The 63,920-nt window shown below is 38.7% G+C and overlaps 2 protein-coding genes across 2 annotated transcripts; one reads left to right on the forward strand and one right to left on the reverse strand.

The window, feature by feature from the left end:
• Positions 1-20,917: 20,917 nt before the first annotated feature.
• On the reverse strand, positions 20,918-49,319 carry LOC124258327 (M-phase inducer phosphatase-like). The gene is made up of 16 exons (XM_046692412.1): positions 48,737-49,319; positions 48,270-48,364; positions 46,121-46,172; positions 34,886-34,948; positions 34,542-34,581; positions 34,032-34,190; positions 33,679-33,819; positions 32,878-33,000; positions 32,415-32,507; positions 32,062-32,244; positions 31,744-31,854; positions 26,658-26,720; positions 25,459-25,557; positions 25,136-25,269; positions 23,767-23,884; positions 20,918-22,503 (listed from the first exon to the last, which is right to left on the reverse strand). The coding sequence occupies exons 1-16, from the start codon at positions 48,916-48,918 to the stop codon at positions 22,366-22,368; spliced, it is 1,794 nt and encodes a 597-aa protein (XP_046548368.1). The 5' UTR covers positions 48,919-49,319; the 3' UTR covers positions 20,918-22,365.
• Positions 49,320-50,332: 1,013 nt separating this feature from the next.
• LOC124258344 lies at positions 50,333-58,701 on the forward strand. Its single transcript, XM_046692435.1, has 8 exons — positions 50,333-50,470; positions 52,027-52,131; positions 52,403-52,501; positions 52,824-52,937; positions 54,316-54,360; positions 54,860-54,964; positions 55,538-55,681; positions 56,696-58,701. The coding sequence occupies exons 1-8, from the start codon at positions 50,415-50,417 to the stop codon at positions 57,015-57,017; spliced, it is 990 nt and encodes a 329-aa protein (XP_046548391.1). The 5' UTR covers positions 50,333-50,414; the 3' UTR covers positions 57,018-58,701.
• The last annotated feature ends 5,219 nt before the right edge of the window (positions 58,702-63,920 follow it).

Below are 63,920 nucleotides of genomic sequence, written 5' to 3' on the forward strand. Positions count from 1 at the left end.
AATGCCGGACCTAGGTTTGATTCCGTACATATGTGGGGCGGAGGGGTAGCCTAGTGGTCAAAGCATTTGCTCATAATGCCAGACCTAGGTTTGATTCCGTACATATGTGGGGTAGCGGGGTAGCCTAGTGGTCAAAGCATTTGCTCATAATGCCGGACCTAGGTTTGATTCCGTACATATGTGGGGTGGCAGGGGGTAGCCTAGTGGTCAAAAGCAGCATTTGCTCATAATGCCGGACCTAGGTTTGATTCTGTACATATGTGGGCATTTGAGGGTAGCCTAGTGGTCACAGCATTTGCTCATAATGCGGACCTAGGTTTGACTCCATTACATATGTGGGGTGGAGGGGTAGCCTAGTGGTCAAAGCATTTGCTCATAATGCCGGACCTAGGTTTGATTCGCGACACATATGTGGGCGGTGGGGAGTAGCCTAGTGGTCAAAGCATTTGCTCATAATGCGGACCTAGGTTTGATTCGCATATATGTGGGGGAGGAGGGTAGCCTAGTGGTCAAAGCATTTGCTCATTATGCCAGACCTAGGTTTGATTCCGTACATATGTGGGGCGGAGGGGTAGCCTAGTGGTCAAAGCATTTGCTCATAATGCCGGACCTAGGTTTGATTCCGTACATATGTGGGGCGGGAGGGTAGCCATGGTTAAAGCATTTGCTCATAATGCGGACCTAGGTTTGATTCCGTGCATATGTCGGGTGGCAGGGTAGCCTAGTGGTCAAAGCATTTGCTCATAATGCGGACCTAGGTTTGATTCCGTACATATGTGGGGACGGAGGGGTAGCCTAGTGGTCAAAGCATTTGCTCATTATGCCAGACCTAGGTTTGACTCCGTACATATGTGGGATGGTGGGGTAGCCTAGTGGTCAAAGCATTTGCTCATAATGCCGGACCTAGGTTTGATTCCGTACATATGTGGGGCGGAGGGGTAGCCTAGTGGTCAAAGCATTTGCTCATAATGCCGGACCTAGGTTTGATTCCGTACATATGTGGGGCGGAGGGGTAGCCTAGTGGTCAAAGCATTTGCTCATTATGCCGAACCTAGGTTTGATTCCGTACATATGTGGGGTAGCGGGGTAGCCTAGTGGTTAAAGCATTTGCTCATAATGCCGGACCTAGGTTTGATTCCGTGCATATGTGGGGTGGCAGGGTAGCCTAGTGGTCAAAGCATTTGCTCATAATGCCGGACCTAGGTTTGATTCCGTACATATGTGGGGCGGAGGGGTAGCCTTGTGGTCACAGCATTTGCTCATTATGCCGGACCTAGGTTTGATTCCATACATATGTGGGGCAGAGGGGTAGCCTTGTGGTCACAGCATTTGCTCATAATGTCGGACCTAGATTTGATTCCGTACATATGTGGGGCGGAGGGGTAGCCTAGTGGTCAAAGCATTTGCTCATAATGCCGGATCTAGGTTTGATTCCGTACATATGTGGGGCGGAGGGGTAGCCTAGTGGTTAAAGCATTTGCTCATAATGCCAGACCTAGGTTTGATTCCGTACATATGTGGGTGGTTAAAGCATTTGCTCATAATGCGGACCTAGGTTTGATTCCCTAGTGGTGGTTAAAGCATTTGCTCATAATGCCAGACCTAGGTTTGATTCCGTGGGACGGCGGGGTAGCCTAGTGGTCACAGCATTTGCTCATAATGCCGGACCTAGGTTTGATTCCGTACATATGTGGGGCGGCGGGGTAGCCTAGTGGTTAAAGCATTTGCTCATAATGCCGGACCTAGGTTTGATTCCGTGGGGCGGCGGGGTAGCCTAGTGGTCACAGCATTTGCTCATAATGCGGACCTAGGTTTGATTCCGTACATATGTGGGGCAGCGGGGTAGCCTAGTGGTCACAGCATTTGCTCATAATGCCGGACCTAGGTTTGATTCCGTGGGTATGTGGGGCGGCGGGGTAGCCTAGTGGTCACAGCATTTGCTCATAATGCCGGACCTAGGTTTGATTCCGTACATATGTGGGGCAGCGGGGTAGCCTAGTGGTCACAGCATTTGCTCATAATGCCGGACCTAGGTTTGATTCCGTACATATGTGGGGCGGCGGGGTAGCCTAGTGGTTAAAGCATTTGTTCATTATGCCGGACCTGTGAATGTCCAATGTGTGAAGCCCATTTGTGGTGTCCCCCACCGTGATATTGCAGGGATAATGCTAAAAGGGGCATAAAACCCTACTCACTCTCCTTACATATTTACAAGATGCGAAGCCCATTTGTGGTGTCCCAACATGGCAATAGTGGAAAGTTTGAAGTGGAAAAATGCAAAAATGATCATATTATCAACACTTTGTTTCATGCTACCTCCCTTGTATTGCTACACTATCTGCAGTTGTAACTGTGTCACTAGATGTATAGCCAAGTGCTTACTTGAAAATGCTTAAAATGGTCTCTTTTTCAAATGTTAACATTTGCCGTCAACACTGAAATGACAGGCATCCTATTGGTAGTAGAAGACTGACTACACATTTGTACATGTTGATACTAAAGACAAATTCATTGTTCATTTGCTTCAATACAGTGATACACTGAGCAATGGCGGGAGTGGATAACCCTATGAAACAACACAGGACCATACCTGGGCCCTGTTTCACAAAGCCACTCTCCTGCTACAACCATCACAGCTCCCATACTTTAACATAGTAGAATTAGCTACACTTGTTGGTGAAACAGACACCTCAACATGCACTGGTGCAATTGCAAGATGACTAAGATCAAAAACACCCTTGTGATTAGCAGACCTGATTGGTCCATTGAGGACCAGAACAACCACACTCCAAGGTACTGGTGACGTAAGGATCAAGCACTGTTCTAACTGAGGCTTGTAGTGGCTATGTCAATAAGTAGACCATGCAGGGCTTGCCTGCCGGTGAAGGTGCGCTGCAGCAGGGCCAAGGTAGATAAGCCCTCCAATCCCAGATCCACCATCTGACCTGGGGTCAAGGATGTCAACAGGGCCACCTACCTTCAACTAACACGCTGTAGTCTCCCAGGGATAGGTAGAGTCAGGCACTATAACAACAGGGGTGCATTCCAACCTGCTTACAGTATGAGTGCAGTGCTGTGCCAAGTAGACACCTACTCCTTAGGACACACCAACATCTGATGGTGGACTCGTCTGTCATACAGACCCTGAAGCAAATATATCCATGGAAGCTGATGTGAGTCTAGAAAATGTGGCAAGTCTAGATTTCCACAGCTTCAGGAAAATGAAGAAAGTTCACTGCTCCTTTCACTATATGTTTTTAATTTTTTACTATTAACTTTTTTTCTGTAAAACACGTTCATTTCAGAGACTAGTTGTTAGTCTAGTGGTGGACAGATACTTAGTTTCATATACAGCACAGCCAATACAGACCAACGGCCCCAGATGATATTTCAGCCCATCGTCACTAAGTTGCTGATTCAGCCATAAAGTGAGCTTATTTCAATATTGAAGCTATGTCCAGGAACACCAGAGATAGGCTTCAAGCAGAGTATAGATGTAGGGACTTGAACCAAGGAATACATCCTGATTGGTGAACACTAAACTACTAAGCTACCCCAAGTAACAACACTAAATGTGAACATTACTTCAAGCAAATACTATGTAGGGGCTTGAACCAAGGGATTTCAGCCTGATCGGTGAACACTTGAACCACTGAGCTACCCCAAGTAACAATGTAATTGTAGTAAATATAGCTTGAGTACTACAAACTTCATACAAGTGCAACACCATGATAAGGCTTTCTGTCCAAACAATAAATATCATGGTTTATTTAAAACTGTTTCCAATAACAAGTTTGAAAGGAAATTGTAAAGTTAGACACTACAGACTTGGATGTCATTTGCAGGTTTGAATATTACAATATTCAAAAAACATTGAAAATGTCTTGTCACTCATCACTCAGACCCTAATTTCCTGCCAACCCTATGTATAAGGTGTATTTGTGTAGGCCGATGTGTACAAGTTAATTTCAATCCCCATCCAATATTTAAGTGAATTCCATCAAGAAGTTGCATTTCATTTCAAAATGAGATTATCTTTTTGCATGTTATGATTGATTGTGTTAGAACAAAAACGAAAGAATGTGCATTTTGTAGGACTGAAGACAAATTAATTTTTCAGCCAAATGAAATTTGTCACAAAGTAACATAAAAATTAAACTTGCTCCACTTACCTGTCAGTTTAGGTAATGAAAACCTCAGATGTTTACTAACAGGTGATCTATGTAGATAGGAAGTGAGGTAAATTGATCACATATGGTGCAGCTACCACCACCACCCAACTCATTCACCTACTGGGGCTCGGGTAGCCTAGTGGTTAAAGTGTTCACTTATCATGCCGAAGACTCGGGTTTGAGTCCCCACATGGTTACAATGTGTGCAGCCCATTTCTGGTGTCCCCTGCCGTGATATTGCTAAAAGCAGCATAAAGCCAGACTCACTCACTCACTCATTCACCTACTCGTTTTTATACATGGCTTGCCCTTTTGAGTGCCTTCTTTGTGTTGAAGCACACATGCAACGCAAAAAAATTTTTTGCAGATTTTTATACCTTTCGGTATGGACACATTATCAAAAATGCAAATTCACCTTACAGAGTTGAAAAATAACGCAATGAAAAAGATCCGTGAAATCAGAGTTCAAACAATTCACTGAAAAAAACCAGCTGGGGTGAAAAGTGGTTTCAACACCTGTGCTGCGGTGCGCACTATAGCGCATGCGCAGTGAATAGGTTCGCCCGGCTTGAACCGTGATGTCCGGATTATAAGGTCGTGAGCAGGAGTAGTCTAATCTTGGTTGTGTACACAAACAACAAATAGTAAACAATCTCTTCGTTATGTAGATGAACCTTGTTAAGGATCTTGATCTACTCAGCTATGTGTCAACCAGTGAGGCGTTCCACATTTCAAGACAGAAAACCTTCACTGGCGGTGAGTACTTGGAGTAGGCTTTGGTGGACTTATCTGTAAATTTGGTCTCTCCACTATATGGCTGAAATAATGCACTCACATGGCTTGCCACTAATTTGAAATAGTTTGCCTGAACAGCCTTGAACCCATGAATCCTGCCTGGAAAAATAACAGAGGCCACAGACCCTACTTTCTGGCTGATGTCAACTGTACCCCAAATCATGACAGCTATCGAACACATCTCAAAACGTAATCATCATGGCATTTAGATGAGCTTTGACACCATTGGTAAAACATGATGTAACTTCCTTCCTACTCATGATTTTAACATTTTATCTTTATAAGATAAATGGAGATGTAGTAACTCATGAATTAAGATCAAACATGCTTTGATCATGTGTTTTCCCAGACCGGATGTGATGTTATCAAACCGGAAGTGAATTCAACTTTGATACCAGAATAGGGACTGATATTGGAGTAATTGAGAATTTGGCACACGTTTTCCCCAAACGGGAGTGATATTATTAACCCACGTCTGATTATAACTTTGTTATTAAGGTTTCAAGAGGCACAGGCTTTTCTATATTTACTGCTGTGCTGCTTTGGGCTTGTGGGAGCTTTGGGGGTAGCCTAGTGGTTAAAGCGTTTGTTCGTCATGCCGAAGACCAGGGTTCGATTTCCCACATGGGTACACTGTGTGAGGCCTATTTCTGGTGTCCCCCGCCGTGATATTACAGAAATATTGCTAAAAGCGGGCTAAAACCAAACTTGTGATCGCTCAAACGTGAAGTGATGTCAAACTGCAAGATCCGGTTCGGACTGGGCTGTAAACAACGACTGATCCTCTCTATTGGCCATCTTCCTCAAACTTCCACGTGTTGATGCCGAGGTTGAAACTAAATAGAAAACCGGGAATCAGTCCGTGAATTTGGCGTGAAACCAGCAAATAACATATAGACATATGTTCCTGTAACAATTGTAGTATAGAATTAGGTAAGCTCGCAAATCAATACAAAGAGTTCACTGTGGCAGTACGAAATAGTGCGGCATTTCAAATGCAGTATAATACGAGAGCAGTGATTATAGACACTCGTCGTAATATTAAGTTCCCAGTAATAGTGATCCAATTTGCAACCATAACTATATATAACTAGGGCTTGGCAGGGTATGGTCATCACACACAACTTGATATGTAACTGAGATCAAAGGCAAGATTTAACTCCCCTTATATACGGAAGCAAAAGATGTCATGAAATTCTACACTAAAGCAGAACAGGCTGCACTTTCCAGATTTGTCTGTCTAAACGAAGTTCAAGTCTAAATGCAGCACATCATTGCCCTTTACTGAATCTACAGGTGCAATATATAACAATGGAAACATTGTTGCACAACGTGTAACACTACCTCATATCAAAACAAATAAGTAGACATTTCTACACCGATGTATCTGGTTTCAAGCACCATATAACTAAGGTCCACGAGTACATTGTCGTTCAGGAGGACATACTTAGCATGGATTGCCTGGAGACTACGAATCCGAAATGAATCCGGTGGTAAGATTCAGTGACTGGTTGATTGCATGTCACTGAAACTCAGATGCCGGGATAGATGTTCATGTTGTCAATCATAGGATTGTCTAGTCCAGAATCGATTATGTACATACCGCCGTCATGCTGCTGAAATAGTCCTCACTGCTGCAGCGTTAACCAACAAGCAAACAGTATAAAACTACATATACTTGTTGATTTTACGAGCGCTTCTAGCTAGTCCTGATTTCGCTTTGTTCGCTGTGTTTGTATGTCAATGAATCATTGATTCCCTGAACGCTGTGTTTCAGTGAACTGATTGTTACATGCTGAGATATATGTAGAAGCAAATAATATTAAAGATGTGTCATCGGCGTGTAAAAGCTATAATCAGAGTGAGTTGGGTTTTACGCCGCTTTTAGCAATATTCCAGCAATATCACGACGGGGGACACTAGAAATGGGCTTCACACATTGTACCCGTGTGGGAATCGAACCCGGGTCATCAGCGTGACGAGCGAACACTTTCACCACTAGGCTACCCCACCGCCCCGCTATTATCAGAAGCTATCGAGCACTAGATTACAGGCTGAGTCGAAGAAGAATTTAACAAGATGCATATTCTATTTTAATCGTGCTGTGTTCCGATTGATGACACCAAATATTGCAACCCATCTGTGAGGGTGGCTAAATATCAGACAAACAAAAAATTGTGATATATTTGATAAGGGTATCTCAGGTGATATTGAATGTGACATGACGTGAACACAGAAGTCCATTTCCGCAGTGCAATGTAAAGAGCAGAATGAAGTGGGAGATTATAAGTGTATACTTTCTGTTGGCCGGCATGTTATAATGTAAACGTATTGTAGTGTAGTGTAAATATTGTACCTTAAAGTCCATGTTTATTTGTAAGTGTTGTTGTCGACGACCCGGTTAGAATTGGTTTTCCGTAACCCATGCTTGTCGTAAGAGGCGATCGGGTGGTCAGGCTCGCTGACTTTGTTGACACATGTCATCGTATCCCAATTGCGTAGATCGATACCCATGCTGTTGATCACTGGATTGTGTGGTCCAGACTCGATTAGTTACATATCGCCGCCATATAGCTGGAATGATGCCCGGTGCGGCGTAAAACTACAATACATATATTTTAAAATATAGAAATCGATATTTCAGAGACCCTGTTCCAGAGCAGATGGGCTTATATACAGTACAATGTTGACAACATTATGTAGATTTATGTAGTGTTATTTACTGTTTAAAGATCACATATACTCTAGGGGGGGTACAAATACATAAATCACTAATTGACATCGTTATTAATGAAACCCCGTCATTAAAACTACTCATTTCGATCCTTAATTAACTTAAATCGACCTTTTTGACAACAGTGCACAATTCTCACCCGCGAACGAAATTTCAACCAATCAGAGCGGCGCGTCTCTGTGACGTCATATGAGGAATAGATATGAGGGCCGATGCAGAATTCATGTACATTTCAGGGGGTAAATTATCTTGTTTACAGTTGGACAGATTAGTTAAACTGATGAAAACGGTTTCTTTGAGTATTACAACCAATAATATTTAATTCCTCTATTCAGTGTATATATACATAAATACAGACAGACGTGTGTGCATGCACAAACGCACACGCACGCACACGATAGTATACAAACGCTAACATTTTATACAGGAATAGTACAAGTCTGGCAATATTTAATATGTCGGTTATCTCTTAGGGATAAGTTACACGACGGGGGCTCAGTCCGATGTTCTCGGTGCGCATGCAGTCATTTCTGTACGCAAATCTTCTTGTAGACACGTTGGGGTTGAACGTACTTTTAGCCTCCTGAACACCGATAGATGAACAGATAATGCAGAACTTTCACCATACGACTTGCCTATGGTGTCCAGGCATAGAGTCAGAATTTTATGTGAGCTTTGTTTGATAGAGATAATTTGTAAGACCACATGGAGTTGACCCAGTCGAATATGTAACATTTGGTGTTTGAAGTCTGTAAGCTGAAGACCCGTGAAGGTCTGGGTTAGAATATTGATCTTCAGTAACCCATGCTTGTCGTAAGAGGCGACTAACGGGATCGGGTGGTCAATCTCGCTGACTTGGTTGACACATGTCATCGGTTCCCAATTGCGTAGATCGATGCTCATGCTGTTGATCACTGGATTGTCTGGTCCAGACTCGATTATTTACAGACCGCCGCCATATAGCTGGAATATTGCTGGGTGCGGCGTAAAACTAAATTCAATCTCTCACTCACTGTAAGCGGACAGACCTGCCTGTAGGTCGTTATTTTACTAGTGCTTCGTTTGATAGTTGGCGCGTTTTCACATTACGAGTATTTCTGAATTCTGCAGTGTTTGTCCTTTACAAACTGACAACTAACAAACTGAGTTAAAGTGTTTACTTTAACTCTAGTGACTGACTGACTGACTTGTCTTCACAACAAAATCAACATCCACGTCAATATTCAAGTCTTCTGAAAAGTCTGAATCTGAATGTTCAGACACTCATATATGTCACAGCAGTGAGTCATTGGGGATGACTGACTGACTGACTGAGTTTGGTGTTACGCCGCTTTTAGCAATATTCCAGCAACATCACGGCAGGGGACACCGGAAATGGGCTTCACACATTGTACCCATGTGGGGATTCGAACCCGGGTCATCGGCGTGACAATCCAACGCTTTGACCACTAGGCTACCCCACCGCCCCCATTGGGGATGAAAAAGCTGTCGGCCATAAAGACCTGCAGAAGCTGCGTGTCCGAGTGGTTTTCAGTCGGCTTCGGGCCTAAGTATTAATGTGCCAAATATTTTTTCAGTTGTCCCTTAATTAATGACACACCAACTGTTTGAAATCACCCACCCTCTTTACAACGCCTTATGCTGAAATTAATTCAGCAGGCTACAGTAGAATTAAAACTTTGAAAGCTCCTTTTTGAGGCAACAGAATTCTTTCAACTTTGCTCCTACTTGGAGAACAAAAGATCTGCTGTTTAGCTGTTTTAGTGTCTTAAATAAATACCGATTTTGAGTGAAATGCATTCACACAGACTATGACTATTTTTTTTATCCCGTCATTCCAATTTTTAAGAAATCCATTTACACTATGTACAGTCTTACACTAGATCTGTTTCATCCGTTTCTGTGAAAAGAAAACAGAATTCATGCATGGCATGTTCAATCACCAGAATTGCCCTTGTGATGATAGACACATAACAATATTATGATATTGTTATGACATACTGAAATTTTATAATATCTCCCCGTGTTAAAACATTATTCGAAAATCATCGACCGCGAGATCCATTACGACTTCGAATTTGTAAAAATACAGATCTACGCACCGGCGGCAATTTTGAGGGGACAAAATATACAACGCAAGCAAAAAATGCCAACTACTGTTGAAAACAGCTAACAGTAACGATTGAAGGTGATTAAAAACTTACTTCTATTATATATTTTGGATTTTACGGGAATTTGAATCAATTTAGAAAAGTGTAACAATGGTCGTTTTCCAACTCGTGCCTATTTTACCTCCTTGAGTGCCATGCCGTACGTGCTTCCGGTTTCATCAAGGGTGGGTACAATTACAAATATTGTGATAATGTTTCATGATCTGCATTATTTATGTCTAGAGTCGTTTTCTTTGAACGTTTTTGAGTTCAGATTCTGCTTATGAACGCGTATTTTCAAACATCTTTCGTGTCTTGTCACCTAAAAACCGCGAATTTGGCCACGCCCTTACGCGTCACCTACGGGTGTCAACAATGTCAGTGTCGGAAGGTTTATCCAACAAAATCATTATGAACTCGATAAATATGATAATTTTGTTACAAAGACAATAAAATTTACCTAATCAGACCATGTAATTAATTCCAGCGAAAATAGTTGGATCTATCAAAAGGATTGCACATTTTTTCGGTATCACGATGCATGTGGAGTTGTTTGTTTACCGCCGTTGCCATGATCGTTCCTATTCGTCCAATCGGTGATGTAACATTGAGATTGTTTTTGTTTATAAATAATTAAACCGAAAGTTACTAATTTTTAGAAAATGTGAAACTTTAGTGTTTTCTCTTCACCAAAGAACAACAGGCGTGTGATACCATTACTGAGCGCGGTCAAAGCCGCATTTAAGACATTACAGTTTGTTAAAATGTTGCTTGTTATGTCATCATTTTTACCGCGGTTAATATGTGAGGAAAGGATTTTATGTGACTTCACCAAACTAATATTTTGTTATCTCCCTTTGGTCATAGTGTCAACTCGTCTTATTATTTCAGTAGTTTAATTAACAAATGATTGGATTTGGCAACACCTTGTACTGTATTCTGGTCTAACCTGTCACATTTGTCTTTTCATATGGAGCTCAATGAAATATTGATAGTAAGTTATTGTGTAACTGCAATAACCTTTGTGCAAAGCAAAGCAAGTCATTGCTTCTGACATGGAGGCACGACACTTTGAGTTAAAAATTACATTGATTCGGCAATATTGCATCACGGGGCATTGACTTACATCACTTCAAAGCGGTGTCTCTTGTGACTCCACGCCCTTGTGAGCTGCAGTTACCAAACTTGACACTGACCTTTGTAGTTGAAAGACCTTTGCCCTGTTACAAAGACTGCGTAAATACATGGAGTTGAAACTTAGCATGCAGTTTCCTCAATATCTTTTTGTTATCAATATCTATAATGTTATTGTTGTTCTTGTGGTTGCTCTTTAGAACTTCTTGGCATAGGGCATAAACTTGGTGTGATATAAAGTAATGTATAAGGATCCATGTTTGTTCAAGGTATCATAAGTTGTCCAAAAGATCAGTACCCTTAAATGTCAGTCTTATACTCTCTTTCACAGAACCTTTTGCACACATTTTTCTTAATCACTAAATAATTTGTACTTAATAAAGGCAGAAGTGTCAAGGGATTATTAGATATATTAGAAGTGAGGAGTGCTACAGAGCCCAGTGGATCTATTGTAAACCACAGTAAAATGTATTACACATTTGCTTGTCCACTATTGATGGTATGTTCCTTGAAAATAGACCAAAATCCACAACACCATTATTTTCATGGAAAAGTATTTACAGGTGGAGTAAAAGTCTCTGTCATCATCAGTTTAATTGTATAAATTGTGAAATTTAGGGTATGGAATGCAAAGGGCTCTTCATTGTTATCACTTGCTTAACTAAACTTTTGTCGAAAACTTTAATCAAGGTGGTTAGAAATTCACTATGCGGAGACCGAGTGAGTGGTGAGTGAGTATGGTTTTACGCCGCTTTTAGCAATATTCTTGGAAATTTTAATATAAATTGTATATTTATATACTTATCCAATCTCACGACTTGCACGTCTCTCTCTTGCTTCGACTTTTAGTGGAACGACTGTAAACTTTTTTCCATAGGCCTCCTTGTCCATTCGCCCGTGCACTCCATGCTGCTCTCCTTAATTAGCTTCCTAGTTCCTAATAAAGCTTGCAGCATGCTCCACTAATTGCCCACGTGACTACTTTGAATGATCATTCTCATCTTGGAGCCAACGTTGTAATCTGAGTAGTGGGGAGGCCAGGCGGGCATCCATCGCGTGAGATAGGATTAGTATATAAATATACAATTTATACTAAAATTTCCAAATTTTTAAACTTATCCTATCTCACGATTTGCACTTATCCCACGGTTGGATGGCGGGCCGCAGATTACCCTTCTGTCTGGACAGTGCGAACAGCTGGTCTTGGAGTTGTGTGGACTGATGACAACCGTAGATAGTGATGTACAAGGGAGGCCTGTTACGCATGCACGCCACTCCTATGCTTGTAGTGGGTTCTCCGGAACCCCTTGGCTTACTAAGCACGACTCCCAGGGAGATGGGTGCTCCCGAGCGATGTGGTGTTTGGCTGCAACCTTGTACAAGACAAGGGGCCTTAACTTCGGCAAGTAGGCCTCACCTGCGCCACGATTTACAAGGTAACCCGTAATTAAAGTCTTGCGACTAGAATCGGGCCAGCCCCTGCTTCAAGAAGGCCCCCAGACACCGACCGAGGGCGGGTGAAAGAGAAACACAACTCGGCATCTCCAAGGTTTAACGTTCAGTTCCGGGCAGCATCAAATTGACCCTCACTCCTTTGCCTAAGCTTAGTCAAATGATGTGCCCGGCAACTTTGGAGGCAGAATGCAACGAAATCCACTGGAATTCGGAGTGTCACACTTCACTGACGTAATTGCTCCGTGGAGTAGAGGTCAGTAAGCGTGAATGTCGAACACCTCTGCATCACCATACTGATTGTGCCTCAGGTCCTAGATTGTTCCGATGCCTTGGTATGGAGGCCAAGTAAAGTAGTTCTTAAACCCATATAATGAGAACAAAAGGTTGAGATCCAGTTCAACTTTTATTAAGTATATACAAGGAAGCAGTAACGCGAATGCGGAACCGTCCCTCATCTGCGTTGTTGGGCTGATGTAAGCTGCTGAGCCAGTACAAGAGGCCTGAACTGGTGTAGTCCCTTGACATCCGTGACAGACAGGTCTCACAGGTAATGTGAAGAGAAGACTGTATCAGAATGCCAGAAGCCAGAAGGAGCAGTTGCTATGGAGGGCCATCGTCGAGGCTAGTGCACGAGTCTCATGAGGATTGGAAGCGGCTGGAGGAGGCAACCCTGCAAAGGTGTAGGCTCACAGGATCGTGGCGCGCATCCAGAAGGCCAATGTGGTCCTGGAAACCTCAGTTCTTGAAGTGGTCGACAAGGGTATGAAGAGGCGCTTCCGTAGCCGTTGACGATCCTTGGAGGCAGCAAGGTAAACGTGTAGAGCCCTAACAGGGCAGAGTGTCAAATCTTCATTATCATCAGGCCCAAGAATGGTGGACAGCGGGGGAATGGTAAACATCTTGTCCGGTTGCCCTGGCAGTTGGTTTTTCGCAATGAAGTCCCAGTGGAGACCCAGGAAAGCCTTGCCATGCTTCTTCCTCTCGAACCGCACCCGATTGACATCAAACGCATGCAGTTCAGATATACGAGCAGGAAGAATGTCTTGAATGTCACTTGTTCGAAGTCCTTGTCTTCTATAGGTTCATAATCTGTAGAAATCATATGACGAAGGACGACGGACAGATCCCAGGCCAGAGGTGTGAACTGGTCTGGACTGGTCAGAGAGTCTATAGGAGCGTAGTAGATTCTGCAACTCGGGAACAGTGGAAATCTTCGTGCCCGTGGTGGTAGCCAAAACCAAGTTGATGGCGGCTAAGTAGGTAGCTAACGTAGTACCCTTGAGTTTCTTAGTAGTGTGGAGATGCTTGGAGAAACTCAGCAACGACCTGAGCCGAGGTGGAAGTGGGAGATGCAATTCCCCTAAGCTTGCAATAGTCTTCAAACTTCTTCCACTTGTTGTCATACAAGGAACGGGTCGAAGTACGATGCGCTGAAGTGATAGCTGTGGCTACTCGGCGAGAGTAGCCCTTAGCTATGAGAGACCTCTGAAGATGCGTCAAACGTGTAGATTGAGGATCTGAGGTGACCTGTGGCGCAGTTCCGAGTGAGGGTGAAGAAGTAGGTCGTCCCTGGTTGGGAAGCGGTACTGGGTTTGGCTCTGCCAGGCTTCTTAGGCTGAAGAACCAACTTCTCGCTGGAGCTGGAGGGGGGAACGCGTAGGCATTGAGACCCTCCCATGATATTGCCAACGCGTCGAGGTCCCACGCCAAGGAGTCTGGGATTGGTGATACGAACTTTGGAAGTTGGTTCTATTTGAGGCAGTGATAATGGGTAGATCATCGATGAAAGATCTGGGGCAGTAACTTCCACTCTGTCGGGGGATGGTCGGTTGGATCGGGACAAGGCATCGGCGATCACATTTTTTACCCCGGGAATGTGTCTGGCTCTGGCTACGATGTTGAGTGAGTCGATGAGATGGAAGAACCTGATCGCCCATTGTAGCAGATTCGCCGAGCCTGTCGAGCCTAGATGATTGTCAAATTGTCTGATTGGATCAAAAGACTGGTTGATTGAAGCTCTGTTGCCCAATGTGAGATGGCTTGAATTACCGCCTTGCATTCCAGCTCGTTTATATGAAGTACCCGTTCGACGGATGACCACAGCCCTGCCACTTGGTGGTCGAGGAACTGAGCTCTCCAACCCATGAGGGATGCATCGACGAATAGGTGATGAGTCGGTGCAAAGGGCATCATAGAGACTCAGACGCAAACCTTCCGTTCATCGAGCCACCATTGAAGGACTGGACGAAGCGGTTCTGGAAGGCAAATTAGTTCCTTGGGGTTATCAGCCTGAAGGTACGGGCGTAGAAATCGCTGTATCGGCCGAAGTTGGAGCTGGCCTCTGTACGTTAAGGCTTGAGCTGACGTCAGAAGGCCCAGTAGCTCCTGCCACTGTCGTAAGGTTCTCGCCTGAGTGCTGGAGGAATGCATTGCTGAATCTTTATCCACCTGTCGTGAGGTACGAACATCATCCCCTGACGAGTGTCGAACAGTGCTGCGATGAATTGGAGTTTCTGAGTCGGTATTGGTTCCGATTTCGCGATGTTCAACAGCCACCCTAACTGTCTGAGCAGCGTGGTGGTGAACTGTAGCTGGCGAAGCAATACGATCGGATCCTGTTGAGCCTGGATGCAATCGTCTTTGTAGCTTTCAAAGGTGATCCCTTGAAAGTGGAGGAGCTCGTTATGGGTTTGGTAATTCGGGTAAAAAGCCATGGGGCCATGGAAATTCCAAATGGTAGGACTTTCCATTGGTAGTGATTCCCGTTGAACACGAAGCGAAGGTACTTCTGGTGTTCTGGAATCGGGCATTGAACAACTTCATATTGAAGATGAGCCAGAGTTTGTTGGAATTTTTCTTTGGAACCAAGATGGGGGCGTAGAATCCTAGAATGACGGGCGATGGACCTAGGAGCTCTATCGCTAGTTTGTCTAATAGCGTACCTATTGTGGATTGCAGAGTCTGAAGCTGGTCCACAGTCCGGATGCCACGTCAGAGGATGACTGCCAAGGTGGAACTGCGTATAACTGATAGCCGTGAAGTAGCAGATTGGTTACGTCACGGATTTTTGAGGATGGTCCAATTCGGGGCGAAGATCTGCAATCTCCCACCTACCGGAGTGTTGTAAATCGGAACGACTGGGGGCGGGAGGTCCCAGTCGTGCGATTTGTCTCAAGCCGTCACTGCTTCCCGGCACTGGTCCCTGGGCCAGAGTTGGTCCTGGGGGGGCGACGGGAGGAACCACCACGGCCAGATCTGTTTCCTCTGCCACGGCCTTGAGTGGATTCGCCACGAAAAAGATTGCGTAAATCCGGATTGGTAGGGGTGAACTGTGCAGTTCGACGCTGTTTTAATGAGTCCTGGACTTCTGTATCTTTAACAGTTCAATCGAGACTTGAAAGTGGGTTTCTTTATCAACTTTATTTGATACTTCTTGGATGCTACCATAGAAGAGGGAGTCAGTAAACCAAGGCTGGCAAAACAGTTCTGTTTTAAATCGCTCCTCCCATGAAGAGATGTTAAGGGGTCCACGTCGGCGAACAGCAAGAGTGTAGCCCAAAAAATGAGACAACTGATCCAGGATAATTTGGAACTGGTCCAGAGCTAAAGTCATGCATCCTCGAATGTAAGCGTCTTGATCAGAGTAAGTATGCTCCAGAGCTGTGTTAACAGCGTCGACTGCTGCAATCACGCAACTAATAGATGGCAACGTCTTTCTCACGGCAGAATCAATGTGAGCCAACTCTCGGTCCTCAATAAGGTAGGGCAAAGCAGCTCGTTTGCCACACAGGGTTCCAATATCCTCATCAACTGTTGGAGCCGTAGAGAATTTTGCTAGGCCGTGGACATGAGAGGTAGAAGGATTATATCTGGGATCAGAGAATCCTTCCTTAATTTGTTTCAGGCTCTTGAATTCATCATTTAGTGTACTGGATAATTTCAGAACACAACGTTGAGGTGGTAGGGTGATGGTAGACCAATCCCGGTTCCTAAGAGTATAAGAGTGATCCAGGTCATCTGCTGAAGTACTCAAGGGAAGTTGGAGCTTCTCAACAATCCAAAGGAGTACCTGAGGTGTCTCAACTGCTGCAAAGCTACCCCCAGGGGTAGATAACTCAGAGTGAGCGGGAGATGCAGGCATGGCTATTTGGACTGGATCAATCTCAGGAGGTGGACCAGATGAAGAGCCAGGAGCTACCGGAGCCGGATGGGCTGGAGTAGAAGGCTGTATTTGGTTCCAGGCTGAGGTTATGGCCCTGATCATCATATTTAGATCCCGAGTCGCTGTAGGAGTGGGATTGTTTTCAGGCACCCATGACTCAGCGATGATCCTAGAGTGAGTCGAAGGATTCTCAGAGCGTGCTGACGGAACATCCTAAGAGACTGTAGGCCTATTAGTGGTATCAGAGCAATGATCACCCAAACGTCGGTCAAGAGGAACTGTATCGAGATCTCGACGTGGTAAGTACCGAAGTAGGTTGGTAAGCCGGTGATCTGGATTCCCTAGTATGGCTAGGTGATCCGGTATGATATGAAGAACTAGTCCGGGTCGCTTAGTTCTAGTTGGTGATTGGAGCTCTGGTTCGACCATCTGAATGGGATCGGCCATGAGATGTGGATCTGTAGTCTGATCCCGATTGGTCAATGGCTCTGTAAGGTGATCTAGATCGTATAGGTGACCTGGGTTGGTAAGATGATCGATTCGATGCACTAACTGGAAACTGTGATCGTGATCTGGATCTATAAGGTGATCTAGATCAAACAGGTGATCTGGTTTGCAGTTGCGATCTGGCTTGATTTGGTGATCTGGATCGGTCTGGCGATCTACTTCGATGTTGTGATCTGGATCGGTTAGGTGACCTAGATCGGTCCGGTGATCTGATTCGAAGTTGTGATCTGGATCCATTCGGTGATCTGGATCTGTCCGGTGATCTGATTCAAAGTTGTGATCTGGACCCGTTTGGTGATCTGAATCAGTTAGGAGATCTGGATTGATCAGGTGATGTGGATCTAGTTGTGCTCTGGATCGTGACTGTGATCTGGATCGATCCGGTGATCTAGATCGTTCTTGTGATCTAGATCTGGATCTTGTAGGTGATCTAGATCGTTGAGGTGATCTAAAATGATGTGGCGATCTGGATCGGCGATTAGGTGACGAAACCTGAAATGTTGATTCATGATGTCCCCCGGTTGACGCTGTTGTAGCCAGCTCCGTTCAGTTCAATGAACTGTGGGGAGACAGTTGGCTGGTTGAACGCGGTTGGCCAGGCTCCAAACAAACTGAGACAGTCGAGGGGATATGTACCGATGATCTGGATGATGATAGTGTCGATCTAAGGTCCCCTGGTAGTGTAGATTGGACAGGCAACGAAGAATTATCGATCACAACCACCCGCGACTTATCTGACGCTATGGAAGGAGGTGATTGATGCGTAAGTAATAGGTGCCGAATGTCCTCAGATAAGTAAGAATCTGATGAAGCGTCCATAAAATCCTCTTGAACCACAGACGTTGCTCTCTTGCGTGAAGGTACGATTTTCTGTCGCTGTAACTTGATACGCTTGGCGGGAGTGGGATCAAATTCTGTTGATTTCCAGTCCCTATCGGCGATTCTCCGGGAGCAAACACGAAGGTAGGCCTTAAAATCCTCATCTTTTAGTGAATTACACTTGCCACATCGTTTGTTCCAGTTACATTGTCCAATAGTCACTGCAAGACGAGTGAGGGTCGAGGGACGAATTATTCGTCTTGCATTGAGCACAAACTTTCCTTTTCCTTGACTGAGTCCCTAATATACAGCACGTCCACACAGTCGTGCGACAAGAAAGAGAATGATCATTCAAGGTAGTCATGTGGGCAATTAGTGGAGCATGCTGCAAGCTTTATTAGGAACTAGGAAGCTAATTAAGGAGAACAGCATGGAGTGCACGGACGAATGGACAAGGAGGCCTATGGAAAAAAGTTTACAGTTGTTCCACTAAAAGTCGAAGCAAGAGAGAGAGGTGCAAGTCGTGAGATAGGATAAGTTTAAAAATTAGCAATATCATGGTGGGGGACTTCACACATTATACCCATGTGGGGAATCAAACCCAGGTGGGATTTCGTAGTTAATGAACATTTATTGTATACATGAAACCTTAGTTATAGTTGAGAACACTCTGATGAAATCCTGTTTAGTAGAAGTTACTTGTTTAGCAGCATATTAGCCAGTGTAACAATACCTGCATGTAAGACTGAGCAACTTCTAATGTTATCAGAAAATGAAATCTCTGATGTGGAAGATCGCCACAAGTAATTGATCAACTTGAAGAACAATTGTCCACCTGCATTTGACTACCTTCGGTACATGAAAAGGTGGTGGGTAAATATTTCCTAGGTATTAAATAGAGATTATAGTTGTGTATTGTGCTGCAATGTTCCTGTCTATCAGTGTTAACACACTGGGTCTACAGGTTGGGCAGAGTATTCCACACCCCTGAGGGCACTAATACCAAACTGTGATGAGAGATTGTGTCATCAACACATATCGAATGAATCATAAATCGTAATGGTCATTGGTGATTGAGTGAGTTGGGTTTAATGCCACTTTTAGCAATATTCCAGCAAGGGGACACCAGAAATGGGCTTCACTCCACCACCCCTGGTCATGTAAATAACATCCAGTAAAGGGGAGTTTGTCAAGCAGGCACTTTATCAAGAGGTTTCATGGTGAACTTGATGTCACTACATATAACTTGGATTGTTGACACTTAAATGTGAGTCAGTCAGCCCAGAGTAAAGCAGGCCATACATGTATAATATTAAACTCCCTGGATCATAAATGGAGTGAATGAATTATCTAAACCCATGATCACCAGATGAGGAAATATAGCTGGGTCTTCAATGTGACAGGCCAATGAAATAACACACTAAAGTACTGTCGGAAATGCTAGAAAAATGCTTTTTAACCTTAATATCTTTAGAAAAGTGATAAATGTATTATGTTGTCAATATATCAACTCACCTATAGTGTACCTAATTTTTATTTCAATTGATTTAACATTCCCATGCATTTAAAGGGCAGTTTACAGGAGAGAATTTGGTACCAAAACAACAACTTAAGATTTTTTCAGAGTTCAACAACAGAAATCTGAAATAGTCTTTAGATTTATGTTAATAATACAGGTGGTGTAAAAATATAAATTAACGTTTTTCTTAAACAAATAAATGTTGAATGTTTGTGTTACTTTACTTAATTATCGTATCTTTATTGAGGAAATATTAATATAAATGTTAAGTCTTGATAAATAAGTTTTCCGTCATGCATGCACATCTTTATCACAGCGTCCACTATGGCCAACGATTTGCAGACGATTGTTGCAAAGGTTTATAATTTTTTTGTGCTTGAAAAAGACAGAGGTAAACCTTTCATTAGTATAGAAAGGGTTTATTACAGAACTTGTAGAGCTGTTGGTATGTCTTACCAACAAGTTTACAATATTGTAAACAAATCAGACAAGACAGGGTCCGTCTCAAAAGCAAAACCGGGACGTAAAACCATCCCTGACAACTTTGACAAGGGAGTACTTAGACGGGCGGTCTACAAACTTTAGGTGAAGAAGAATATATATATTCTAATGAAACTACACTAGTGACTTCGTTAAATCTATGGCCAATGTTCACAACTAGATTAAACTGACCGAATTACATCCATATTTTTGCAATGAAATATACTGTTGACATGCAAAACATTTATTAAAACGTTGCACATTTCTACAATCAATCGATAAGATAACACAAGTGATAGGATTCTTTCCAATTTACAGTAATTCGTATGTTTATTTCAAAACAAACACACATACACAAATGATCCCTTACATAACCAATATGTATACTATATGTACACATATTCAACATTTTGAAGAAAACATCTATTGAGATGACCCCTCGCGTGTGCTCAGGTGTCAGTTTCACCTGTCGATACCGTGCATGCTGATGACGTAACACAGGCAGTTAATGTTTGTATCAAATAACGTCCCACTATCCCTTATTTTTCTAAGTTTTTGGTATTTTCATCAGTAAAAACGCATTTTAGGGCATGTCTCAAATTTTATTCCCTCGGTCTACATTAGGTAGATATTTCTTAAAGTGATATTTGTTATTTAAGTAACTGTAATACCTCTGAATTTTAAATATAAGTCAAAAAGCATTTTTCTAGCATTTCCGACAGTACTTTAATCACAAGATTACTGGGTATGAGACCCAACAAATAAGTAGTGAGTGAACGTTGTTTAAGCTGTGATCTGCTCTATTCCAGCAGTGAGTAAATAAATAAGCCTGGGCTGCACCGTAAGCATACTACCCTTCATTGTTTCTGGGTAAAATAACACACTCTCAGCCCGAAACACTCATTCTCATTAGTTGGCTCTTATGACAAGTATCACAACCATTCTGTTCATAAATCCCAACTGGTTGTTTATACAGGACAAACACAAACATTGAATGAAAATTAATTTTATTGTCGCAATTTTCACCATGTACACACTCTCTTAGTTCCATTTTATTATATGCTCAATAACAAGTGGTTTATGCTATGTGTGACCAAGAAATACATTCATAGGTCAAGGATAAAAAAATGAGAAGTATGGATAAAAGGCAGTCCTAAGCTTTATGTACAGGCATAAGCTAATGGTCTCTGTCATAAAACTGTCTTAATATGCTTAAAAAATCCCATCTGAATTGTTGTCAGTTAGTTGTGGAGGCCAACATCGTAATCATTTGTCAACTTGATTCTTAAAACACTATCACACGACTTAAGTACGCGAACAATAAATATAAAAAAATCAACACCTACCATAAACACCTACACTACACAGACTACTATAAATAAAACATCAAACACGAAGATCTTCTTCTACAACTGATACAGTCTCCACAAAATCCATAAAAAAAATTCCTAAAATGTGGTAGTATCTGGCATTGGGATATTCACTTGATGTCACTGGTATTACCATTTTGTATTCTTAAAGGTTTTAAAAAATCAACATAATTACATGAGAGTTGGTAAAGGGACAACATAGAAGAATAATGAATAGCTTTCATACCCTACAAATAGCACCATTCACAACAGTATCAAGATTAAATACTTCCATTCATATATACATACATCCACACATGTTTACAAAGGAAAACAGAAAAAAGGAATGCTAGGCTTGAAATTGTTGACTTAGTAAAGCATGTATTTCTATTGCATGCTTCTAATATTCCCTCTGGTTTTTCACATCTCAGTTTTGAAAATTTTGTAAATAACAATGATTTATGGAAGAGAATTTAATCTTTGCTTCTTTGAGATATATATATATTGTTCAAAAGTTTAACAATTTAAATTATAATTTAAGTTTCAAAACGAACTTCACTGCCTTTCATCATTTTGCTAATGTGGTTCATGTTTCAAAATGTATTACTCTTAAACCTTTTCGTTCTGAGGGAACAATTCTAATCAATACATGGTAAGTGTAATTTCAAGACAACATTGAAAGTAATAAGACCCGACAGGCAGAAATGGAAATGTAGTGAGTGACAGGTAAAGCAGAAGCGAGTGATTGACAGATAGGTGCTGACATCGTGATATATATTTCATTGGATGTCACAGTTTGGCATAGAATGCCACTATGTACAAATAATACTTTCACAACTGATGTGAAATTGATACATTTATACACACAACATAAAATTACAGAAAACAAAAAACAACATCAATTAACAGACTGTGAGCACTTTCAGTGACTGCAGTCCATTGGAGTGCAGCGTCATTTGACCAACATAATAAGTCATCATTCACAAACAAATGAAAGATTTGTTTGTCAACAATGATCAAGTAACAAACAATGCAGATTTGCAAATAAATAGTTTTCGCTAGTGTCTACTGGATTTGTGAAGAATGAAGCTAGAATTTTAGTGTCCGTAGGCCTGTTCGATGTCCCTTTTCACCTGCCCAGGATTTTGACTTTGCTCGGAAATGTCGCAGGTCATGACTGTGATCTTTATGAAGCATGGGCTTATATGTCTGTGGTTCACATAGCTCCTGAAATGGGACAGACACACATTAGGACAGAGTTCAAACAGAGCAGAGTTCTGTGTAAGGGTAAGTTATGTACAGTAAGTTTCAACACCTAATGATAAGGTTGAAAACCAAGAGTCACAGAAATGACATATACCCATGATCAGGTGTGATAAGGAAATGGGTGTTTGGCTTCTTATAGTGACCTTTGGCTCATTGCCATTAGATACTTTCACTTTAGTGAAGAACAAAATGTTGGTTTTAATATCTTTAACAACCCAAAATCCTCAAACGGCACCAGTTCACCACTAAGACTGAACTGTATCACATCTGAAAGTTTCATCTAGAAATATTAAATGGTTTGGAGTTCTGTCCAAGAAATGAGCACTATCCTCATTTTCAGTAGTCTAGCTTATCATTGTGAAAGCATAAAAAAGTACAGGAAAAATATATAAATCCCAAACCATCAGAAAATAGCCAGCAGACTGATTGGTATCAGTTTCAATAAAATTGTCACACTCATAAAAATCAGGGGCACATCTATCATTGGTTGGAACAAACATGATGATTTACCTTCAAATAGCAAGTGGTTTCCAAGGAGACTATATTAACAGTTTTATTACATATTAACACACATTTTGAGAGAAATGAGGATGGCACATTTGCCTCAAAAGAATTAACGCCACAAAAAGGGTGGTAGTGTAAGAAGATATTTTTAAAAGTGTGCAGAACAGTTCAAGCTTAGTCTTTTAAGATATTTTTGATAAATTGAGTTCAGAAAAGAATTGTTCATCTTACCATTTTTTTGGGTGTATTTTATATATATGTAAAATAGGTAGTACAAGTACTGTGGCCTAACCTGGCAAATAATGCACTGAGAAGAACTTTGGATTATCCTTTTGATTTGTAATCTACTAAGGACAATTAAAATGCAAATGATTAGTTAAAGTTCAAAATTCTCATTCAGTGAGTGAGTGAGTGAGTTTAGTTTTACGCTGCACTCAGCAATACTTCAGCTATATGGCGGCGGTCTGTAAATAATCGAGTCTGGACCAGGCAATCCAGTGACCAACAGCATCAGCATCGATCTGCGCAATTGGGAACCGATGACATGTGTCAACCAAGTCAGCGAGCCTGACCACCCGATCCCATGATTCTCATTCAGCAGTGCAGAACTGTTTACATATATATGTAACTATCAACTGTGATACTTCTGATACTTCTGATACTCTCTATGACAGGCTGTCATAGAGAGGTGAAATCTCATTAGTTAATGTGCCACTGTACCTGGTGTTGTTCATAGAAACACTTGTATCCACCCTCTAGGAGGTACAGCTCAGGGTAATTCAAAAATGGGTACACATCCTTGTTGATCCCACGATCTCTGTTACGGAGGAACCGTGACCTGTGAACATTAAACACTCATGAACAATACTGAGAGAATGATGATCAGTTAACTATGAACATTATATATCTAACTACCAGATTCAACTAACTACAATAACTACAGAAGAGCCAAACATGAAGGTGCTTGCACTTTGTGAAAACTTGCTACAGAATGAAAAAGACTTTAAAATTATTTCCTATAACATCCTACTGAAATACTGCCCACATTGATTCTAACAGTATGTATGTTATGTACAGACAAAATACATAGAGTAAACTAGTGATTGTCATAACAGAGCCAAACATAATCCCAAAAAGACTGTTGGCACACATACATGCCAACATTGCTATCCCAGAGGTATATTCTACTAAACAAGCATTGTCACTAAGGTGACATAATCCCCAGCCGCAAATTATCAAACCAAACTTAAAAAGTCATGAAAGTTTAAGATGAAGTTAAATGTCAACAAAAACATGACCACTCAAACTCTTTTGATATCTTGCTCTTTAGTTGTTCAAACACACAAATATTTTCAAGACTGACTTTGACCTTGACATGAATGTCATAGTGTATGAAATGTGCAAAAATGGTACTAAAGAAATTGCTTATTGACTGGGCCCTGCGCCTTCATTAGATGAAGCTTGGTGTTAAATATGAAAAAAATCCAGTGAATGGTTTTTGTGATATCTTGCTGGCTATCTTAACATGCAATTTAACATGCTGAAATCTTCAAAGTGTCTTTGTGACCTTGAAATTTTAGTGAAGGTCATCAAATTTGACTGGGTCCTGCACCTTCCCTAGATAAAGCTTGGTGTTGAATATGAAGAAAATCCAATGAATGGTTCTTAAGATATCTTAACATGCAGGTTAACATGCTGAAGTCTTCAAAGTGTCGCCATGACCTTGAAAATTATGTGAAGATCACCAAAATCAACTGGGCTTGGCGCCTTCCCTAGATAAAGCTTGGTGTTCAATATGAACAAAATCTAGAGAACGGTTCTTGAGATATCTAGCTGACAAGAGTAAACGTTAAAGTCCCCTTGTGACCTTGAAATGAAGGTCAATGTCACCAAATCTGACTGTGACCTTTCTTATACTGTGATGAACCTAGGTACCAAATATGAAAAGAATCTAGTCAACAGTTCTTAAGATATTCCAATTCGTACATACGGACGGACGGAGCCTAATTCTATATCCCCGCTTCGCGCTAAATGCTCGGCAAAGGATGAAAAGGGAGTCACTACTAATAGCACAAGTACAAGTACTTACAGGTTGGGTCCTCTTTCTGATGAAAATTCACAGTGGAATATAACTATTTGTCTCTTGCTAGGATCAGAAACCATAGCAGGCTTCTTTATAAATTCTTCTAGGATGGCATCTTTGGTATAGATATTCTTTGCTTTCTGAAAATTGGAGATATAAAATTGGTTATTGTGATTCAATACTGCAGTTAGTACTGATGTTAAGATCAATTACCCAGTTTTTATTGCTGCATTGGTCTCTGAGCAATAAAAGTCAACTGTACTTTTCTCAAGAAATGAAAACCAGATATCATTTGTAAATGTATTAAAAATATTATCTCTACTACATACCTGTATATGACCTCCCTGGTACTCATATGGATACCGACAGTCCACAATACAGAAGTCACTCACTATGTGGTCGAACTCATGGTTCAGAACACGACTCATCTACAACACAAAGATATTGCATCTTAAACTAGTGACTATCATTGGTTGAGTCAAGGCAGGGATTATTTAACTGGGAGTGAGTGAGTTTAGTTTTACGCCGCACTCAGCAATATTCCAGCTATATGGCGGTAGTATGTAAATAATCGAGTCTGGACCAGACAATCCAATGATCAACAGCATATACATTGATCTACACAATTGGATTACGATGACATGTGTCAACCAAGTCAGCAAGCCTGATCACCCGATCCCGTTAGTTGCCTCTAGACAAGCATGGGTTACTGAAGATCAGTTCTAACCCAGATCTTCAGGGGTCTCCAAACAAGGAACATTTAAGCATGTTCCAATCACTGTGACAAGTACAGGTACAGTCAAAGCCTCATGCAAATTGTCAGGAATATGGTGTGTGTGTATGCCAATCATGGTGAGTGTGCATAGTAATGCATTTATTTCAAAACACTAAAGTGTCTGACACGATCATAGTGATGGGTGAGATTATTAGGGTTCTAGTGGCCAGTGATTCAAGGGTGATCATTAACATATGTTGAAATAATGAAGCATTTTTAAAGATTGCTGAAGAATATATGTTATCAACTTTCACTGTTAGCCAACACATTAATGGAATTGATAGTTTTTGTGTGCATTCCTTCACTTCACTGGGTCATTTTATCACAGGTATCCAGTCAAACACACTTTTCATAATGCTTTTTTCCCTTAATATTGACCTCAAGATTAAACTGTGGGAAGTAAAAACAACCTAAAGATTTCATGTCAATTCAAAAATAATCTTGTAAAAAACACAGGAACATCAAAATGTTTCACAGTCTTGCTACCAGTACAATGGACAAGCAATATATCATTCAACCTTAAAATTAAAGATCATTCTCTTTTATCAATATTATTCATAGGTGCAGTAATGTTGGTGAATTATATTGGTCAAGTGTCCAAAAAATCTGATATTTCTGTTGGTCGGTCATCAAACCGAAAAAGGGAAACATGATTTGTCCTTCACAGTGGTGGTCTACAGAAATGATATCTAGTCAGTACCTACTAACATTTATTTCTTATTTGAAGCATATGGAAAATGTAACAATACATACTGTTTCTGGAGATATTCCTTTGAGATCTTGATGTTTGCTTGGTATAATAGGTAGGCAGTAGGGCTAAAAACAAAGAAATACACATAAAATACATAGTACTGAAACTGTCCAAATGTTCTAAATCATCTGAATATCATCTCTGAATGCTGTTCCACAACCATCTTATATGATACTAAAGAGGTGTTACTAAACAGACCGTAAACACCAATTACATATGCTTAAACCAGGATATGACATGTGCTACACTTATTTCTCTATCAATTTATATCACTTTTGCATATACTAGTACTGATCCATGATCTCACTTTATATTATATCTGATAATATGAGTGAGTTTAGTTTTACGCCGCACTGAGCAATATTCCAGCTATATGGCGGTAGTCTGTAAATAATTGAGTCTGGAACAGAACATCCAGTGATCAACAGCATGAGCATCGATCTACGCAATTGGGATATGATGACATGTGTCTACCAAGTTAGCGAGTCGGTGTCCTCCCATTACGCAGACAGGCAGTTCGCAGACGCCTTAAAACAACAACATTTACGGTTCAATGCACAGGTTAGCTACTGTCTGTTACCTATACAATATAATGGAATAGTCCAAATAAAAACACAAGAACAAATAACTGGAGCTATAATATTTACTTTGAAAGATGGCCGAAAAGACATTAATTTTAATTTTGATTGCTGCAATATGAAAACAGTTGATTTTTATAAACATTTGGGTTTAACCTTCTCCAACAACGGGAGTCAGCGGCATCATATTGAAAACATTGTCAACAGACATCTAAAATGTCTTTTCAGAAATTAAAGTTCCTACTAAAAATAGAACAACATCAGTTTTTCTTCAGGATTTACTCCCACCTGTAGTAGGCAACCGGACAAGTTATGAGTTAAAAAACTTAGCTAAACCTGTAGAGGTTTCCAATTCTTCAAAGAGAATCGTCCTTGGGGTACATATATGCATTTTCTACGGCTGAAAATGTCATGTGACAGGTGTATCTATTTTTTATTAAAAATATTGTACAATAAATAAAAATCTTTTTTATCTAATATATGGCCCCCACCACGTGGAGTTACCTCCCTGCTATGCATGCAGCCAACCAGGTAAGCACCTAGGCCCTTATCATCATTCCTTCTGCTGAATAAATCAGTGAACAGAATTGCGGGGAAGTGGATGGCCCTACCCCAAGGATGATTCTCTTCAAAGAATTGGAAACCTCTACAAGTTTAGCTAATTCTTTTTCATAGAGATCGTCCTTGGGGTACATATATGCATTAACTCAGACTCCCAAAGACCAGAGGCTAGGGAGGAGGGAATTCTGTCAAAGTACACATAAATAGCGATCATTAGGAAGAATGCAACAGACGCCACAACACTCACCTGTCACGAGAGGTATGATGGGAGGGTAACCCACAGGGAGGAAACTACTAAGATCCGACCTCATAGGTTAAGCAAAGCGATCTGCACACAGTGCGAAAGTAAAAAACCCCGCCCTCATCGTGAATCTATTATAAGAGCACCGTAAGGGGGAAACCTAACTCACAACCGAGAGAGAATCGAAAGGCGTTAAATATGATAACAGCGGATATATCAATGATACACAATTGAAAGCAGCGTCAACTGTCCAGATAACCAAGACTCACTCGGTCAGGGTGGCAGGACACTGTCCACTGGAGAGAACAGAACGGCCAAAACGTGCACGATCACGTGAATGTGTATCGAGCTGATAGTGCCTGATAAAAGTGCTAGGCCTGCTCCAAATAGCGGCAGAGCATATCTCTTCAATGGGCAGTGCCGATGCAAAAGCCTTTGACGTGGCCACTGCCCTAATCGAGTGAGCCTTCAACCCCTCAGGGGGAGGCTTGCCCTTAGCCTGATAAGCAGCACAAATGACCGATACAAGCCAGCGTGATAGGGTCTGTTTGCTAGCCGGCATCCCAGCCTTCCCGCCACCGTAACAGCAGAACAGATGGGTCCCCGTACGGATCCCTTGTGTGAGGGACGCATCGGTTTGAACTGTAAGAGCTGGCGTTGGGATTTCCAAAGGGATCCCCTTGGAGAGATTCCCGACATTGGTCCACCACTGAAGGTGAGGAGACAACCACCCGGGGATTGTGAGACACTGCTCCAGATCCTCCGAGTGAGCCCACAGACTTGCCAAAGCTTGCTGTATAGGGCGTATCCTCAACCGCGCCCGCCACACGACAAAGATAGGTGCCTGGGGCTGGGAGAGGAATGAAGACACCATCTCCCGTACTCTGGTGACCCGGTCGGGCGACAAAGAGACAAGACCCATGTGAGTGGTGAACCTCGCCCCGAGAAAAAGTCCTGGGTGGGTACCAGGTCAGATTTCTTGAGGTTGATGATCCACCCCAGTCGAACTAGAATGTCTATCACCATGTGGGTAGAATCTAGGCTCGCTGGCTGAGTTAGAGCGCTGAGCAACCAGTCGTCTAGGTAAGGGTAACGACGCCTTCCTTGCGACCTTGCGAGGGTAGCCGGCACTAACATGAGCTTGGTGAACACCCTGGGGGCAGTGGATATGCCGAAGGGAGCACCGTGAATTGGTAATACATCCCATCGTAAGAGAACCAGAGGTACTGCTTGAACGATGGATGAATTTGCACATGTAGATACGCATCCTTTAGGTCGATCAACGTAAGCGTATAATTGGCGAAGCAGAACAACATTCGGGGAAACGTCCCCTGCGCCAGCACCGAGAGGGGGACTGGGAGCGAACCCTCCCCCTCCGGGGTAGCCAAGGCGTCTGGACCCGAAGCCAAAGGATCAACAGTCGCCTCCAGGCTAAGAGATGGAGCCGGGCTTGGCGATCCCACCCTGGACTCTCGGTCCCCTGTTCAGATTGGGCGAGGAACTCCTGGCGGAGACCTCCAACGGACTCATGAACAAGGGACTTCACGGAGTCGATGTGCTGATTGAGTGATTATTGACATATCCAAACCACTAGATTGGGATTGAGATTGGGAATGCGACTTATGCGAAGACTTAGGTTTAGCTTGTTAAGCCTTTTTGGCTTTGGATGGGGACCTCCTGGGTCAGTTCCCTTCCCGCCTCTCGCATTTCCTTATAAAAAAGGAAATCACCCTCCCGTCTCTTCTGGGCCCGGGGAGAAAAGGCCAGACAGAGTTCGCAGATTTCAGGGTTATGTCCCGCTTTCTCTAAACAGCACAAGCAGTTGTCATGCCTATCAGCTCTCGGGATATTCTGCCCGCAGACAGTACACCCAGTAAACGCCTGAAGAGCAAACACGCAAGCATGTAGCTAACTGCGGAACACAGTAGCATAAATACACATGTACAAAACATTGAAAATTACGTGAATGCGGCCACGCGACATGAAATTCTTGGTTTATAACGCAATATTTCAACTACGTGGCACGCTAAACTTCCGCCATGGAATAGCAACACGTGCGTAAACCACGGGAAAGCTAGCGTAAAGATTTAATACAAAGTCACATAAATGAGAAATAACAGACTGCAAAGTCAATAAAACTGTTCTTTTTCAAGAACGAATAAAGACCAAACATACAGTTGTTGAAGTCTCAGACATTCTTTCACAAGAGAAGTAAATCAGCTTAGTAACTCGGAACACATGTGAACGCTTGAGTGACAGCAGAAGGAATGATGATGCGGGCCTAGGTGCTTACCTGGTTGGCTGCGCATGCGTAGCAGGGAGGTAACTCCAAGTGGTGGGGGCCGTATATCAGATAAAAAAGATTTTTATTTATTGTACAATATTTTTATTACCCGGTAAAATATTGATACAACTGTCACATGACATTTTCAGCCGCAGAAAATGCATATATGTACCCCAAGGACGTTCTCTATGAAAAAGAATCGAATAATTTTAAGAAATATGTGCACCTAAATATTATTCATATGCAATAAGGGAGTTAAATGTTTTGCACACAAGATTAAGATATAATCTATGGTGAGTACACTTAATTATGATTTATTTTGAGTAAATATAAATAAAATGACGCATCATGTCAATGTGGCCATGGATGTGAGAACGTTTTTCATTACTTCCTTGAATGTCCATTGTATACTTTTCAAAGACACAAACTGCTACAATCTGTAGAAAGTATTGTTTAAAATTAGATCACTGATAGGTAATAATCATGGCCATGCAGGTATCTCAATTACTGAAAATCAGAATGTTTTCAAATATGTCCATATCTGTATCTCTCAAACAAAACGTTTTCTCACTTAAATTCTGTTGTACGTATGCTTTTATTAGGAGAGGGCTCATTTCAGTTCTATGTACACACAATCAAACTTCTCAGTAACAAACCTGTTTCAGGCTCACCCTACTCTACTCACTAGACAGTGGACTGTTCCATTATACGCAAAGGTGTTACCCTAATTAACCTTCTAGTTAAGTGTCTGTCAACTGACTGTCTGCGAATGGGTGTCTGTCAATTGGGAGATAACCAGCGAGTCTGACAACCCAATTTCATTAGTCGCTTTTTACGACAAGCATAGGTTACCAAAGATCAATTCTAACCCGCATCTTCATGGTCATATCTGATATAAATGTATCTGTTATAGAATTATGTTGTCTTCAATAAACATTGAAATTGAAACGTGAATTTGGAATTCAGCTCTGGGTGCTGTTGTACAAAACAACCTTAGCGCTACGACAGTCGTAAGTCTATGTTAAGATCTGAGAGTTACAATCACCTAAGCCCTAAGATTGCTTTGTACAACGGCACCCTGGTTTGCCTGTTTCATTAAACTTAATACATGCACATGATTTTCTTCAGTGTATCCAAACTAGTGAATACACCAATATGGTTAAAGGTTCAAAACAATGTATGTTTCTATAGCTTTCATCATGTTTGTTAGATCTTGAATAAAAAGAACCCACTGACCTTATGTACCAATCATTGAACTTGTGATAGAAATGTTTTGTAAGATTATTCCAACGAAAAACATTAAACACAAACTCAGAAAGGAATTGATTTCAAGTAGTGCTTTTTCCTAATTTGTTGCTGTCTTCACAACTTGCTCCTGAGTGACAGAAGTACTGTACTGCTAGCACCTGATCACTGTGTTTTACCTTGGAGCAGTCGCCAATGAGATCAGGCTCATCGTTCAGTCTGTTGAGAGCAGATTTAATCTGGGCCTCAGTTTCTGAATGACAGCGATGTAGTTTCATGTATGGAGGTTTCTGAAAGACAAAGGCTGTATTGAGGAAAGATTTAAGTTAATGTGACACTTTTACTTCTCATTTCTAATATCGTTATCACATATTTATAGGCAATTATTTGAGCACGGTTGTTCACACAAGACAACTATATGAGGGAAATGACATTGATCTTATACAGATCCATCAAAACTCAACTGATCCATTGATGTCCTTGTTACCAAAACTGACCTCTACAAGTGGTGACACACAAGAGGTCAGGTCTCCTATAAACTCTTTTCGATGCCTTTTGTTTTGAACTGGTGTTGCTTCATCTCGTGGTGGTTCTAGTCGCTTGTGAGAAAATGGCCGAGATCGGACATCAAATGACTGAGATCTTTGCAGGATGGATGTCCTTGCCATTGTTCTTCGTAACTGAAAAAATATTTGAAAGTTTCAAAGGTGATACCTGATTTGAAGAAATAAACAAATAATATTAAAGTACCCAAATTTTATAACAACATGGTATCCAGTTCATCAATTCTCCATAGATTTTGTACATCCGTCTAACAGACAGAAACACAGACAATAGTGTAATTACTTACAACTGGGGTATCATCATCTTGTATGTGGGTGTCCTTGTTGAGGACAGGGGCACTAAACAGACTAGCCATACTGACGGGAACAGGGTCAGTGATCTGGAAAAGTAAACAATAAACACTACTGATACAAAACCTTAACAGATCTTTGTAATCACAGAACAATTAAAACACAGACTACAATACGGTACTACTGGTGGATCCAAGGGTGTTCAAGATGTGAGCACCTTTCCTTTCTCAATATCTGACATGTGACTGTGTCAGCCTATTTTGAAATTTATGCAAGGTGAACCCCATCCATTGTTTAAAATGGACATTTTCATGCTTATAAGTATCCCAAGGAGGATCTCTATGAAAAAGAATCTTGGTTCTACTGCTGACTACATTAAAGGAGTGATATTTATAATACAATCATCTTCTGCTGAGTCATGACACACAACTTCCTGAAGAATTGGCCATTGATATTTACCTCTGCTACCTCCTGGTCAAAGACATCCAGGAAACCATCATCAATATCATCATCAGTGCTGGCAAGAGGTGATGACTTGAGATGAACAGGACTACCAAATGGCCCACCCTTGTCCTGTGATGACTACAAACAAAAATATTGTTAGAAAGACTGCCTTCATTCATGTATTTCAGTTCTTAAATGAAATATACCGATATTTAGGCACATGTGTCGTAAACATAGTATGACATGGGCACTCATATAATATTCTGTTTATTACCAAACTCGTCAAATTGAGGAAAATAAACCCAAATCTACTTTCAAACATAGGCTGGCTACCCACGGTCGCCGCATGTAGAACGCAACGTCACAAAAGAAACGTGACGTCATAGCATTGTTCATGATGTCACGTCACCATGACAAAGTGATATTTTGCCCTAGGGCATCGTATGAATAAACCCGATATGTTCATCCTTGTAGGTAATAAGGCAGGATAGATACCACTCATACCCATAACCTGATTACCCACAAACTGAATAACAACTAAACTCAAGTAAGCTTTCAAATGCTTTAACCATTAGGGTATCAAACTTGTCGTTTTGGCATGTCGAGAAATAAAGGTGTAACGTTGGGCTTGAAAGTAATCGCTTATACTGTAATATTGTAATTATATATCCCCACCAACCTCATTACCAAACTAGCATGATTTTATTGTCCCAACAATCCTCCATAAGATTGTGCTATACTCCTTCTTTCGTTACTTTGAAAAGACAACACAGGGATACTAGTCATGAAATATGAAATGCTGTATGTTAACAATACCTGGAAGGTCTGTGAGAAAGATCTCTTTTTGGACGGAGACTTGACTGGAGAATATTTCTGAGGGGAACATGCATCTTCATTAATTATCTTCATCTTTCTTGGGGGTACTCCAACTGGTGCAGCAAACAGGAAGCGTTCATCCTAAAACACAATCACAGTAAATATAGAATAATGTAAATCATTCACATTACAATATCATGATACTTCTGAAGTGATAAACAATTTGCACCAAATACCTTGCAATTGAAGATGTTGTCATGATTTTTTGAGTCAAATAGTATACTTGTACATGAGCTCTTGAAATAGTCATGTAGTGTCTATTGTCAACAAACAACACTGAGTCTGGTGAGTACCTTTTCTCTGTCAAATCCTAGGCCACTGTCCTGTGAACATGTGTCTTCAGGGTCAAAAGCAGGGCGGTCACAGTCAAGCATGCATTCACTAGGTTTGGGGGAACAGGAGTTTTCTTTATCTTGGAAGTCAGTGGGGCTGTCAAGACGCATAGTAGGTAGCTGGAAAAGATACACAACAAATTAATGCAAATGTACAAACAGTCAGTAAGTATGGAATTTTACCCCCAAAACATGGGTTTCATACCAATATGACACAAAAATAGTGGATTGAAACGTTTACTTTAAAAATTAATTGCTAAATGCAGTAGCTGTTGCGCTGCTTGAATGATGAATATAATACTGAATATAGAACCTTTCATACATTGTTTGAATATTGAAAATAAAAACAAACATTAAAGACAAAAAAAACTATTGATGTTTACAAGAGAATATCACAAATTTATATACTACACTAAAAAGATGTAAGATTCCTTTGTAACTTTATTACAAACTTCTTCAAATCATACTTACAGGCAGTGAGTTTATCCTCCTAAAAGCAATAGTTTTCCTTCTGCAAAAGGAAACAACAAATACACATCTATCATTTCCAAAACATAATCCACTCCTTGACAAGTGACAGACACTGATGTCCATTTGTCTTGAGAGTAATACCATAACAATAATCATATTTACAGGTTGTCACCTGTTTACAATTTACTGGACCCTAGGGCATGTAATAAGAAAGTAATAACCCTTAGCATTATTTTACACTGTGTCACAACAGTTATCATATAATACTAAGCTATATAATTTAGGACACCCTAGACAATAGTCTAAGTGATTAGGCATGATGGATGTGACAGGGCATTGCTCACTTTGTGTAGGCCTCTGGTGGGATGTCTGGGTTGGTCTTCAGCAAACTGCCAAATCGATTCAGGCTGCAAGAACAAAAACAAACACCAGTCAGTAAAACTGTCAAACTCAAACATTTGAGAGAGAAAGTGAAGTTTAAAATGTGTTCTGTCAAGCAGCATACCCTCCACTCAAGAGTTGCACTTCTGCTAACAAGCACCCTCTCTGGTCAGCAGTTGTGTGGACAGACACAAAACATCATTCAGCTGGCCCCATAAATCAAGATGACCTCTCTCTTATAATGTCCCTAGGGGATATCCCTGGCTATCATTCTCAGACACCCCTCACTTTGTTGCCTCATGTTGCTGCTTCAACAAAATTAGTTACAGATTGCATCTGTTTGCAACAACTGGTTTGAACTTTCCTTGTTTCAACTTTCCTCGTTTGTTTAACGTTCTAGAAAAACCCAATTCTGGTTATCAAGTTATTTTGTCTACAAAACTACAGTATATGTACTTTTCAAATAGTTCCTCTTGAACTCAAATGTTTGAAGGAATTAAAGAACTTGAAGGAAAAAACAAGTACTAACAGTGCTAGTAACTATAGTGCTTTTCTGCATTAATTATTTCTTGAAATGTAAGAACAGACATGAAACATCCAAAAGTAATGCTTGAGCGAGTTGCCCTAAGCTCAGCAAGAGACAGACAAAAAAAACTCCCTACATGCCTAGCAAGGCATTCAGTCACCCGTAACCATAAACTGTCATCTGCTTGCTGAGATACTATGAGGAATTGCTTTAGGTTCTTTATTCCTCTTAGTAACACAGTCACTCATGACTTGTCTGCCAAATGACAAAATACTGTCAGGTTGTAGACACAATAATTGTCTCTTACTGTCAAACAATAGCCAAATTTTGGCCCAAGAGACTTATTACAAGGAGACAATGACCATCAGATAACCAAACCAAATTTACTGATGGCATGGAATACAAAATCAAGATACTGAATATCCTGAAATTAATCATCTTGCAATTTTGTGTAAATTGGTTAGCATGGTTAAAGAAAAATATATATTAAATCAGCCAATTACAATCTATTTTTTTCTTGACCACATTAATAAGTAATTATTAACAAATAAAATTGTATCGAACATAAATAAATATTATTCAAACCATATAGGAGTGTATCCCTGGGAATTCATCTTAAGCATCTTGAGTCTCAGACTGTCATCTTTGGACTAATTCATCATCAATGATGTATTCTGGTAACTCAAAACCTCCTGATAAGACAACTAATACCAGGCCAATGAACATTCACCAAGTCATTAATACCAAATCTGACACTTGTATAAGGCATGTGAAATATCACAATTTTGCCCTAATATCAACAAGTCTGTTTGAATAAGCAGAGGATCCCACACTTTGCTATTGTTTAATCTCGTGAAAAAGTTCCTAACACCATCTTAGGAAAAAGTCAAGCTGTTTGGAACAAGTTTCAAAAAGTTTTCAATACTGTTACCATCTTGTCATTTCCCACCTTGGTAGAAAACAGTCTGGATTGAATTCTGAATTCAAAAGAACCTGAAATGTGGTAACAGTTCCCACTGGAAGTTTCACGCAAGTTTCTCAAAGGGTGAGAAAATCTTGTAACAGGGTGGGAGCAAGGATATGCCAAGGTCACACGCTGGTGACTTTTCACACATCTCATTAACACATTCAGGTTTAATCCCAAGTTTACTTTGAAAATTCCACCAGAAAATTAGTCCCCGGGAACCCCGTGTGATTCAATCAAGCAATGAGTAACAAGTCCTGAGTGGTGAAATTAGCCTGGACTGAGGTGAGAGAGAGGCCCAGACTTGAGAATGTCCTGCAGAGATCTTTTGTCCCATGCACCTAGTTAATAGATAATTGTGGCCTTTGACTGCACACTGTCACAGCCATGAGGACAATAGATTACTGGGTAGGACAATAGCTAATGCTGAAAATACCCTACAGTCACACAAAAAGGTAGACTGTGTGAGAACCAACTGTAGGTATGTGGTAGGAGATGGGACAATGGACAATCAGGCTGGGTTAGACCTACTGAGGTTCAACCACAGACAAAGGAGAACATTTTTACAAGTGTAATGATGTTAGGATTCAAGATCAAAGGGAGGGAAAAACACTTGATGATACAAAAGATTCATTGGCTTTCACTTTTCTCAAAGTTGAAATTAGCTTTTTAAAGGTAATGGTGCATGTGTAATTGATCAGTTTAGATGTAACAAGCCATCCCCTTTTTATTGGCTGAGTGTTTACAAATGTTTTTGACCACACAATTTTTTTTATTGATATTGGGTAATTCCACTAATGCTCTATTGGGCCTAATGAAAGAAATTTGAAGATAAAAAACCTAAGTAGATAAAGACAGACTACATAGAATGAAATGCTACAGAATCAATATATCTTCTCACACTTGCCCTTAAACTCTAGGGATGAGTAGATATTCAGAAGTTCAGATCAGGCTTCACAACACTGAATGTTACAGAAGTTTGGCATTTGTCCTTAAAATCTGTCAGTGAGTAAATATCCAGAAATTCAGATTCTCAAAAACATTATAAGAGACAAATTAACACATGACATCACTATTGACTAACACTTCACAAAGTTATTATCAGTATTTGATAGATTTGTAAATATTTTGCTTGTTTTAGTATGACAAAATCTGTATGATTAGAACTGAACAACTGCTGATTGCAATCATAGAAGTATTCTAAAACAAATCTCAGCTATTGAAGATGGCTTTTCATACTTTACTACTCTTTACACTTTCAGAGAAAAATCTTTTTCCATAGGACCCAGGACCTCATTCCACAAAGTGATTTTAGTGCTACAATCATAGCATGAATAAGTACGGGAGTCTTAGATCACCCTGTGTGAAAGGCCCAGGTCCCTAGTCCATTTCACAATCTTAGCTCTAAGATAATCATAACTCCCATACTTTAACGTAGGCACAGGCTGCTTTGTTGAATAAGGGAACCATCACATCAATATTTCAGTTATAAATACACAATGTCATTGGGACTCAACCCAACAATAGTACTAGAATCTGTACTTTACTCAGAAAGTGTAATCCCAAATATAATATGTTAAATATCTCAGTTATCATAACATATGTTACAACTGATGTTGAATAGTTACGTTATATCTGTATGGAATCAGAAAGAAAGACAAATGCCTACAATCTTAAAGAAATGAACCTTTTTACATTTAGAATCAAAAGACTAACGATACAGTTTCACATTACTTTTAAGTTTCATGACATTCTGCCATTTGAAATATGTCTTTCTCATATTATAAGTGTCACAACAGTGATAGCAACAGGACACCACCATCCAATATTTCTCAACTTCATGAAAAGGACCCCATGGTGAGCTTTCTGACACTCAAAAAACCTTGCCAGTCCCTCCTCAAATTATCAAAACCATCAGATTATGTAATGACTTTTGTAATCTGCCCTATCTACAATGGCGAACAACCTACACTAAGCCAGTGTTACATCTGCCTATAGTTCTAACCCAGTGGTGTAAAGCATGTTTCATTTCTATCATCATTACAACATGATTAAAGTGAGTTATCAAGCCCCAAATCTGCCTTAATTTGGGTCCAGGCATCCCTGGAGGATGGGAGGTGGGTAGATAACCAGACCTAGCTGCCACAGCCTACCACCCACTGGTTCAGGTTGGCTTCACCAGAGTTAGGTAACCAGGGGCTAAATGATCCTGGGAAATTACCACCTAGGCTGGATATGGGCTGGATTGAAGCTGACTAGGGCCTTGCTGGGGCCGACCCCCATGAGGTGGCCTTTGTTACTTTGTCCTGGGGTCTGAGTGTTGTAAACAGGACTGAAGTCATCATTGCATGACAAATGGCTTTTTGAAAAGTCCGCTGCTCCTCCAGAATCGTTCACACCAAGCTCCTGATAGCTCCAAAATGAAGCAATACTGGCATTTGGCTAAGCTTTCAACACAAGAGGACTTTTAGATTGAGGATGGAGGTAGTCATTTGGCTGGGTGACTGGACGGACAATGTCATAAACTTGAATGGAACAATACTAGATTGGGGAGAAAGGAAATGGAAATATTGCCTACTTCTAAACTAATCCCTGTTATTTGGAGAGCTGTCACTGTAACACACTGTAATGTTGAACCAAAAAAAGTTCAACCCAACACTGACTTCTTAAGTAGAAGTAATTCACCCCAAACCGACAACCATGACAGAAGCAAACACCATGTCGCTCACATACACCAACTTTCCATGAAACAGTGTCAGCTTTGTAAATCAATTGTCATTTTCACCTATAGATGTATCAATTTTTTTCAACACTACTAACTTTTGCAGCATATAAATCAACAAGCATGGCAAATTATCAATGCATACTGCAATCAACCTTACCTTCTTGAAATCAATAGAAAAGTTTTTCACAGCAAAACCAAGCATACTGTTACCTAAGAACGAGCAACATTGATAAAGTATGACAAAATGTTTACACTGTTTAGATAAAGATATTCATCTATCAGAATGCATGACCCAGAAACATCACTAAACTTGTTGCTTTCACATCCTTGCAATAACAATTCTGTCCATGTAGTAAAAGTAACTAAACTAGCAAGTTTCTCAAATGAGGTATGGCTAAATTGGCCATATTCCCTGTTGGGAGTCAATCCCATCCTTAATGAATGCCTTAGTCTCCTGAGAAGGATCAAAAGAGATCATTATATAAGCTTGTCAGTTTTATTGAGTGGCTGTATTTCAGGGTTTATGGAAGAAGAAGTGTTCAGAGAACATCATCAAATGGCTCAGCCTGAACTATTTCATTTATGAACACTTACTGTGATTTGACACACTTGTGATAATTGAAACAGATTGCGGTTCATTTCCTCACATGTACTTTGCTTTTATTGGACACTCTTATATTTACCTAATAGATTTCTTTATGACACTTGTTTATTGCAAGGGCTGAATTTTAGTGATAGTATTTGAATGACTACTGATGAAAAGCAAATAATTAGTCAATGACTGTTGTATAACTAATTATAGAGATACAAATAGAAATTTAACAACCAGTATGCTGGTTTTATGATACAAATAACTTCTGATTCATTTCAATTTCACAGGTCAATACTCCAAAATTCATTCAGTAGTTTCATTATTGCAGAATGTTACATCCTCACTTAATTTACAGCAGTCAAATAAAATGTCACAAATTATACAATCATCAATAGATGTCTGGGAAAAGAAATATTACATTATCTCCGATCATCAGGAAATCAATACAAAAGCAAGGAAAATCAAATGATCAAAATGAGGTTCCTGTTTGCAGTAGGCCTTTTTACTGGTCAAATCCAATAAGACAGTGTGAAACAAACACTTGGTAACTCATGGACCCTTCACTGGAGGAATTTAATTTGACAACTAATATTTCCTGTCTTCTTCTGAAGATAAATTGGAATTCAATGAAGATTACTCTAGAAATAACTTTCAGGGACTTGTCCCTATTGAAAATAGAGCCATCTGGCATATTATAATTGGCTGAAACACTATCTGTGGATTGTGAAGATATGACCACTGTCTGGACATGAACCATTGTCCTTGAAATGATGCTGACCGGGTTAGTGGACAGATAGTGGACAGTGGTCAGTGATAGTGGACATAGCTGACCGGAACTATGAACATCAAAGAACACCTGCTACAATGACCTTTGCCCCTTGACCCCAAATCAACATATGGACCTTAAATACCTTTATTCACTATTGCTATTCTTTAATCCAAAACCCTAACTGCAATTGTGCTGTAAGGGGTCCCTGGGTATAAAAATTTGGGTCACATTTCACAATGAAACAGTTGAGGGTCCTTTGTTCGAAGGTAGTTCAAAGACCAGATACTGTTTTGTTTCAAGAGAGCAGGGCATAGTCTTTAAGGATCAGACACAAGAGAATCGAATTCATTGCTAAAACATACAGAGTTTGTGAAACTGTCAAAATATATTATTGTCTTGCTTGAGTCTTGTTGACTGGCACATGATCAGAATTTGTCCTTAGTGTAAACAGTCCTCCTTAAGCATTAGATGCGTATACAAAATGTCTTTTCCTTGTCCCAGACATAACAATTACAACTAAGCCTCTTTGATTGTTAATCTCGAACATAAATGCTAACACTAATTCTTTAACACAGCACACATCTTTGTCTTTACCTAGTCTAGCAATAAACATGATTTTAACTTGAGTCTATTATTCTGTTCAGGCAAATATACAAAAGTGATTAACCATTTCCCTTTTTTGAGAAGGTAAAGCACCTGAGCCCTATTGTGTAAATGGTTAAAGTGGATGGTGATTAACTGAGACGAATTAATCAGGCCTTGTTACCATTAACATACCTAAGACAAATACTCAGAAAGGTGCATAGACTATTGGCCTGCAGAAACTAAAGGAATTGAAGACACATTCATTACACATAAGTCAATTTATGAAATATTCAATCCTTATATGCCACAGTGAAATCAACAAACAAAGTTTGTGTTAAGCTTAAAAGAAATGACATGATACAGAATGTTTTCATATAAAAATGTATTTTTTACTGATACATTGAAGAAAATTCATCTGGGATGAAGAGATAAAAAATATCTTAGGTATGGCAGAGACACTGGACCAATCTCGAAATTCAACCACATTTGTTTACAGCAATAGAATAGTTCTAAAGAAATGTGAAATACATCAAATTCTCATATCATGTATTTGTTTGATCTTCAAACTTCATCTTGATAATATCCTTGATGACAAGTTACTCTGAGCATAGAAAACACAAACATCTTGACACACTTACCTAATTGGTGAAAAAGGTGAACACATAAAATCCATCATTCTCTTACTAGTATCTACACATAAATGATTCTCTAAAATTTCTTGTTTGTATATATACTTGAAAAGTCATACATAATACTGTTAAACTTTCAAGAAGATATTATCTGAAAAGTGCTGCCTCTGGCCATCTAGATTCTCACTTATAAAAAGCATCTTTCCCCTGAAATCAATGATTTTGTGCTTCAGGCCATGAACATGAGCAGTGACACTGAAGTGATAGGTGTTTTGGGAATTCCCTGATAATATCTTGCATGTCTTGCAGTAAAACACCTGTCAGGGCTTATAGTGCTTATTGCACCTTACTAAGACATAAATCACACTTCAATCACTAACTCAGACAGTTCATAAACAATCAATTTCATGTAGACAATCATATCAGTGTCATATCAAGGCATATGGCATATTTAGAGTTCCCACTTGAGAGTATAGTATTTAAACTTTAAACAATTATTGTGCTCCAACATCCTTACTATTTACGAGACGTTTCTCTTCCTTTATGCCCAGTAATGTGTGGTTTGAGCATACCTTTGCTCTTGTTGATCCTTGTAATTGTGATAAGGTAAGCCTGATGTTTCAGCTCCAGAGGATACTGTTACCAGTTCTTTCACAAAGGAACCCAATAAACAATTCCATAAACACTGGTGGAAATAAACTACATTATATTTTCACTTTATGAAGAATGTGACCATACCAACATTTCTATAACTATTGTCTTCAATAATAACTGTCTACACCTGGTCCTCATCCCTGTTTATGAAAAAATAATGAGCATGGAGAGGAATGAATATATCCTTTTCTAAAGTATATGCATAAAGAAACTGTAAAAACACTTCACTTTGAATAGTCTCATTACTTTTCATATTTTATTCAGTATGAGTAGAGTTCAAACTCAAGGCAACCCTGCTTACTTGAGATACACTACCCAAAGGTTATTAACTTGAAAATACTATGTGATAATGATGATCTTCAATAAAGATATTATTGTAGCATTACTGGAGAACCTGGCATATTTTGGTCCTCGATTTGAATCTAAAAATTTATCATTCACTGCTGTGACAAGGGACACAATGCATGTGTCTATTTCACCTGTTCAAATCTTCACTAATCAAATCAACACAATGCTTGGCAAATAATGACAAATAACCTCCAAAGCATATCGACAACATAGTTGTTGGTGGCAGCATTTCTTAGTATTCAATTTCTTTTAGGTGGGTGAAATATTATGCTGTCCATGGGAAATGCCATAGCCCTAAAGAAATCAGACCATTGCAATTTAATCTAAACTTACCAGCACCAAATATGCAATCAATTGAAAACCAGTCAAGTGAATCGCAAGATTTAGCACCTTTCCAATAGCTGCTCAGTGAGGTGCGATGCGCTATATACATAACCTGGAGCTAATTGGGCTACCTGTGCCAAAAATTTACACCTCCCACAAATAACAATGCATTGTGCAAGTGTGGCTCATGAATAAGGCAAATGACTGGTCAGCCATGACAAATATGCTTTAGAAACAATTTAATCTAGCCAGTTTCACACCTGCTGAAATTACGAACTACATTTGCTCATTAAGGTTACATTGGAAAAAAATATTCAGATTGAATGACATTTTACTTTAACCCAACATTTGTAAAGATATTTATATACATTTTTAAAGGCAACTTTTCAAGATACTCCGATGATTCTGTGGAACAATCCCTTTATGTCCTTCATATTCTTGAGTGATACAAAATTGAATAATCATAATAAATATAATAAACCACAGAGCTGCCAAACAAGTTACTGCATGGTGCACTAAGAGCAAGATATGTACCCAAGATAATTTTAGGTTTATACAGTGCAACACGTATTGATATTCTGAACTAATTATTTCATATAAAAGAAAGAAGTATTGATTTCTAGCTTAAACAATTAGTGCCTGAGCTATAGAAAGAGTATGATCAAATTCTACAGCTGGTCGAGACAGCTGGTGCAGGCTCAGAACTGGTTCAGCTTTTGTTACTGACTGACATAAAAAAGGGAGGACTAGAGCATTCACCCTTCCACACACCACCTGGACATGCAAATTTCAGTCCATGCTGATATGAAATGTATAAGACTGGAAATGAGGGTTTCAAACCAAAATTTGAAGAGGAATATCATTTATTTAAACTTTAAAATACCAATGTCCTATATATCCGGAATTCTAAATGTTCCATATTTTGAAAAGGAAACCAGTTTTCATGCAGTCTGAACATTCAAAGGAGATGTCGGTCAAATGATGAGATGGTAAAATCAAATCAGTATTTTATGATAATGAATTCTTTTAATATGTATCATGACACCTAAATTTTGTTAGTTATTAAACAAAAGATCCAAAAGATTCATTGAAAACAACTGGTACTATTTTAACACAAAAGAATTACATTAGGCATACATTGGGTTTGAGTATTTGAAAACATATCTACAATTGCAGGTCCTTATATTCTGTATGGCAGACTCTTATTTGACCACTTCTGACAACAGGTACAATTAAAGTCTATAGATGCTCATCATGATGAAATTACATCCAACTGTTAAGTTAAATGCCTGAGGAGTAAATTGAGAGCTGATTCATTCTAAAATCATTAGCAAATTGTTCACCATCATTATAACTACACAGGAATTCAAGAATAATGTTTTCTCCATGCAACATCAATTTCACAACTGAAGATTAACAAATTGCATCACGTTTTTTTTAGAAAATTCTCCACAAAGTAGATGTACTAAGTAGTTAATGGTGTTACACAACGCGGTAACACGTTTTTAATTGCCATATTGCATAACAGCATTTCCACTCAAATGAGCATGAGAGAAATGTTATGTCATATACATAGTTATATATTTTAGATAAATGTCATCTGCAAAAATCTTTACACATCTTTTTTCTCTCTAGAATCCACATTTAAAAAAACAATTGATAATACAAATACTGGTAAATTCAGGATATTTAACAGGTCTAACTCTTTATCAGATATTAAAACTTCCCTGAAATCTTTATTTTCAGTGCACTATGCCTGTACTTTTAGCCTATTATTCATTTGCAATCAGTTTCATTAATAAGAAAATCTGTACATCCAACCTAAATACAATAGAAAACAATCAAAATGTGAGATCAAAGGGTTTTGCCACAGTAGCAACTGCACAGGTAATTACCGTTAGACAAACACAGGAACCAATCACCTGGGTAGGAAAAGCCTAATTAACGACTTGATTACCTGACAAACTATCAGTGGTCAAAAAGAAAACACTGAGACCAATTGGTTGAATTTCAAATGACAAAACAACAGCCTTGTTGACTGACTGCAATATGAACTCATTTGATGTGTTAAACACACATAATTCTGATAAGGATTATGTTATTGTACTCTCACTTGTGGACTAATTAACAGCTGAGAATTTGCATTACTTTCACTAGTATAATTAATGGAGGAAAAACATGCCCTATTCTTATTCTTAATTGCAATACATTGTATACTCTTTACTTAAGTTATGTATAATGCATGATTAAAACCACAATGAACTCCCCTCAAAATAATTAATAACATCTGTACAGCACAATAATATTGTATCTAATGGATGAAATGACTTGAAGTATTGGTATCACTTATTGTATATTTGAAGAAAAAGACCCTTCGAACTTGCATGATGCTAATAAACAACTTTTTGAACAACCTTCCCAACACTATATGTCAATACACCTGTTACAAGCACTCTTTGAATCACCCTTGTAAATTACACCCAGAAGTTTGTTATTTACATTTGTTCCAATCATATTTCATTGTTACCTTTTCAAGTACTTTTGTTCAAGGTTAGTATCCCACAGACAATAAAGGCAATAATGAAAGAAGTGTCTTAAGAGGGAAAGGTATCAGATTTGATTGATAGGTCAAGGTACAGTGATCACACCTGTCACAACTGCAAGTGACCACAAGCTGAGGCAAGAGTGATCAGAGTCCAGTCTGTCCTAGACTTGTTAGCAGGTCACAGAGGCCAGTGTGGTGGCCATCTGCTACCCAGGCTGGTTCAACCAATGACTGGTGTCCACACATGGCACACACTTGTCAGCACTTTGGCTCTAACATCAAGACACCTGATACCACCAACAGTGCTGCATCACATTTACATGCAAATCAGATTGATTATGTACATAAGATAAAGCATCTGATAACTGCCAACCTTGGTAATTATTTGCCAGGCAAGCTTTCATTTTCTCAAACAAAGATAAGACAATGAAATTTCAGCTGCAATAGGTTATAATGTGTCATTGAATGAAAGAGACAGTTTAGTTAAAACAATGTACAATGGTAGAGAATTATTTAATAAACTAAAGTATTTCTCACCTCATTTCAAGTGTTGGTGAGTCTATAGGTGACGGAGAATCAAAGAAGCATCCTGAAAAGAATGAAATCCTTATTTATAACAAAAATACATATCTATGATCAAAGTAACACATACATTGAAAATGTAACATAAGAGAATGAAATTTTATAACTGACCAAAATCCTTAATATAAACAACAACTCTGCAAAGATAGAGATAGTCTCTTAATAGAGATGTCTATTCAGGTAATAATAATCTAAATCTGACACCTTATCATGACAGTTCAAGAATTGATTCGAAAATACAAAGACCAGGATGAACTGAACCTTGAAACTGCTGAGGAAAGAACAACTGGTCAGATATGTTATAATCCTTGATAAAATATATCTCCCTGGTCACTGATTTGTAAAGAGGAATGATACCACGGTCTAAAGTAAACAACACAACAGGCAACACATACAAACTTACAAAAGAAATATCAATTTCAAGTGGTCTGATGTGACCCCTTCATTACATGTGTTAGCAGCCGGACTGACAGATCCTGTCCTGGTACCAGACTATATTCTTTTCATGATGTGTATGTCACTAATTATCTATTCAGTTTGGTCTTAATTTTATTACTCCAAATCTCAAACTCCACTAACTGCCAAGAACTTACTACACTTGTAATCCTAATTAATAACAGAAAATAGAAAGGAGATAATTGCAACAAAAGACTCAAATGAATTGATGCCATAATTAGTCTAATGACCAACAACCAAATACAACAGACTCGTAAAATAGAAAACAATGGCTCATCAATGAAATCTTCCTTTCCACAATAGGGGACCAATTTCTTGCTTGGGGATATTCAACTGTTTTAATCTAGCATGTGTGAAATAATGGCAGACATCAAAATCCAGAGACATATGGATTAGTCTACTCAGTTTACAACCAGATAATCCCATTCAAACTCAAGTAAACATAAACAAAACTTAGTAAAACAAAGACTCTTCATTGACATTATACTGTCTGTCCTTTTTGAGACCTGTAGGGCCACCATGGAGACATGGTCAACAGACAGGAAAATAAAAACAATAAAAAGTGTCAGAACTTTTGTAGATGGGACTCCTTAATGTCAATTTTGTCAGTTAATGTTTACTTTTTGGTGCACCACTATAGACATTATGGAGTCTGTGCAGTTACGAAATACAAAACTGCTAAGTCTAAGCAGGTGGCTGTCCTATTTAACTTGGAGAGTGGCTTAGAGACATTAACAACATCTGGAAACTCTTAATCCTCTGGTATACTGGTGTACAAATTTAAATGAAACTATATTCTGTACGTTTCTGGTGTGATTATTTCATTCACTGTTGACACTGTGAAGATATCTAGGCTTCATGTGATCTGAACTGCAGGTGTATTAAAAATGGGTCAGATCTGTAGGAACAGTCTTGAGAGCCATAATTGCAGCAAAACTGAGTGAGAACTTGGGTAAGAGATAAGAGCAAGCTATTATATTAAAACCAGGACAAATCCTCTCTAAATACTCTACATGACCAAAGTGACTGATTTGGGCTTAACATGTTCAATTCCATATCCACACACCCTTTTTTCATCTTTTTAGTGACAAATGTCGTAAGACATGAAATATAATAAAAAAGGAAAATAATACCTGCAAAAATCATATATCTAAAAACCCCAACACTGAAAGAAAAGAAAATACCTGATCGTAACATCTGAGATGTTTAATAAATCATAAATGATGTGCTGCATATGAGAACAACCAGATATTTGAAATGACTAGTTGATCATGTACGTTCAAAGAGTTCCAACACAACCTCAGTCAGGATCACTTTCAGGACATGACATATGACATGAAAGATTATTTTCTTTATGATGCAATCTTAATAAAACATAACCCTAAAGATGCACTTTCCATTTTTCTCTCATGACAAACTGATCTGTAACATATTCATAGAGGAGAACAAATTTGATACCTTTACATTTCATGTTACTGTATCTATCATCATAATCATATTTGTTTGTATGTATATTCTTAAAAAATATCACTGTGATATATTAATATTTTTATATATCTGTTATGATATATAACATTATACACATTTACTTAGTTAAAAATAATAATTAACATAGATAATCAAGTCAATCCATGGAAGCTTTTAATACCTGATTCAGTTGATGACATTCGCTCTGGTGTCACCTTAGTTGACCCTGTTGGGGTGTCAATGCTGGACAGTGACAGTCTTCTCTTTGGGGTCCCCCTGGAGATTTAATATCATGCAATTAATTGAAACATATACAATCATATATATACACGATATAGGTCACTACACCCATTCATTAATATTGATATGTGAAGGTTTCTTCACTATTCTGTTATGTTGTCTGCTCTCATTTATTTGACAGCAAATGTAACATATTCTTTAAATGTATCCAACTATTTTTCAAGAAATAAATATTTAAAACGCTTTTCAATTTCACACTTATTCATAATTGCTGAAATTAGAAAATAAATGCATTTGATTACATCTTAGACTTGTTATGAATTGCTTAGCCGTTTCCACCAATGGTAGACAACTCTGGAGAAACAAGTTATGACACGAACATGCAAAAGTGGGAATAAAGAAACGTACCTTCCAGTTGATAATTCACTTAAATTCATAGCTAGAGTGCTCATGGGCGAACCCACGGTAGTTTCTTTTCCAATATTCATAGTGTTGGTTGTTGCTAGAGTCCTCAAAGGAAGAAAAGGTCTGGATATACGTTCCGATTTCACAAAACTGGGTCTTGTCTGTTTCAGTTCTCTATCACACATCGTTCACAAGTTCCGTTTCTGTTCATGAGCTATATGTCGATCAGTCCGATTTCACAAGGTGTCTCTAGAATAACTGCATTTAAATCCAGGTACCTTGTCCACTTGATGATCCCTTCCGACTGTGTAGGATTTGTATTATAACAACAATTTAGATGGGTGGTTGTAAAAACAATGGACGTCACAGCTAAATCCCTCGCTTGGACACAGACACGATTGCAGCCTACTGTTGGTATATTGCAGGGTGGCTGATTGACGAATGGGAGCGGTTCTTGTCTCCTTCAGGGTGTTGTCTTAGTTCCAGGCCATATCTGAGTTCCCTTATAACTATCTACAAACTAAACCAGAAAATAATATAAGGTCACCTGGGATATGCCCAGGCAAAGCTACTGCCGCCTGCAAGTTTGAACGCTCAGCAATTACAGCCAATCAGAAGCAAGCATGTAGTGTTGCTGCAGACGCTTTCTTTGTAAAATTCGGTATCTAAGAGAATATTTTTCTTTTCCACAGGATACACAACACTTTTTTCGATATTTGGAACCCAAAATATATCCCTGATACAAATAATCTCAACTAGAAAAAGTTTGTAAACAACACAAAACTTAGTTTATTTGTACTATATTCGCACAAGCATATGATTACTAAAAGAAGCAGCCAGCCTTCTGTTGGTATATCATAAACGCTGGGATCTGAGTAGAGCTGGTTTATTAAATAATTGACGATTAAGCAACAAGATGTATATAGGAAGCAAAACAACTGCCATGTATGTAATGTGAAAACGACCAAAACAGTGGGTAACTTTGATCTTGGAAATCGATTTTAATATCGTCCAGTATAAGATTTACCCCCATAATATTAATCATTTCCAAAAGTTCTGAATGTAACAGAAATGTATACAAAGTCTAACAATTAAACCAGTTTGTTTCCTGTTGACACGATTTGACAACAATACGCGTTTGTATATGTTTTCAAACTGGTTAAACACCATGTAAAAAGGTTCTGCAGCTGTGTATTTTCATGTGTTAATACGTTAATAAAGTTAATATAACGTTGAATAACAAATGTAATATTTAGTTGGTGATATTCTACGCTACTGAATATTTTGACAAACTATGGAATATTGAAACACTTGTTTTGAAACTAAAAAATGGTATGATTTTTTATGGACAGTCACTTCACTGTATTTTTTCACTCACTTCACTGTATTTGTTCACTGTATTTTTTCGTTTTTGTAAGTGAATGCATGTGTAAGGTAATTTTATGCTAAAACAACAGTTACATGTGCATAGTAGCATGAATTAATTTGTCTGTCCTGGTCGACAGAAGCCTGTTTACATACGCATGTGTTAAGTAGTTGTTTCTATAATTAGAAATACTATCTAAACAACTACTGCGCAAGCGCGACGGCTTGGCGCGAAATAGAACACTACACTTTTGGAGGCTCAGTTGTCAACATCTCATCTGCTCGATTTAATTTTTTCGATCGACTAATTAAGGATATGTCTGATATTCATACCTTGCGCACAAGAAGGTCTCGAACATTAAGAGATGACAGGTGAGTTTTCTTATCCTATTTCCTTGGAAATGCATGCGTATGACATAGTTTCGAAATATTTTTTGCCGACTGTCAGTCTGAAATTCAGCGGGAAACCACGACCTTTGTTCCATCAACTTGACACTGTGCAGTACATATACTTTTCGAATGATTAGTCGATTTCTGTTAAAATTCGAGATTTCCTTAACATTTATAGACAATTTCCTATTCAACCAAAAATGTTGCATTGATAAAGTCTATCTTTTTTTCGCCTGTTCGTTCCCCAGCATTCCAACCTTCAGAATATGGCCTGATAGATTTGTTTGATTCCAATTTCATAGCAAGTGATCGTTGTCTTTCCTTTTTGAATTCTTTTCATGTACACGTTGAGCGATTATACCAAACATGCTAAGTCAAAATGGCCCTTTACTTGTCGCTTCCAAAAGCTATTTTCCATTCTGTATGATGTCAACCAGAACTCGGTCGATTTCATTTTGAAAATCAATTTATTGTCATTCTTCACTCCCAACACACATGGGAATTCTTTTTTGCTGACAGTGAACGTAAATTGAAGAATTAAAAATGTTTGATTTTAGCATTAACACAAGTCAGTATTTTCTTTATCAACGTTGGTTGTCACGAGTTAACAACTAAAGACATTCAGAGATTCCTAGTCCAGCATATAACTAGACGACTTTGCACTATACCAAGGTGTGCCTTGGCTGGAATAGGACTTTATTCATTATGAACTAAGAGATTCCCGGTGTTTCTACATTTACACTATAATGTGTGCTATTTAAATTTTAGCCTTAGGAATGTGTGGATGCCACAGTAGATAATATTTTAGCAATATTTTAATATATACTATGTAAACTTATCAGTGGTATCCTCATGGTCATTATTGCAGTCAGTTTTACTTCACTATAGTATGTCACAGTATGTGAAATTTACTTCTTCACAATTCTCATTGTCCTTGAGTTCTGGGTTTGTGGGTGCTTGAGAATGTTTGTTTTCTTAATTATCACTTAAGCAATTGTAAAATATGTCATTAAACTCATTAAAGACAACTTTATCTTAAATACAAGCCATCATCTGAGTACATACTGGTACAATGTCTGTGATGCAACCAGCCTTGTAATAGTGAGAGTAAACACTACCGTCCGAAAACAAACAATCCAAAGCTATTCAGATATTATGCGATTATGCAAGGATGTATCAGGAACTAGACTGAGAAAAATTTGTTTAGTCCAAAATAAAGAAGTTTTTGAAAGAGTATTATAATTCTTGCTTTCAGTTATTCTAACATTGCAATAATGTCAAACTAAGTCATGTTTGCGAAGATGCCGCAAAGATAATTATTAAACATTACCTTTAGATTTATGATAGCTGAAAAGAATTGATGTTAGCTGCAGACATGGTACAGAATATTGGCCGTGGAGAATCCCTATTGTGTCTTTGATAAAACTGTATAGTATATGAGAATGCAATACTTATTTTGTTACTCTGTTTTGTTAGGTTATGGTGCTTGATGATGTAATGCATATTTCATTTAGCATGTTTTGTCATTGCCTTTCCAGAAGCAGCGAGTGTTCAAGCAAGTACAAAGAAGATGCTTTGGGTGCCTTAAGAAGTCCCATACGATCAAATGATGACTCAAGTAGAAAACATTTTAGAAGAGATAGGTGTGTAGTTCATGTGATAAGTAATTGACATGTAAACCTTTGTATCAGGAACTTTTTATACTCTTTTCTAGCTAAGAATATTCACACGTTAACACATTTTTGTGTGTGAATTGTTAATATCTAAGAAAGATAAGTTTTAAACACAACTTGGGCAGACTTAAACTAAATTATCTGTAGTTGAGTAAGTAAGTTCTGGGAAACATATTTTTAAGATGCTGTTTTCAAACATACCTTTTTGCTTTAATGTTTGAATAAATGTTATTTTCTCCAGACATGGACGGATCCAGAGACGACAGAAAATGAGTTCTCCATACAAGAGAGAAATGCCACTGAATTCCATTGAACACTTTCCACCACTGGGATCAGCTCTGTATGTTATACTTCTTTATTTCCAGACCAACGGTTTAATGTACATGGGGTTCACATTTCAAGACATGTTTAACAATTCTGATAAGGACAGCTACAAGCATAGATGACCCAAGTTGTTGCTCAATGAATAGCACCCTTAGAATTCCTTGTAAGATGACTAATAAGTGGTAATTTCTGTGGATGGATTATTCAGTTCCTTACTCACTCACTCCTGTAAGTTGCTGACTTACAACACAGGAACTATTTTTCAGCATCTCTGTCTCTGCATATTTAACATGTTTATTGTTGATGATGTAACAATATCACTCCTTTTTGTATTTCAGAACTCCTGATCTGTCTTTCAAACTGACAAATGAACATCGAGCATCTCGTGGATGGTGTGAGCAGGTGGATGAATTTGAAACTAGAACACAAGTCGAGAGAGAAAACCTTCAACGGTATGTCAGATGAAATGGTGACTGATTTGATAGCCATGCTTGTTTCATTTCATCACTGATTTACATTTTGCTTTGTCTTCTAAACTAAACTGTCTACAACTCTAACCGCAAGGCCAACACCAGAATTCTGTAAGGTACAGATGCTGAGCTGGAAACTTAATAATGATATCAATATCCTCAGAAAACTATGCTTATAGCCAAGTTCAACTAGTTTGGGGCACAGACTTTTCAATATTAGTAGTCTTTACTCTATTTTTTAAGGTAATAAATACCACAAAATAGATTTGATATTATTGTAACCAGGGCTCCAGATAAGGGCCGTATCGGTATGTACGGATAAAAAATATGCACGATATGGTAGGAAATAATTTAGAAAACGTAGCAAATACGCACCACAGCAATGGTGTACGGTCTTAGAATCATTTACAAACGTATTTATCTGAAAAAGTCTTGTTTTATTGTTCATTGACCTGTTTACACAAGAATCAATGTTGTGGTGCATACATGAAACGAAACACAAGATTACTGATACTCCATTAATTTCCATTCAGTACACTACATGTACACTTAAGGTTTTCCAGTAGTCATATATTGAACAAATAAGGAGTACGTACTCCTGATGTTGAAAAATTATCTGGAGCCCTGTGTAACTTTTAAAGGCTGTAACGATTGACTCGCAATTCTGTGAATCGAACCGTAGCCCATCATGAATTCAATTCATTATTCGTGGTCACCAGAACCAAATATTTACGATTATTTTAAGGGAGCATGTTTTACTTGAACCCTTTGTACTTTGGGAAAGTGAGATATGCAAGGATTGAATATGTACTGGCATTGCAGTAGCGCAAGTCATGTTAGTTTGCCATGGCCGCACATGGTACTGTCGACTTTAACTATTACATACCAAATTTGAGTGTCATGAGATCACTGGTTATTGCTGTGACAAATCAAAACTGTTAACATGGGCGTTCCATATTGTACATCAATCACTTAAGTACCATATTGTATTCGTGAATAATTATTTGTATTCGTTACCCAATATTCATGATACGTATCATATTCGCCACATAGTGTATTTGTTGCAGCCCTAGTAACTTTCCAACATTGTTTATTTGTGTCGAGGCATCAATATTAAGCTCATAATAACTAGACTGAATTCTACATGTGTCATTACGTGATAGGAGCGACATCGACTTGGCTGCTTCATGGCATTCTGGGTTGGGAAATTGCTCTTGTGTGGTCAGGACTAGAGCTGTATTGGCTAGGTCTATTGTCAGTGAAGTGTTCGAGCCACATCACCTTGCTTATGGATGTTTGATTTGTTGATGATTGTTGTCCTTTATATATGCAAATTATAATTGGTTTCTATTTTCCACAGCTTCAGACGAAAACTGGACATGAATGCTGATAAAGATAAGAAGCGGTAAGATTGTTTCCAAACAATGTTGTAGAGTCTTTATAATATATTGACAGTATGTAAATGGTTCAAACTGAATATTTAAAACATTGTTTGCTTAAATATAATTAAAATGTAGGTAGCTCAAAATTGTAATCATAATGACATTGAAATTATGAGTTTGAAATTCGTAATTTTATTTCTGCTACAATATCTACATTCTCACTACCTTTGCACAAGCATCTATTTAGATGATGTTCTGATTCTTCGGATGCAATGTTATGTCATGACCTTTAATGGAATTTCTTTAGATCTATATGTGTGTGTAAGCAGCAAGCCCAAAGACCTTGGGTTTTGTTTTGTTGGTTTTTAATTTTGAGATTTTATGAGTTTAAGACTGTTACTGCTTATAATTTCAAAAATATAAATAAAAAACCTATTGCAAATTTGAATATTGTTCTACAAATTGCTCAGAGCTTTTGATGCATAATTTTTAAGATAATGTCAACGACTCTTTTGCTTTCAGATTTGAAGTTGAAGATGATGAGGTTGTGCTTGCTCGCAGACAAAAGACACTTGACTATGGCAAAAATACCATTGGATATGACCGGTACATCCAAACCATTCCAAGGTAGATCTGCAAATAGTATTCTCAAGCCTTTCTTTTCTCCCATTTTTGATTTATATTAAAATGGAAGTAAGGTCTCCTTTTCAGAGTGGTGTAACGGCATCCCCATTGTCTAGCTCTACTCATTTGACTGATAAGAGCTGTTAGTGCATGCTTTGTGAATTGGCTACTATCGACAGTATGGACAAATAGCTGACCTCAACATCGAATGTTCTTGTGAAGTTACCTGAGGTTTTGTGAGCATTGCATTGTGTATAATATTCTGCTAAATTCAGAGGTTAGATTTGCAAGATGCGAAAACCCATTGCTATATTTCTGTATTTATTGCTCTCAGAACCAGCGGCAGTAGGGTTGCCTAGTGTTTAAAGCGTTCGTTCTTCATGTCGAAGATCCGGGTTCGATTCCCCACATTGGTATAATGTGTGAAGCCCATTTCTGGTGTTCCCTGACGTGATATTGCTAGAAGCAGCCTTAAACTTATCTAACTCACTCACTTCTCTAAGAACACTACAATAGTTATTTCACATCACAATTCTGAATTCTTGTTTGCTCTAATGCTGAGTTTGTATTCTTTAGGGCCAAGAGACAGAAGTGCCACCCAAAGACCCCAAACAAATACTGGAAGGTGAGCCGCCGATCCTGGGACACCCAGGTGAAGTCATGGAGGAAGAAGCTCCACATATGGGATCCACCCTCCGCAGGGGGCAAACATAACACCAGGTACGCACAGAAGTAGATCAGAAACTAGTGAAGATCCAAGTTAGAATCGGCCTTCAGCAACCCATACTTGTTGAAAGGGCAGAGCAGAGCCGCAATAACTCAGTGCGCCGTGTGGCAGCAAGAGTTGTACGCTCCCCAGGGAGCTGAGATTGATAATATGATGTGCCGTTGAGATTGACATCCAATGATCAGGGGAAATACCAGCGCCTTGAGCATGCACTAGTGCGCGGATATGTGCGCTATATAGATATCAAATAATAACAGGATGGGTTGGTCAGGTTTGTTGACTTTGTTAATGTATGTCATTGTGTCCCAGTTGCGAAGATTGATGCTCTTGATGTCAATCACTATATTGTATGGTCCAGGCTTGATTATTTAGAGACCACCGTCAAATTACTGGAAAATTGCTCATTCCGGCATTGAACAACAAACAAGTTGATTAGACGCCAGCTGCTAGGGACTGGGCTTTGTATTGTTCTGTTGCTTAGTAAATCTGTATTATGATCCAAAGAGAGACCTGTATTGACTAATGTTCATTCTTCACTTGTGAAATGTGTGAAGCCCATTTCAGGTGTCCCCCGCCGTGATATTGCTGAAATATTGCTAAAAGCGGTGTAAAACTAAACTCACTCACTCTTCACTTGTGAGTCTCCAGCCATGATAATTATAAGTTCTATGTGAGAATAATAGTAGAATGTAGAATGACATAGAAGGAAATCTGTTGGAGGATGCTTTAGATATAAAGACTACCCTGCTGTTAATTTTTAGTAACTGATTTTGGCTGTGTTCAAATCCTTAAAATACATTTTACCAAAGCTTCATTGACCACTGTTTTCTAAGGACCAGTCATGGGTTGCTTATTTTTCTCATTGATTCAATCTTGTATCGAATGTGTCTCTTTACCTCACTGTAGTTGGTTCCACTGGAGCAAGACCGACAGCTCATATCTCAGGAATTGTATGGCTAAATTAAGTATCATGTCAAAAAGTCTCATAAGCCTTTGTATTGTTTCAGCACTGATGCAGCTTTTACAGATTGTTCCTCGGAAGGATCTCTTGAAGCATCCATGGAGCGTGATCTCAACTTGGACTCGGACAACTATTCTGACTCAGAATCAACGTCTTCAGTTTCCTCGACCAAGCGATCCAAACCTTCTGTCTCCCCAGTATTCATGGTGCCAAACTCTATCATCCCTCACACCAAGACCGATATCCCCAGCAGTATCAAGCAGAGCTCACCCAAAAAGTCTGAAAACACAGACAAAGAACTGTTGAAGAAATTTTCCATAGACGATTTTGAAATGGATAATCCTGAAGAAATTGACAACTGGGAGTGAAGGCATCTTTTATGCCTCATCAATGCTCTCATTACAATTATTCCATCTCATTAGATTGTTATGCATTGTTCAAAATGTTTGTCTTTTTCTGTCTTTTTCCCCCCGTATCTCTTTATGTCAGACCTCAGGAACACTTGAATGCATGATAAATAACAACTTGTATTTGTCCTACCCAAACCACTAGTGGACAGTTGTTTTTACTGGCAGTAATACAAGTATCAGTATTGATATAACCACTGGATAATGGAAACTTGATAAAACAATCTAGGATGATGAAATTTTTACCAACAATGTGAAAAGTAAACATAAAATAATACTGAGGGCTTCAAAGTCTTGTGTAAGTGGTGCCCCAACTTAAAGGTGGGTCCTTGAGATTTGAATCTTCGGATCTCTCCTTTATTTTCTCATTCCCCGTCCCCCCTTATATTTTGTCATTGTCATTAACAGTATGACCTTTGACCTTCAAGACATCTTGCTAGGACTATGTACATGTGAAACTGCTTGAAAAAATCGATCAAACTGGTACAGGCTTACAAATATGGCAATACTTTATTTGTCATCCTACCGTATTTTTGACTTTTTTGGTTTTGTAAATCCTGTCATGGCTATCTCCACATTTTATTACGGTACATTACAAAAAATGACAATGGCTCATGATTAGTTGCATAATAATCACTGTGGTACCAAGTTAGTGTCATTTGTTGATGCTGCTCATTGATTGGTTTCATCATGCTTCAATAGGATAATGGTTCGGCTAATTATGATCCTTGTTCACTGAAGTAATGACTGTCAACTACCTGCCCCGTGTTGGGCTGTCCTACCACATTAACACGTGTAGCCAAGAGACACCAGGGGGTTCAGTTCCCCATGTGGGTACAATATGTTTAGACCATTTCTGATGTGCCCTGTTGCGATGTTCCTGGATTATTGCTAAAAATGGGTATGCCATATTCACTCACTCGCTCGCCCGCTATCACAATAAACTGACAAGTCGTCAAATGGCTGAAATGTTGTGTCCAACCTGGTGCATGTATAATCGGAACTACATGTATGACAATGTTTACATTGCCTGGAACTGAAAGTACACTGCAACATCTATTCTCATTTACAATTTTTCTACCCAGCTTCATCACCAAAAGTGAAATGTTATGTTAAACATTGTCTTTTTGTACAGGTTACAAAGAAATCAATTTAGAAGCAATAATTGACATATTTGGAATATGGCTGTGTCGCAGTGAGCCTGACTAAAGTTGTACATACAGCATCTGTAGGTGTTTGACAGTGCATTTCACTGTATGATGAGCCGTCTTCACGTATCAAAATTGGTTGTTGACACCTCTCAATAAAAGTAATGATTGATATTTTTAGAGAAAAATACACAATTTAAAAAAAAAAAAAATCATCAAGTTTGACAATATTTAGCAGTTCATTTGGAATACTGGAACCTGTTGAGATAGTGATAAAAGTGAACTTGTGTGCTAAATTTGTATTACTGAATTCGTGTAATTACTATTTACCTGTGAAGGAAATATGTGTGGTGGATTTGATGCAGCTCTTTTATGTATAGAAATCCATGTACTTGTTTATTTATATTGACAGTTAAAGATTGTTGTAGCCACTCTGTGCAGGAAAACGTTTGTATGGAGCCCCGCTGAAAATAAAGATTTTAATGTGAATAAGTTGATTCATCTTGTCCCTTATCCTTCATCTGTATGCCTGTCAAATCAACTGGAATAAACAGGTGTGACTGCTCAAATTTGTATTGAGTCTGAAGGTAATCACCAACAACCAACTGTTGAACCAGCGCCTTTTTCGGTGAAAGCTACTAGATTTATAGACATATGTTATATTTGGGGTTACACTTTCCCTGTAAAGTATAGATTCTAATACTTTTATAAGGTTGAGTCCCACCCGGGATTCAAACCCATTCTCAGAGTCTGGCACCTAATTGCCAGCAATCTAACTCACTCAACCACCGCCGTTTACAAAGGGACTTGGCCAAATAAAAATATTAGAATCTGTACTTTGAGAAAGTGTAATCCCAAATAGAACATGTTACATTTTACCACCTCAATCTCGTGTATTCACGATATGATATTGTCGATGACAGTGTAGTCTTTGAAGCTCCGTTTACCAGGAAGGGGTGTAGAGCACAATCTTGTTTTAAGTTACTGTTAATCACACAACTGGTTGTTATTATCTTGCTGTCCAAACCTCATTTGCAGATGGGAAACTCTTTTTCATTTGTTTGCTGGCGTCAACAATGCTGATCACATTCTTTAGTCGTCTTGCTATTAATATATTCAGCTGGATAGTAGTGTCACACAAAGTCCATTATGAAAGTCAATGGGTCCCATTCATATCCATAATGTTATGATAACAGGGTTCTGTAGAAGAAAGGCCCCCAGTATCGCATGCTACAGATAGGGCAGATCAGGTGATCTTGCCAGGCACCTTGACTGCAGCTGTGGTGTCAATAGCTGTGCTTGTTTTAGATCACAGGTTTGTCTGGTCCTGTTGTTATGACAACACCATTAACTTGAGAGTTGATGGACATGGCTTCAAAGGTTAAATTTAGCTCTGGCATGAAAAATGAATCGGCTCTTTTTTAACATGCATGGGGTCCTAGGAGTCCTCACTTTGAGACAGGATAGGAGTAATCAGTGTCCTTTGAATCCCAGCAGCGAGTTAAGCTCTTGGTACTGGGGAACTATGCTGTCTTTACATAGACAGGAAAGAGGTACACAGTAACTTGTCTCCCCTAGAATCTCCACAGGTTCATATCAAAGCCTTGTCTGCACCCTAGCAAACTATTCTATGATAAAATGGACACACAGGCAAAAACAGGTGTGTAGTTCCATTGAAACAGGTTAGAATTACTCTTCAGCAACCCATAGTTGTTGTAAGAGGTGACTAACGTGATCGGGTGGTCAGGCTTGCTGACTGGACATATGTCACTGTATCCCAATTGTGTAGATCAATGCTATACTGTTGATCACTGGATTGTCCAGTCCAGACTTAATTATTTACAGCCTACTGCCATATAGCTGGAATATTGCTGAGTGCGGCATTAAGCAAACACAAAATTAAAAAAAAACAAGACAGTCTCGCAGATTTTCTTTAATCACAGAAAAAAAAAATCTGTTTACAAATTGTTTACAAATGATTATTGTGCTTGGGTTGGAGGTGATCTGTGAATTTATTGATGTGTAGGATAAACTGGATGTTAGTATTGCACAACTCTGTCTCAGGTAGGGTTATACGGTCAATACAAAAGTATAACAACGTCGCAGATCCCCAGTGGCTTCAGGCAGAGAATCAAAGGCTAGTTTGACAAGAACCATCTATTACTTATATAAAACAATTGAACCAATATAAAACATTGAAATTACTTTAAATTTTGGTGAAAACCTATTTGATACAATGTAATATCACGCATAACGTTCTGTATTAATGATTTTCTCATCAGAACCATATTTTCAAATTGACCAGGCTCTCTTTCTCAACAGGCCAAAATAACTTGAAAGCAAATTTAGCAAGAAGTAACTCTTCTATTAATATTTTGACTTTCACAGAACTGACATGAATCCTAATTGTTTATCCAACAAAACCAAATATTGTTGAAAAGGAATCCTTTAATGCCCAGAGACAAAAAGATGGATTTTTAACTTTAAATGGCCTTGTCCTTTGCCATTTCAATCATTCAAAATGTTACCAATTTTCCAATTACAATATACCACTGCTGAATATGCTTTTGTTTATCACATGTTCATATATATTTAATCTCAGAAATTACATCGTTAATTCTTCATCTACATCAATCAATTCATTATTTCACATGATTTTTTGTAAACAGTTAATAATATCACACTTAAACACGTACCCTCGTGTATATTTACATGTACCAACAATTAATGGGTGCTTATGATAACAGCACTTGATATTTGTAACCACTGGATAATCTGAGAAAAACCACTGGAAAATATAATGCTTTCCTAAACACTAACGTATACTAACTGGCCAATAATAGACTCTACAGGCTTTGTTTAAACTCTCAAAACAAAACTAACATTGGTAACATAGAATACAAATGTACATCATACAAACTGCAATAAACGAGATAACAGGATTCTGATAGGGTTAACTGTAAACTACAAGTATATAGGGAAAATTGAAATAGACCAGCCTTTTGACGGTATCAGTTGCACAGGGTACACTATTTTCCAAATTGCCCATTGAGGAAATCATTAATCTAAGTCTAAGTTAATACAAAAAATTTCCTTGGTAATTAATTTGGTTTAATAGTGCCTCCGAGTCTTCATGACAATCAGCAGTGTAATATGATGTCTATGCAAGACAAAATACTTTCCTTGATCTACAGAGCAAAAATTCAAGGTTAAATTGGATTTCTAAAAAATAAATTATCTGTTAACCAAAATGCTGTAAAAACATTATGTGTTCTCAGGCTTCATGAAGAGAAATATTTTGCTTTTCCAGATGTTACTTTTTTCTCCGAAAAAATGTGATTTGTCTTACACACAAATTTTATTTATGTTTTGTGGTGCCACAATGCTGAGACTGCTCTATGCTTTTGGATTCTGGTAATAACAAGACTTACCTCCCCTCATTGTAGGAGTTGGTATTTTCCGGATATAATAAATCACATACTTACTGTCCTATGAAAAAGAGTTAAACTTCCCTGTCAACTGACTTTATGTGGCTTAGAGGGAATGCCAAATCACGAATATATTTAGAGTTATGTCCCTTGATAATGTCGTGATGACAAATTGTACTCAGATAATGGAATCCAGTAGCACAAACTTCCCTGTCAAGTTAGGTTTATCTGGCATAAAATGAAAAGCCAAAAGAAGAATCTATTAGAGGTGAAAATAATAACAGCTACTCTGATCACTGGCATTTGAAATGGCATCAACAGACTGGCATGATGGGGTTGCTCTAGCAGGAACTAAAATATAACATAAATAGTTTGTAAGTAGGGGTCTGAACAAACTATAGACTGAACTACTGGGCAAAACTTAGTAATAATAAAAGAAGTGAATATAAAACATATCAAAACACTGATTCATAAACATTCTTGTATACAATACAAAAGAAGTACAAGATTATTTGAAATAAAGGATAGAGTAGAAAATGTATGTGGAAAATGATGTACAAAATATTTGTTCAATAGAATACAAAAGCAAAACAGGAAAGTCCTCTTCAACACAACCTACTTTCTAAATGCTGATGTACAGTCTTATAAACAAATCCCTGAATGTGAGGCTCACAAAGACGTGTCTTCACACTGAGTTAATACATCTTCGTACCATAGTAAACACCCATGTTCTTTTATCAAATCAACCTGTATATGGAACCTGCATTTGGAGAATAGGGATTGTAAGTGTAATCTCTCTATTCAGTTAAATATAACATCCTATTTTGAGTTTTCCTAAAGAGTCATTTATCATAATTGAGTCATAGTAATGGTGATGTTTTTTGTAATCAAAATCCCCCAATTACCATGAATTCCGTAAATAATGAGATATTTATTTCATATCAATCATTTCCTGAAAACAATAATTTAGAGCCAAGTACATTCATATTTGACAAAAAATAGCTATGCAAGGTAATTTCTTAAATAAATATAATAAATATATTTGTAATGATTTTTAGAAGTAAACATTCTCCATAAGGTTTTCAAAAGAATATTGATAACTACTTCATGAAAAAAGAAATATATTCAAAATTATTTCTTGCATTTATAATTTTCTGAACAGCTATATTAGACCTAATTTTCATATCTCACACATAATGCTTTATTATCTAAAAAGCTTTAGAACATAATACAGGAAATTTTCAGAAAGCTGAAAACAATTAATAAAAAATCTGTTAGATGGACACCAACAACAAATAGTCATTCACTCTTTGACATTTCTAACAATAACTTTTGTACACTATTTACATGGTGTGTATCCCTGAACGTTTTAATACGCGAATAACCAACAAAATGTAACATGATCAGACACAGATAATACATTAGAATATGTGAAATGAGAACAAACAATGTTCTACATCCAGTACCACATAAGACACTGAGAAGTTAATGCCATATACAACAGATAAACACATTTCAAATTATGCTGAGACCACAAAAATCTAAAAATGATGAGTCATAATTTTCAACAATATTAGTGATAAAGAAGCACTATTACATCAAGTAACTGTCGTAAATACTTTATGTTGTGTTAACATCTTGAATAATATCTCCTTTAAGCATTCCTTAAAATCTTTTTGACTAGAAATCGCTCAGTGAATACTATCTTGATATAGGAAATTCAACTATGATTTCCTCCTCAAACATTCAAATACATTCTAAGTTGCTCAGGATGTTTACAATTCTAAAATGCTGTCTCAAATCAAATATGATTTATATTTCCCTAATTCATTACGTCAGACAAGGCACATGAAACGGACGAAGATATGAAAGACAAGATCCGAATTCTCAAAAATTGGAGTTCAACCAGTAAAAGACAAACATGTGCCACCTTCCTTACAACTTATATTGTGAGTTATCTTACGGTCCATTAAAGCAGCTTACATCTGAAAAACTCGCAATATATTCACTTTTTCAAAGCATGTTTCATGTTTTTGACATTCCACTCTACAGAGGCACTTGTAAGACTGAGGCTGGTTGTCAGACGATCAGATGAGTATTCAATTAGAAAATGTAAATATATTAACTATACATTATATCTGAGGTCACAAACTCAACCTATCTCTGCCAGAATATCAGCGTTTTATATATTAGTACCTGTTTTATCAATATGTTTTATTTTTATAGAATGTTAGCTGACTGGATATTTTAACAAACATAATTTGATCCAAACAACACTGGCAATAGAA

This window comes from Haliotis rubra, unplaced genomic scaffold (genome assembly GCF_003918875.1).
Source record: "Haliotis rubra isolate DU_JTF1 unplaced genomic scaffold, ASM391887v1 Scf69, whole genome shotgun sequence".
Lineage (NCBI taxonomy): Eukaryota > Metazoa > Mollusca > Gastropoda > Lepetellida > Haliotidae > Haliotis > Haliotis rubra.

Excerpts from the sequence above, each read along its gene's own strand:
- LOC124258327 (XM_046692412.1), bottom strand. The coding sequence starts at position 48,918 with ATGTGTGATAGAGAACTGAAACAGACAAGACCCAGTTTTGTGAAATCG. Across the intron at positions 46,173-48,269 it reads AATGTCATCAACTGAATCAG|GATGCTTCTTTGATTCTCCG; the intron begins GTATTAAAAGCT and ends CATTCTTTTCAG. Across the intron at positions 26,721-31,743 it reads TCATTGGCGACTGCTCCAAG|CCCTACTGCCTACCTATTAT; the intron begins GTAAAACACAGT and ends CTTTGTTTTTAG.
- LOC124258344 (XM_046692435.1), top strand. The coding sequence starts at position 50,415 with ATGTCTGATATTCATACCTTGCGCACAAGAAGGTCTCGAACATTAAGA. Across the intron at positions 52,132-52,402 it reads AAACATTTTAGAAGAGATAG|ACATGGACGGATCCAGAGAC; the intron begins GTGTGTAGTTCA and ends TATTTTCTCCAG. Across the intron at positions 54,965-55,537 it reads TACATCCAAACCATTCCAAG|GGCCAAGAGACAGAAGTGCC; the intron begins GTAGATCTGCAA and ends TGTATTCTTTAG.